Source organism: Acipenser ruthenus, chromosome 17 (genome assembly GCF_902713425.1).
Source record: "Acipenser ruthenus chromosome 17, fAciRut3.2 maternal haplotype, whole genome shotgun sequence".
NCBI classification, from domain to species: domain Eukaryota; kingdom Metazoa; phylum Chordata; class Actinopteri; order Acipenseriformes; family Acipenseridae; genus Acipenser; species Acipenser ruthenus.
This window is the reverse complement of record NC_081205.1, coordinates 26,907,531-26,979,619: the sequence shown is the minus strand read 5'-3', so window position 1 is coordinate 26,979,619 and position 72,089 is coordinate 26,907,531. Positions and strand designations below refer to the sequence as shown.

The 72,089-nt window shown below is 36.2% G+C and overlaps 1 protein-coding gene across 2 annotated transcripts; it reads right to left on the bottom strand.

The window, feature by feature from the left end:
- Positions 1-22,753: 22,753 nt before the first annotated feature.
- LOC117422827 (divergent protein kinase domain 2A) lies at positions 22,754-41,974 on the bottom strand. 2 transcript variants are annotated; one of them, XM_034038027.3, is made up of 4 exons: positions 41,538-41,974; positions 36,044-36,894; positions 29,591-29,894; positions 22,754-26,618 (listed from the first exon to the last, which is right to left on the bottom strand). In XM_034038027.3, exons 2-4 carry the CDS (start codon positions 36,710-36,712, stop codon positions 26,287-26,289), a joined length of 1,305 nt encoding a protein of 434 aa, XP_033893918.1. In that variant the 5' UTR covers positions 36,713-36,894; positions 41,538-41,974; the 3' UTR covers positions 22,754-26,286. The 2 variants fall into 2 exon arrangements, with proteins under 2 accessions (XP_033893918.1, XP_058846253.1); XM_058990270.1 differs by lacking the exon at positions 36,044-36,894.
- Positions 41,975-72,089: the final 30,115 nt, after the last annotated feature.

Below are 72,089 nucleotides of genomic sequence, written 5' to 3'. Positions count from 1 at the left end.
TACTATGAATCAGACATTAATTCTACTTTGAATCAGACATTAATTCTACTTACAAATCAGGCATTTTCCATTAAAATAAAGCACATCACTCTTTTTCATGTTCTATCTTTTCTTCTTCCAAGCAGTTTCCCTGAGACACTTGATTAGCCTTTTAAGCCCCTATCTAATTTCTTGATGGAAACATTGTAACACAAAATCTATTACGATCTCAAGGGGAGTCATGAAAAGGTGTTACTCTATTAATTAAACAGCATTGGTATATAAATGCTGTCACAGTAAAACACAGCTAATTAAATAGTGTTTCTAACCAGGGACTAAACAAATATGACAGAACCCATAAAACAGGTCATAAGATATTGATGGCAATCCTCTTTCTTTGTTTAAATCACAAGCTCATAAGCATTAGTAATTCTCAAGTGAATATAATCATAAATAAAAATATAACATATAAATATATATATCACTATGAAGAGTGCTTTATACATTTCATACTGATAAAATGTGGAGTTGAACTTGTACTATTATAGAGGTCATTATCTTACCTGTCACAATGTCTTTCTCATAATCAGTACAAATACCTGGTTATACTAACTACCTTGGCACATTAGGAGTACTTCAAGCTTGTTTTTATATACTCCTTAAGATGCTTATCATCCAGTGCAGGCTTTGGTTTTGTTCAGTTTATGTGGTTTGAACTCAAGCACTTGGGGATAAGCATACTTGTGTAATTTAGGTTGTTATCGATTAGGTTTGTGCAATTAGTTGTGGTTTTCAACAAAAAAAGGATACTACGCACATTTTCACAGAATGGGTGTAAAGAAAGGAAGCCTGTTGGAACTTCTAAAGCAATTCTGGTAAAGGCAGTGATAGATGAAGATGACAGAATCTCTAAAAGCAAAGCCCAGTAATGATCTGTTGTCCCATACTGCTGCATCCAATTAGATACCCAGAGGGCCAGGCTAAGTCAGTCTTATAAAGAGCATATGTATGGTGAAGCAATATTATCCAAAAAATAGACCAAACTGAATTTTAAAACTGCCTAGTTTCCATCTGGACGTATTTTTAAACATTAAGAATATATTCACTTTGCTAATACAAAATTGTGAGCATAACATGGCTAATATAAGGTTGTCTGTATGTCTGTAGTATTGTTCTGAATTTGACAACCATTTTATTGTAGCAGTATCTGCTTTCAAGAACATACAGTAGGTTGAAAATGTTTTCTAATTGAACTTGAGCTTTAACTGATAGGTTGCCTTTTCAATACACCTCCTAGCTCTTTTTGACATCTTTTGTCGGCATCTTATGTAGTGCATTCAATTCCAGCAAACTGTGAAAGAGTAATAACTGCTGCAGGATCTGGGTTATGGAAGTGTTAAGACATAAAACTCGAGACAGCTAGTTGTAAAACTATCAGGCACTGTAGAAACACCAAAGTGTGCTTGTTCAAAGGAATGTTTATAATAAAAAAAGAATATTAATAGATACGGTATAACTCCCATCTGAACAGGTTTTTTGTCGAGGAGTACATCCATATATTTCAATCAGTATTGCGTCAACAAACATGTGAACTCTTTTTTTTATTTTGGAGGTCTTGGAGCTACTGGCATTGATCAACTTGTCTGCAGTATGGTCAATGGAACAAAATTACAAACTCAAGTCCCTAGTGGGATTTTACCACAGTTCCACATTTTAACACAAAACCCCAACAACACCGTATTTACACACCTGTGGCTGGAGCCATACTTACTCATTTAATCATTTATCCAATTCCTGGCTCCAAACACATACCCATGTGTTCCCCTCCCCCCCCCCACACCCCCCCCCCCCCCCCCCCCCACACCCCCCACACACACACCCATGCATCACCAGGGCTTCCGCCTTGCCACACTGCCACAATTATTTTAACACATTATATTAATGTGCTACGTATTCATGTTTTATAAATGTATAATAGATGCATAATAACTATTTATAGAGTGTCAATAAAGCATTATAGATAGTTTATAACAAAACTACATCCCAAAGTACAATAGGTGGCTAAAACTCTCCCCTTTATAAAAACGTAATTCTGTTTATGGCTATTGCAAGGTTATAACCCATATATGATGATGTATTAACACTTTATAACATAGTTAATAAGCCCATATTATATATTTATAAAACACTAATAAGCAGAACCTCAATATAAAGTGTTACCATTATTTTTATGTAGGGTTGTTAATAAATCAGTAACAGGGTTAATATAGAGACAAAAAGCAGCAGTATTTAGACTGTAAGATCTGTCATTGTTCATTTGAATTTAATTGCATCCACTTCAGACTGCTGAGAAGACCTCTCTATGAAGGAAAAAATGGCTTTAGAAATATGACACTTTTTATCACTGCAGGAAGTGATACATTACATTTAACTGCACACTCTCCAACAGATAAGCACAAGACACATGAAAATAACTGCATTTGGTGGTGTGCACCGGTCCACCAAGTTTAGTTACTGTAAAAGAGAAAATAAGAGAGAGAAATTAGTCTAGAATCTGAATTAGTGATCAGAATTGCCTCTGAGTGTTGTAACAGAAAGGATTTTTTCCCCCATAAATACCATAATCAAAAGAAAATACATTTCTATTTTTTTTCGGAAGAAAATGTTACCACACATTTCAGACATGAAAAGATTGATGGCAAAGATTAAAACTGTATTTGTGTTGCATTCAGCTGAGTAGTGTTATAATAATGAACATGTTTATACGGTTCCTAATTCATTGTTATACCCAAATTATCCTTGTAATTGTTTACTAGTTCTTAAATTTAGATTATAGCATTGGTATTCTTAATGCAACTTTTTAAAAAGTACCAAAAAACTAAGGGTAACTGCATAAAATGCCTCAAACCATCCGTTAGCTTGATCTTAGTTGTGGCTTGTTATTGATGTGTGCTTTTTTAATGCTGTTAAAGATACTATAATCCCAGGGCTAAGGGGCTTATAGTGTTCAGTTATGTGCTTCAGTATGATATTGCAATTTTAGTGAATGTTCATTATATTGTGTTAACTAAATGTATACATATTAGATACAATATATCTGAACCACTGACCATTTTTTCATGGGCAGAATAAACAACTTAATTGATTATTAAACTATTACATGACAACACTTTATAGTGTCTCTAATTATTGTGTATTTACATAGTAGTTACTTAGTAAATACATTAGTACTTACACATAATAACTGTTATTTTGCATAGTAATAATGTACTTAATATGTAAATCTTTTTGCACTATGTATGTACATACACAATTGTATCAGAATATGGTTAGGATTAGGTTTAGGGAGAGGGTTACGGTTATATCATGCAAAAAGATTGACGCATTAAGTACATTATAACTATTACATTACATGTAATTACACATGTATTTACTAAGTAACTTCTATGCAAATATACAGAGATTAGAGACACTTCATGTAAAGTGTTACCTATTACATTTAATCAGAACAAGTCATTTGAAATGGAATGGCTTTGAATGTTGCATAATTATTCAGAACAAAATTCTGTAAAATGGCTCTCCAGTTTTTCTGTGAGTTATAGTTATAGTGACTGTAAATTACAATTATTGTAATATTTAAAATTCCAAATTATATTATTATAGGTTGTACCACATCCAAGATTTATCACAGCCTTTAATCCAAAGTACAAAGTACAATAAAACTACTCATTTTCCAAAACCAGTAAAAAGTAACTGTTATTTTCCTGTCAAAAAAAATACTGTGAATCGGCAAAAACACGATAATATATTTAGTCCAGTGTATCTTCTTTCTTTAGGCACAGTTTATACTTGTGAATTTTCTGATTTTTTTTTTAAATGGCATCATTCATAATTTCAATCTAAAAGTTTTCACAAGGGTGTAATTTTAAAACAATAGATGCCTAAGTGCCAGTAGCTCTTTAAAACATAATGTGCATCAATCATGTCATAGGTGGTTGCTAATACTCTATTTTAATTGGCCGATTCTTATATAATGTAAACTGATATCTTGTGGCTGGAGGACTAAATTACAAATGAGCAAATCGTCTGTGAATTTCTTAAGGCCCTACTTATAACTTACTTGTGTAGACATGTTCTCCTTCAGGAAAATAAATACTGTGCCAGGAATTTCACATAAAAAAAAGAATTTGGCTTGGATCTTGCAATACAAGGGCATCTATCCTGCACTTTCTTGGCAGGATTTAAACATATTTAGAGTAACCAGCTGCCTGCAAACTGGAATTTTCATCATAATATGTTAGGCAATTATGAATTAATCTGCTATGAAGAAATAGTTGGCTAGCATGTCAAAGTTATTACTGTTCAAACAGTTCTCATTATTATGTAACACTGAACATTATGTTGTATATTTATTTTAATATTTGTAGTTTACAAATCCAATAAAACAAATAGGACCATATTTTTAAAATTACCTTCAGTCTCATTAAAGAAGAAAAACGCCACAATCTCTCTTAAATTGGTCTCTTCAATTGTTTGTTTTTCATTTTGTAACATTGACTGAAATTATCTCTGCTGTAAATGTGAGTTATGCTAATTAAAGTCTTGAGCAAGTGGTTTGAAAATTTGGCCCAGTTTTTCCTTTTATAAATTACTGAATGGTGACATCTCTTATAAAGCAAATCAAAACCATCTTACCATCTCTTAAATACATCATTCTACATGTTGCTTCAGGCAGCTTTTGTTAGATACCAGTATTGAACAAACTGAAACGCAAGTATATAATCAAGGGTCAAAAGTATCACAACTGATTTACACAAATAAACATTGACACTTTTACACATGATCCGGGCAAGACATAGGTCAACCAAACAACACAAGTGAACTGCACAGCTTCACCATTACAAAAATAGATTTAATGTATTGCCACGTTCTATTTGCAACCTATTATTTGACCCAAACAGATACTGATATGTTAGGCCAACAAAACATGTTGCCTACTCTGGGTTCAATCTCAGAAAATTTCAGGATAATTTCAAGTCACAAAATGAGCTGACATTCAGTTAAAAGCTCTGTGGAATTAATTTCCCCATATCTCTCAGATTAAGTGATTTGTGCTGTAGTTGACTCTACATTGTATATAAAGTTCAATCTGAAGTAAAAAAAAAAAAAAAAAAACCTTTACACTTTTATTTTGGTGATCCTATTTTAGGACAGCAAGCGATTGCACACTGGTTTAAACTGATCATCAGTTTAATTATATGTGTCACTTCATGATGCACCCAGATATGTGGTGCTAAATGTATTTTTAACATATTCCCCCTCAATTAATAATAAGAAGTTTCTTTTTATGCCATTTTATCTAAGTTGTATCAAGCTGAATATGCATTCCAGCACTACATTTTTTTCTATTAATCCCTGTATATAAGTATGTGCAATCCCTTAAGAATCCCTTTGAAACCTACATAAAATGCATACAAGAATTCTCAACACATTGTCATAACATTTGCTATAAAGCAAAGGTGTCTGTAACCATGAACGTTGATATGGCGATCTATTAATAATATCAATGTGTAGCACGAAAGTATTTTTTTATGAAAGCACATTTAATATAGGAATACTCACATGCACATTAAGTCTGATTTCAAAGTCATTATGAAGTATTACAAATAGTGTCCAGTTCAGATAAATCATGACCAATAATTCTGTATTTCCATTTCCTTAAAATGTAGGAGGTGACTCTTGTGTACATGACAACCCTTTATAGTGCCTAGTTGATCAGTCATCCTTGACATTTTGGGCTGCAGGCAAGGTGGTTTGCTGTAGAAAGGGCTCTAATAGAGGTGCATAGCAGTGTGGTTCTTTTTTTGAACCATTTAATCTAAAAAAAAAAAAGATATTAATATTTTATTGTATAGCTTACATTATTATTTTATATTTGCCTCAGTTCAAACTTTTCATCAAAGGCCCCCAGTCATAATAAAACCCCAAAGATAAACTAAAAATGATTTGGACACAATTACCCCAAAGAAACAACGATATATATATCTAAACTTTAAAGTATATTAAGGTTGAATGTCTAAGTGCATTCTTCTATTCACCACAAGCCCTTCATGTTGCCAGGCAACCTGACCTATGGTATAATGGCTGAACAATGTGTTCAATACAGATGATTTCTAGCCTTGCTTGGAGTCAATTGTTTCTGATGTGACTTAATATTCTGTCCAGAACATTTAACATAAAATAAAGAAAAATAACGTTAAAAGCATCTCTCTCCTTATTGTTTTGACAGAGAACATGCAGCAATTTAAACTATTCAATTCAGGACTGCAATGTATAATACAGGTATGAATGCAAATGGTTGTTGTTTTTTATCTCTTTAACACGCATCCCCTCCACAAGCACTTGAAAAAGCTTTTAGTCTAATTCATTGTCTCAATTATAGGACTTCTTTCCCAGAAACACATCGCTAAGATAGTTAGAATTAGCCAGCTCTTGGGTTGTTTTTTTTTTACTTATTTCACTTATACTTTTCATGTGCTTGTATTATTTTAATTCACCATAACATATATATATATATATATATATATATATATATATATATATATATATATATATATATAAAACCTTTATGAACATTTTATAATAACTTTAAGATAATACAAAGGTTCACCATATGTTTTACATTATCAATATTATCCAACAACATTTTGTGTTTTCAACTCACATACCAGAACACCTGGTGAGTGCACCAAGCCTCTGCCTTTTATATTGAGGTCATGACTTGGTTTCTCAGACTGGCAGTTGACGATTACTGAGGTTAGAGGGGCAGAGTGTTACAGGCACAGCAATTATTGATTGTGCCCCCTGTTGGTGAGAAGAGGTTACAAGCTGACTGCTCATACAAACAAGTGTGGCTCTTCAGCTGACCTGGGAATAAATATTATAATGAGTGCCTAAATATATTTAAAAACTTCAAATAAATGGACATGTGACTTGGAATATTTCAATGTTTTTAGAAATATATTTGAATTGATTGTAAATATTTAAATATTTCAACCACTGTCCATTAAAATTTGAAAGATATTTAAATATTAACCTTGATTTACAAATATATGTATAAATATTGTCAAATAATGCAACACATACTGTAGTGTATTTCAACATGTATTTTACATACACATATACAGGTAGATGACAGTTATGTAATTCACAAAACACCATAATAAGACACATTATTATTGGCATTATAGTGACAAAATTCATCAGTCCCTAGCATGTGTAGTGACCCATATTTCCCCAACATCAGAAATCATATCATGAAAAAATCAATACAGTCCCATACAAGTAAGTCAATATGATTGTCCATTGCCTTTATTGCAAGTGGCGATTGCACTTGATGAACATTACTGTTTCGAACCTGGAGTCGCTCATTGAGCAGCGATCTGGCCTAAAGGTCCTGCCAGCAACACTGAACACTTTCTCGACTGCGGCTGAGGTGGCTGGCAGCTAGCTTTGCCAATGCAGGGAACTGGGGCTATGAGGCAAGGGGTCTGACCCTTCTGGGAAGCAGGGGCTAGACAGGTACTGTTACCTCTGTGGAAGCAGAAGCAGAAGATGGTATGGGGGCCAACATGAAACAAAAACTATTTGCTTCTCTTTGGAGATGGATCCTGGGCAGTGGCAGGTTGGGAAGGTTGTGGAGCAAACCTGGCAGACTCCTGCTGGAGAAGAGCTGTGGCTGTCAGTAGCTGCTCTGGACACCACTCAGCCTTAAAGCGGGGGTCCAGTAGAGCTGCCAGCTTGTAGAAAGGCATCTGTTCATAAGGGGAGAGGCGCTTCTCCAGGGATGCCTTCAGGGCACTCACCAGCTGGGCATTGTACTTTGCATTAAAGCTGCTCAGAAAGGTCCTTAATCCAATGATGTTGGAAATGACATAGCTGGCAGAAACAATGTTGGAACCCTGGGTGAGGAGTGTGGCATCCTCAAATGGTTTCCAGAATAGCCACAAGTTCATTGAGGCATTGGATCTGCTTGAGTTTATCTTGGTCAGTATGAGGAAATTCAATGTGGCTTTAGACCTTGGTAGGCACATGTTGTTTGTAGCAGCAGTGGTCCCTCAGTGTAACTTGACTTAGACTTCACTTGCGATGGGGAATGGCAGCTTTTGTTTATTATTTGCTCTTATTGGGACTGAAGTCATTGTATTTTGTATCTTGCTCTTAATTGTACTGTAATTCTTGATATGTATTTTTTGTATACAACTATAAGTCGCCCTGGGTAAGGGCGTCTGCTAATAAATAAATAATATTAGGTCTTGCAATTAACTCATGATAGTTGAGGTGGTTCTCAAACAAGGTTAATGCTACATACACATGTTAATTTGATTAATTCAGAACAGGCCTGTGGCGGAGTGTCCCGCCCCTATGTATTATTATTTGTATTTTTGTTTGCGGCGCGGATAAAAGCGCAGCGTCTTTTATTATATTTAAAAACCCCGTGAGGATCGGGGTTTTTAAATATAATAAAAGACGCAGCGCTTTTATCCGCGCCGCAAACAAAAATACAAATAATAATACATAGGGGCGGGACACTCCGCCACAAGGCCACTTTACCAATTGATGTGAACAGTGAGGAGCTAACTCACTCAATTACGTCTGGACAACTGCTCTGTTAATGGCAGCAGGTGTAATTGGTTATTGATGAACAGCTAACGAAGAAAGGGGTTAGCCTGCTTTGGATTCAGGATATTAATTAGGCTTCTGTTTCATTTCTTTCCATATATAAAGATGGTTGAATATATTTAACTTTATTACAACTATTGTACTAGTATTTATTTGTTTTCAAATACTGTTTGGTTTCTGCAAAAAGTATTTAAATGTTTTCAAATAATATCTACTTTCCGCAAATTATATTTAATTATTTCCAATTATTCTTTACATTGCGTGGTGATACTTAATTATTTCAACTATTTAAATGAGTTGGTATTTGCAAATCGAATATAACTTTATTCTTTGTCCCAGGTCTGCTCTTCAGTACAGAGATGCTTGCTTGGCTGCTGGTCAAGACATGTTATACTTGTTGGAACCCAACCCTGTTTAAGGAAAGGCTACATGTTTAGTGGTAGTAAACTAAACAGATTATTGCAACATTTGCCACTAATTAAAAACTATACAGGTGAACCAATCAGTGTCATGTTTTTATTTTGTGTAACACAAGGCCAGCTGTGATATAAAAGACGTATTATTGGGTGGATGAAATAGGTTGCTATATAATTCCATTAGGTCTATTAGGTAGGTATATTTTTAGTTTACAGATTAAATCTCTATGGCATTGTTATAGTGACTGAATACAAAAATCATCTGAGCAGTGTCAATTAGCTTTGAAAGGAAGCGGAACAGCATGGTACTTTTATATGATAGCTGACTACCTTTAAATGTACAACATTTCTTCAACAAAGCGCTTGATTAGCTTAAAATACTATAACAAACTATCAGCTTACTGAAATACAAAGGATATTATTGCTCATCGTTCATCATCTATAAATGTGTTATGAAAGGTTTTGTCGATTAACTATAAAGCTTCATGTCATGCTATAAATTAATTTTAAAAAGTGTCTTCTAAATTCTTATACTGTTTGAAACATCCTTTATAACCCATTAATAGATTCATCTTTTCTGTTATTCTTAACCTTTGCTATGAAAATAAAGTTGTTATTATTGCAAATAATAAATAACTAGTGAAAATTAGCCAGTTATTTCTGTTACTATTATACATTACTATATGATTGAGAAAGTTGAGAAAAAAACTATTGAATGAATATTAATGAACACGGACTGCAATCATTTTTCAGGGGTGACTATAGGAGGGTAAGGCTTAGTTTGGCTAAGGTCATGATTTTAATGATCATCAGTCTGGTTTGAGCATCATTGCAGCATGCAATACTGTTAAAATGCATGCACAGACTCACAGTTTGAGCTGTGAACCATCAAACATCAGATTTTATGCAATATAAATGAGGATCAGTCAGTGATACAGTAGCTCATGTAGATCCAAACAAATGTAGAATGTATGTGCAGATATGCCAGAGCTTCAGATGTATTTTAATATAATGCAGTATATCTTACTCACCCATTACAGTAGTTGGCGGATGGATTATTTGTTCCTCATATTAATCCCTTCTCAACCTTTTTCTGAAGTGGGGTTTCTTAGGATTAGACAGAATTGAGAGGATTATACTTTACGAATAGAAGCCTCATTAATGCAGAGAAGTTGGCAATATGAATTAGAGTTTCTTATTTCAGGAGTAGTGAGAGTTTAAGTCGTTATGTAAATCTGAACTGCTCAGAGATGTAGTAAAATGGTCTCGATTTAATTTGATAGATGTTGTTTTTGTTTTCTTTTTTATAAAAATGTGAAGCAGCTTCAAAGTTGTTCCCACAGACGTGCGAGAAGGGTGTGACTTGTAATGTACGTTAAAATATGTATCTATGATCTCTCAGCTGATGTACAAGATTGCATTTCACAAACACCGCTTCTGCTCATGGTAGTAGATGGAGGGAACTGCCGTCCAAGGTCAAGTGTCATACCAAGGTCACACTATGAGTGCCAGAATCTCAAGTCTCATAATCCTTTGTAGCCATTAGACAATCCTGCTTCCCAATATGTGCATTTGGCACTACATGTCTGTCAATGCATCACACAGAACATTAATCTTGAACCAAGGAATTTTAGATGCACTAGTACTTTCATCCTCTGCTTCAAAGGGCCTCAAGTTCATATCTTAATCCTGTTATAAATCCTAAGGTCCTTGGAGCACATATTAAGGATGAATGTCACTTTGCCGGTAAAGTAGCTGGTATACATATTGCTATTCCTTAAAATATACTGTATATTGCGTCCTCAGTCAAGATGCCTAAGCCAGATGCCAATTATACATATAATTAACCTTCAAAACAGGTAGAACACTGATCAAATTCAAAATGTTCAATCCAGATATCCAGCAATCCAACACAAGCCTTACACTGATGTTAATTAGAACTGGTCCTAATCAGTTTGAAAGCTGTTTCAGTGGCTTTAAATAGAAAAAAAACACTCTCCCCCATTCTGTCTTCACAGATTAATTCATCCTGCATGCCAAATTACGAACAAAATTGACATTTCAAGCAAACAAGTAGTTATCTGTGCTTTTTTACTCCACTCTGAAGCTTAAGAGATTTTTGTTTGCTATACAACACAGTCTCCTGATACTGTAAAGCTTCTTATAAGACCAGGTCCCAGCTGCATCAGGACAAATTAATTTCATCTCAGTATTCATTAACCTTTTTAACAGAGACATATAGCATCTGGTGGTGTAATGCTATACTGTGATTAATAATGAAGAATATTTCTTTAATTACTCTATAATGTATTTATCTAAGGCATTCAGTCATTGGTTTCTGAAATAAATACTTTAGGGATCATTCGATCACCTTGTCCTTTCACATATGTCAGGGTTTCAGTATGCTACCCCACACTCTGCTCTGCTTCACAAAGGTATGTGGTACTAAACTTTTACAAGGGAACCACTCTCATTGTTTTCTACAGGATTTTCTTGGAGAAGGCTATATTGCAGGACACACAGTGACAGCTAACCTATTTCTAGATTTCCAATGTGGTATAAAGCAATTCTTTCTTTTGCGGATTGCACACTGTCACAGCACACCAGCTTGTCTCTAATACATAACACCAATAGTGATGTGCATGAAACACCATGTAAATCTATGAATTCATACACTGGAAAAACAACACAAGCACACTGCCTTTCGTGTCTCATGGAGCCCTAAAAAAGCTTTCATCAGCAGAACAAACCTCAAATAGCACAGAGCTGCAGCAATCAGAGCCTAGCAACCGGCAGTGTACAAACCCATTCATGGTGAGAGTTTGAGGAGCTTCCTGACTCGTGAATCGAAAGGTTACATTTATTGATCCCTGGCATCTGGATTGGTTTGTGCATCCAAGAAGTCTTCATGACTATCATCTTTATTCACTTGTATTGTGTGTGAATCAATGGTATATGTAGATAGTAAGTTTGTGTATTTTAGAGAATAGTGTTGGGAATTTCAACCCACAACAGCCATCCTCAGTTTGCTGGTACAGTACATTCACGAGCACCTTACCGTGACCTGATTAGTGAGTAACTTTTTAACTGGAGTGACCTTTTTGGTGTGTACATTTTAAGTTGCCATGGTTCTTTCTTTTTGTAAGGTGGATGGTGACTGTTTTGTCAATTGGTGTCACTTGTCATGTGATGGTATACTCAGCTGAGTCCAACTATCTAGTATTTCATTATAACATTCTGTTAACAACATTCTTTATAAAGCACTTTTAGACGTATAATTAAGGGATATTAGGGCGATTTTCAGCATTCTGTATGTGGAGATAGTATTTCACAAGCTAGTGTTTCTGGTACAATACACAACAAATTGTCAAATAGTAAAGCAAGGGCGTAGCATGCATTGAGGCAGCTGAGGTGGCCACGCCGGTAAAAATCAGCTAGGTACATTTTTTAAAGAAAAAAAAGTATTAAAAAAAAAAAATCTAAAGTACGGAAGCCCTGAACCGCAAGGTGAAGAAAAAAAATTAATGGGATTGTCTCGTACGTACAAGATACTATCTCGTACGTATTGTTTTTTATTTTTTTTATTTTTTAATAATGTGCCCATTTGAATTTTTAAGAGTGACATCATTGACATGTTTTCATATTATTATTATTTTTATTTGCCATTCGTAACATTATTCTGATCTCAGGCTGTATAGAAATGTGCCACCCCACATAGACATGTTCGCTTCACATTGGTCAATTTCTCTAGTTACGACGCATGTAGCTCCAGAATTGGATCAAGATTACGGATCAGTGGGGTCTGATCCAGATCCGCTTACTAAAACACCTTCTTATGATCCGACTTAAGTCAATTCGGATCTGATCCCATTTTTTGTTCTGGTTAGTACAACCGTACACTTTTTAAAAGTACACTTTTAAATTCTAAGGAAATTACAAGCTCATCAGTGCCATCAATCAATAATATAAACAAACTTACCATTTTACTTTAAACATTACAAATATGTCTGTGTAGTAATAATAAAAAAACAAAAAATAGTATTCATATTAGTTTATCTCGAGTTAGTCTTTGTCACCTGAATGGCTATAGCCAAACTCATTGACCAGATCTTTAAGGGTGATTTTTTTTTATCGTTTTCAGCATCTTTAAACAGCTTGTTCAGTAGTAACGACGCACTGGATACTGAAGTAAACAGCAGCTACGTTTCAGCAAGAATGTGACACTAACAGTGCGTCTTGTTCAACTTTCGGCTTGTAACCAGGAGGTCCCCGGTTCAAATCCCACCTCAGCCACCGACTCATTGTGTGACCCTGAGCAAGTCACTTAACCTCCTTGTGCTCTGTCTTTCGGGTGAGACGTAGTTGTAAGTGACTCTGCAGCTGATAGTTCACACACCCTAGTCTCTGTAAATCGCCTTGGATTAAGGCGTCTGCTAAATAAACTAATAATAATAATAATAATAATAATAATAATAATAATAATAATAATAATAACTTCCTCTGTACACCAGAAGCAGTTTTATTGAACAAGGATATTTACGTAAATTTAAAGTAACATTACCTGTGTTGATAGATATATATGATAAGTGTATTGATTTGGTTATCAGACAAACAAAAAATGCCCCACCCAAAGTGCAAAACTAAAATGTCTTTTTCCGCATTATTCCACAGCAAACGTATTCCTATGATCCCTGTTCATGACATAGAAAGAGTTTAACACTGCATCATTTCGATATGTTTGATTGGTGTCACAGCAGTATGGGTGAAAATAGAGTGAATAGCCTTGCCCTGCTATGTCCACAGAGACAAGGAGGTGTCCCAGGAGGAAGTGTTACAGCGTTTCAATAGATCAGGTCATAGGAGGACTGGCAAACTCTATATTTAAAATAACGCCTTCTAAATCGTGACATCATACAGTCTCAGCAGTCCAATCAGTCTAAGCACTATTATCAGCAATCTTACCAGTCCCAGCAGTGTCAGCACCAGTCTTACCAATCCCAGCAGTGTCAGCACCAGTCTTACCAGTCCAGCAGTGTCAGCACCAGTCCTACCAGTCCCAGCAGTGTCAGCACCAGTCTTACCAGTCCAGCAGTGTCAGCACCAGTCTTACCAGTCCCAGCAGTGTCAGCACCAGTCTTACCAGTCCAGCAGTGTCAGCACCAGTCCTACCAGTCCCAGCAGTGTCAGCACCAGTCTTACCAGTCCAGCAGTGTCAGCACCAGTCCTACCAGTCCCAGCAGTGTCAGCACCAGTCTTACCAGTCCAGCAGTGTCAGCACCAGTCTTACCAGTCCCAGCAGTGTCAGCACCAGTCTTACCAGTCCAGCAGTGTCAGCACCAGTCCTACCAGTCCCAGCAGTGTCAGCACCAGTCTTACCAGTCCAGCAGTGTCAGCACCAGTCTTACCAGTCCCAGCAGTGTCAGCACCAGTCTTACCAGTCCAGCAGTGGCAGCACTAGTCTTACCAGTTGCATCTGTAGCATCAGTGTCCTCAGTCTCAGCATTCACTTAAGTAGCAGTGAACCAAACGCATGTCTCTCAGTGAAGGTATAAACCCATCTGCTTATTCATATTTCGTTGTAGTTTGCATTAAAAGTCTCCAGGCTTTATAAAATGATAACTGTCACCTTCGTAACAAACAGGATATGTAGGGTTTTTTTAGACACAAATTAGATTTTTGCCTCAGCAAAAATCTGTTCCTAGCTACGCCCCTGCACAGTCATATCATGATAAGATAAAGACAACAACAGCATAACCATCTTGAAAAATGCAGACTACCAATTACCTTTAGAATCATTCTTTGCAATATTAAACAGTAGGTTGGATGGAATTATAAATTAACGAGCTGCTTGGGGCACTGTGCAGAAGTACTGGCATTTATAATTTATATGCAGTTGCTTAATATTTCATAAAAGACAGTATGTTTGAAACATATATCTTTCATTATAAAGAATTTTATTTAGGAAAAAAAAACAAGTTTTAATAATCTTCTTAGACAGTTTTACTGTATTATATTCTTCCTAAACAATATGAATGGCTGTAACAAATCCTCCATAATACAGTGGTGTTGTTACATTACAACAATGCATACACCCCAGTTTGTGAGTCTGCAGTGGTTCAGTCCGTAGACACACAGTTTCCTAAAGTCCTTTCTCTCTGCCCCTATCACTGCCTGTTACTGCTGTCCATCATTAACACTTGGATCCAGAGGTTGTTCTCTTCGCTCAGCTGAGTATCAAGCTGCCTCCCATGTCTAAATGCCTTTCCCCTGGACTCAATCTGCACGCAGTGCACCTGCTCCATTAACTGTTATTCTATTAAAGTATATGTCAGCTTGTGTGTCTGTATGCAAAGCTCGTATCTATCTAGTAACATGTGAGTATTAGATGCTGTGCACAGTTGGACTGTTACTATTGTTGGTGTCTGACCCAGTATTGAAAGTGTGTTATCATTTTAAATTGCAGTCACAAGTTATTACTGCATTTTACATTGCAGCAAACTTTGCTTCACTTTCACAGGAATTTCGAATTATTGATTGAAGATAACAAATAAAGTTGTGTGGCAAAGTGGGGATTTCTTTGCCACCATTGAGGCCCTTGTGTAAAATGAAGTACTTGAAACCACAGAAGGGGAGTAAACAGGGCAGCGCCTGGATATTTATTTTCACTTACAAACAAAACAATACCTAACTCCATCCACGGGTACTAACTAAACTTTTACCTATTTTTAACTACTGTATATATTAGACGTCTACGCTATTTACCAGTGATCAAATACCAAAAGTATTAAAATACCTTTTAGGTCTGAAAACACAGGTCTCGAGCCTGAGCCTGAGCCTGAGTCTACCCCTACTCTGCCACATTAGCTAATAGAAGGACAGCTGAAAATAAATATAAAAACATGCCATAACAGAATGTGACCTGATTATTGTTTTTTTTAAGCATGTACGCATATACATTAAACCTGGGTTGTATACTTTTCTTAGCCTACAGAATCTTGTATTATAAAGCTTGTGTTTTAATTTCCTTTTACACTTTTTCTTCTATGATAAAATATTGTTTGTTTGTGAAAGCCTGCCTATGATTAAATTGCAATAACATGATCCAACTTGTCAATACCAGACTACAATTGCATTACACTGTTGTCATCTCTGAGCTCTCCGGTTCTAACAGCAAGCTTATCAACCAAACACCTCATCATCAAAATATATAGTCTGGGTGATTGTAAAGCTCACTCCTGGTTCCACAATCATTGCTTTCAGTTGAATGGGGAGACAGAGTAAACTATGTTTTCCTGTATTTTGTGTTGATCATGTTTAATATTTTAATTGTTATAAAACTATGAATCTCTCAAAATCTTGTTTGATTGAATAGCACTAAAAACACACCTACATTAACAGAAAATGGTGATACCATAAAGAACTCTTCTATATACCAACAAGAAATACAGTAGCAACTAAGTCTTAAGTCCTAAGTCTCAGTTACACTTAAAATCTTGCAAATAGTTACTTTTTCATACAAGTCTTTCTGTAGAATTATTACAGCTTATGTATTTACAACCTATCAATTTTCTGAATATTCAATTTCACTACAGTAGCTTTCTATTTTAGGACACTTAATTATGTTCATATTATCTACCAAAATGAAGTGAGAAATGATCTCTGCTATCTGATTAGAGTATCATTGTTATTGTATCAATGAGGGAACGAAGACAGGCCTCCAGCCCCAGAAGAGACAGTAATACCAGATTTCCAGGAGGCATTCATTTTCATATATAATGTTAAGCTACACTTCCATACCAAAGGCTCATGAATTTTAATTGTTAGGTGATAATGAGTTGAATTCCCTAACAGAATTCTGTTGGTTGCAACAGCTTAATGATATATTTTTGTAAATGGCTGCCATGATACATTTGCAATGTAATTTTTCAGTTTTACCAAGCTTGGTTATACCATGTGTTTACCATGCTTTGCCATACAGTACCTATGCTTTATAGTACCATGTTTCATTAAGCCATAGTACATGCTGCTATGCTTTTACTATGGGACACTTTTAATAAGCAATTCTATCCCACCAGTATTTCTAAAAACACAATTAAAAGAGCCATCTCTCTCCACAATCAGTGATCCGGGCATTATTCCATCATCTTGTGCATAATGACTTTCCAGGCATGTTTATACATGTTTGCACCTTAGTCTAATCCCTCCCATTCTCTCTGTAATTTTTTCATCAAGTGTATTTAACATATTTGTAGCCAAATCTGCATAGTCTAGTCTTTAATAGAAACACATTACCATTTCAGAGAAAGAATTTGGCAGCTTTAGAATATGTGCTTCTATTACAGAGACACTGAGAGGAATGTGAAGGTATGCAGCACAGAGGTCTGTCATCTTAAATAACACGTACGTGCATGAGCTCCTCGAAGAAAAGTCTGGATTCCCTCGGGTCTATAAGCAGAAATGCTATTCGTCCTAATTAAAAGCATGCATCTAATCCCCTGAGATTGTGCATCTTGTCTGTTGAGTCTCAAAGACACTTTGTCACTTCCAGCTCGTTCCTAGAACTGCAGTTCAGGAACAATCAGCTGCAGATCGAATCAGCAGTGACAGTGACAGAGAGCTGCATGGATTAGTGATGGCTGATGTTTTTTTACTGTCACAATGGTCAGCATTGTTGACACAGAAATAAATGTATCATCTGATATTAAAGGTCCTGAAAGCTTGGGTTGCACAAACAAAAATACATTAGTTCAAAGAAATCACCTGTCACCAATCTCTGTAATGAAAGTATTAGTAAAGGCGTGTAGCACCTTCAGAATGGGTTCTTTATCCTTATTACCTAACAAATAGGGTGAGAGGAGTTCAAAAGATCTCTGCCACTCTGGATTAATCTGATTATAGTGTCACTGTCTCAAAACAGGGAAGGAAGGAAGGCAAAACCTGTTCAAGTAATAGATTGTGATGGTTTCTTCCAAAATCCATTACTGTTAGTGGTATCTCTAGTTTGCCTTTATGTGACAGCTATTACACTTCTGAATATAGTGTGACCCCAACACATAAAGACACAAATAGCAGCAAACACCAATGACTACAATAAATAATACATTAATGAAGGTTTAATACCAGGCTGGTGGCACGTCTCCAAAAATGAACAGAAGTAAACATGCTTGTGCTTAGATTTGTTTCAAACCTGAGCTAATTATTAAAATGAATATTCAAAATCCATAGCTGAGGTAATGCACCCATGAGGCAATGCTGTTTATTTAAACCAGGTGGTATCATAAATGATTGCATTTTGGAGAGATGCACCTTGACACTGTGGTTGTATTTCATGTACAGCTTTCAAGTATTTAGCATTTTTAGCATTCAGCCACCTTTGAAATATGTTATCTAAGGCTAATTAAATTTATATCCTAGTGCTTCTGTAGTGACTTTTTATGTTTGTTTTGTTTGTTTGTTTTTTAAGCTTTGCTAGCAATTAGCCATACTGCTGATACAGCACAGAGTAAGTAGAAAGGAAATCCATTCATCACTGTATACAGGTCCATAGAATTAAAAACGGAATTCTGGTAATGGCTTTACCAGTGACTTTACATACATTACAGAATGTGAACAACGAATGCATTCGTATCAGTATTATTCTAATGCAGTACAGTATTTAGAGCCCTTGTAAGTGTTATGTGTGAAACCATCCTGCTGCTCCTGCTAAGAGTTGACTGACACCATGCTAACTTTTCTCCTTCACTGTTGCCATAGTGATTTACTTACCCTTTGACTGTAATTGGGAGGTGATGAATTTGGGGGTGACTATTGAGTGCTTTTGTTATACATTTTGGCTCCTTAACATCGCTAACTTGTAAACCTTGTGAACTACAACCAGGATGGGAGGGAGAATCAAATATTGACTACACACAGGGCTGATGCACTGACATCAGACTGTTTAAACAAAGCTGTACAGTAAGTCACTGTTTCAAAATGAACAAGGAAATCAGAACATGCAGACCAGGCAAAAATGTAATTGACAGCTACATTTTATAGATACTGGCAATTTATTTTAGCAATTTGTACATTGTAAGATGTTAAATGTTATAGCTTGATGTGGGCAGTGCATGCTTCCAAATACCCACCTTCAAATACAAATAAATATCATTTTGAATTTGTTGCTGTGTATATACTGTATAATGCTAGAAATTTAAACCATGCTTTTAAAAAAAAAGCAAGCTACACATTGGACTTTAACATTGGTGGCTATTCTTTAGCGAGCTTTGACATAGTAAATCTCCAGAAGGGGCACTGATGTGTATAATTATGGTTTGTCCTGGAGGAGGTTGTAAATGTTAGACAGGATAGTGTTAGTTTTCAAAGGCACTTTACAGTGGGCAAACCCTGAGTCAGTTACTATTTGTCTTCACGCAAACAGGAATGTACTTAATTATCAAGGCTCTCTCATTCGATACGGATAGTTAAGAGTAACATTAGCCCAATAGTTGAATAACGGTGTGTTGATCACAGGTTTTAGGAAAGATAGTTCTTTGTCACATGTCTAAAGCTCATCAACTCTTATAAAAGTAGGCAACTCTCGCTTAATAAGTCTAGTGTCTCTGCAACTGCTTCATGGTGGATTAAGGAGCCCTGGGATGGTTGTTTTCTTCCAAAAGTAAGCCAGGATGCTTGCAATAAGCCTCTTACCCTGAATGCCCTGTCTTCCCTGCTCTTATGATTAGGCAAATAGGTTTATAATATCTTACACTCATGCACATCTGTCACTTCAAGACTGATCACTCGACTGCACCGGCTGGTTCTCACAGGTGCCAGTGCAAGTGGAGTAAGATCCAGCTGCTTAAGGGTTTATGTGTTGGGTAATGCTGGGCACTAACAAATGAGGCATGATATTTTCTTATTTAAATGAGGCATATTCCTTTGATGTCATCTCTCTGGATTGAAATGTGTTTGTGTGAAGCAACAATGCTGAATGAAAGACTTGAGGGCACTCAAAAGTGCTGGAAAGCTGAGGCAGACACAGGCCGAGATTATCAAATTATCAAGGCTAGACGTCTTAGATGCAAATAGCAGGTCTCACCAGCTACGTTTAGATCAAAAGCATATTAATGATCATAAAGACACAGCATCCTTCAATCCTGCAAGTTTTAACGTGAATTATAACTCCTGTCTGTTTATAAAACCCTGCTACTCTATAGTGTAGCCTTCTATGCACAGAAAGCTCACCCTTTATGTCTACAGCTTGTATGTTTATACCCTCATTCACTTCCTTTAAAATATACTTAAGCCCCCTTCACACTGGCACTCCTACCTGGGTCAAAATCTCACGTAGTGTGAAACCACATTCCTGGGTTATACCCGGGTGTGGGTCAACACACTTTGACCCAGGTCGAGCGAGACAGAATGCATGATGGCCATTCATAAGCCAATGAAATAACGAATACCCACGCCTACGTGAAGGTTGCACTTCTGAAAGGAACATTTCTGTTTATATTGTTTAGCCATATTTTTGTTAATTGACACACTGTGAGCTAGATAGCAGTAGGGATGTAGAAACATTTGCTGTAATCAACTCTTGGGCCGACGGTTCAATCCAGAGAAGCTTGGATGGAAGCGTCCGTAACAAGCTGCTTCTGGGGCTTTAGTGATATGTCACTCCAAATAGACATTTTCCCATCACTTTAGCAGGATAGTACATTGTGTATGGCCAAACCCAGGATTTGAAGTGGTAGTCAGAGCCCAAACGAAAGTATCTGTTAGTATCTTTCAATAAAAAAAATAAATAATCTGCAGAAATGCCTGCAGTTAAATTACTATATGTATATATAAGATTATAGTTAATGCTCAGCACTATCAGTCTGATTTATTTTTCAGAGCTGCTAAATGTATATTTATATTCAATGGCATTTGTACCCTTCTTGGGTGGCATGGCACAACATACATTTGCTTTATTTTATTTCCTTTTGCCACGTGCTTGACAGATGACAACATAAATCAGTTACTTTCTTTGAGTAAACTCCAGAGGAAGGCATTACTTATGTGACATGGAACCTGCAACTGTGCAATTTCATTTAGAAATTCACAGCACTTATTCACCAAACACAAATTGAATTTTAAAACTGACACGTCACTGACTTTTTGTATAAGGTAGCAAACTAAAAATCAATCAGCCCTATGCCTGTGTATACAGTAATGGGGAAATTACTTCTCTTGAAGCACACTTGTTACAAAAAATGGCTTTGTTTCTGTGCTGTCCTTATAAAATAGGTGGTCTTTACAAAATGACTTGAAAAATGAAAATTTAAACTGCACATCTTGTGCATTTCGGAAGTGTCAGGCTGAACGACCTTTATAAACTAGCTTTACTTTTTTACAATGTTTTGCACCTGCCACTAAATAAGGGTTTGTGAGGCATGGCTGTAATTAATAGAGGCCTGACGCTAGAGTTAAACTGTCGAGGTGCACAAACACTGCCAGAAGAAACACTCAACACACAAAAAATATGAACATTAAAAAGAATGATATTGCCTGGAACAGGCTTTCTGAAAAGGCTGCAAACAGATGACATAACAAGGTTTTAAATCTGTATTTGAAGCCTCTATAATGGTCACGTTGTTGTCTATCTGACATGCAAATTGATAGGTAGAAAAAGTGCACCATTATAATGCAGATGAATATGATAATAAATGCAATCTGCTTGTAAACTATCAACTTGAAGGAAGACGTCATTTAAAACAATATCTGATGGTGACTGGCGGCCTGCATGCCTATATATATATATATATATATATATATATATATATATATATATTATTATTTTACAAACGCAAGTGCTATTTGATGGACTTAGCCAGTCATTTAAAATACTGTATAGTTGAAAATCATTTAATATGGTTATAAAACAGCAAACAGCCTTTTCATTTTAGCATATTATGACCATGACAGTATACAGTGCATGTAATGTTCACAGATTCTTACTGGAGAAACTTAGAGGTTGATGTTAAGCTCCTCTTTTTTATTAGAGGCACATTCAGAAAAATAGTTCCCCAATCTGCATCTTATACTGTAATTGTGATACAGTTTAACTGTGAATGGTCGTTTTAATATATTAGATTGTGATCCAGAACACATAATTAATTTGTGGCCCATTTCAGGATTTGAAGTGGTAGTCAGAGCCCAAATGAAACATCAAGTATCTGTTAGTATCCTTCTGTTAAAAAAAAAAAACAACTGTATAAATGGCTGCAGTTAATAGTTAATGCTCAGCAAAATTAGTCAGATTTATTTTTCAGAGCTGCTAAATGTATAATTATATTAAATGAAAAAAAAAGCCAAATTAAACACTTTAGTTTCCATATCAAGTTAAATGATATCGTTAGATGGTGCCAAAAAAAAGCAACAAATAAATAAAAAATAAAGAATATACTAGAACCGGTGTATTCCAGTATCTGGAGCCATTATACAGACATTACTTACAGTGCCTTATGAAAGATGGGAGGCATGGCCGCCTTTCATATAATGGATTTCATTAAACATAAACCAACTCGGCTGGTTTGGACTAGTGGCTAAAATAACCCCGTCAGCCTTTCAGCATTTCCATTTTATAATTTTAATATCTCCCTTGGTGGTGATACTTGGAAATTCCATCAGAAAAACAATAAATTGCAAACACCAGCAGAGATCCGTATTTCATTGTTATTTACAAACCATAAGCAACAGTGAACAGATTAAATTTCACAAAGAAATATAGATTATTTCACTTGAAAAAAAAAAAAATGGGGGGGTGGGAGCTGGCAGACCATGAAATAGACTTTACATCAGTAAAACACAGCAGAGAGACCCAGAAAATAATAGTCAAGCCTTGCTTTTTTTTTTTCCTTTTGTAAAAGGACGTTCCGTGGTTTTGTGTCTTAAATAAAGACACCTGCCTGAGTTTGATTTAAACTGAGCCACCTAAAGCAATAATAAATGGGATATTGTGAGATTAATGACACGTTTCTGCTTGGCTAGCTTGTCCATTTTCATCTGGGCACAGCTATGTTCGGTGCGTCTCCTCCCATCACAAAAACTATTTGACATGCCTGCAATTTGGTTATAATGCTTATTTTGCATTTCTCCTACTAGCATCTTCCTTGGGAAGTTTTTTGTGCTTACTTTGCACAAATAAAATTAAGTTGTGCTGATTTGTCTTCAGACTGATGCTGCATTGACAAGCCAGTATTTGTACAACTCATAATAAATTGACCTGGACTACTCAATTACAGCTCAGCAATTAATCACTTTAGTTGAGAGTTTAAACATTAATGACACTAAAATATATTGTTTAGTTTTTTCCCCCCTCAATATCTGCAATACTGTAACTATAGGAAGGCACCGTTTGGCCACTACAGTATACAATAAATCACTTTTTAATACAGTCCACGTAATACACAAAAGGTTTTTGCGGTTAATAAATCATACTTTGTGTAAATTAAATATCGTTTCCTATGTACTGTACCTCGTAGGTGTTTATCGATCTGATGTGTGCTTAACAGCAGATTATTTGTTCTGTCAAAAGCTCTCCTCTTAATACAGATACATAAACTCTCCTATACACATCTGTCATTGGCACAGACATTTCAATTTGCTTTCTGACTGAAAAGCTAACAGAATATTTTCTTGCAGCGCTTTAAAAAAAAATAAAAATGCTTACAAGATTTCACATATCTATATACTGTAGGAAATTAATACATACAAAACAAAGGCTTTGGATTAATAAAAGGCAGTACATGTTCACGTCTTGTGAAACAGCTGTGAAAGTGGAAAACCAGGACCAGTATTAAGAATAGTAAAATGAAGCGACAGATCGGAATATTGCATTGTCAGATTCTTAATGTGCTTTACCAACAAATAAGAGATCCCGAACCAAATCTTTTAATCAACTAGACAAACTGTTATTGCAAGAGACTTTACAGCACACTTGCACTCGTGACACAAGTCTGTCTGTTTTTTTTCTTTTTAAATATGGGAAACTGCTACTGTAGTAACTAGTGTGTTCTTATTTATGTATGGAAAATGAATTTGTTCAGCAAAACTCAGAGCCACAGCTCCAGCCAGAGAGTCAACATGAAATGTAAATTCATACTCTAAGGCATTCATGAAGGATGTGTGTTCTGGTTTGGTGGCAAAATAAAATTTGGCAGTTTAATACAGACCCAAGCCCTTTTCATATGGTGAGAATAAATAAATATGTAATAGATTCCAAATGAATGAAAATGACTAACTACAGTGAATTCTCTTTTGGCTTTATTACTTTGAATAACTGCTAACTTTTTATGCTTATCTATTTTATAATTCCTATACATAAAAAAAGCACACACGCTTTTGTTAAGTATATTATATATATATATATATTTTTTAAATATTTAAACCCACTAAATATAAATAAAACAAAACTTTTATGAAAGGCACAGTAAAAATCAGACACTGCTGATACAATACTCAAATGAAAAAAATTACAGTACAAAAGCAGACAGTTATTTTTGCACATACAAATCTCCAAATCGCATTGGAAAATATTCTGCAACTGCATCATAAATGGAGCAAAAAGGAGTGTAAGAATAGACAATGTAAACCAACATCTAGAACAATAAAGAAAGGGAACATGTATACTTAAATGTTGGAATGTGCTTTATTGCTTTCTATCAACTTATCTTTCCCCTGGGTTAGTCCCCTCCTTTTTTAAGACATCTTTATATTTTAAGTCCACTTATAAAAAGGGGAACACATACTTCCTACAGTCTTTTTGCATGTTATCAGACCTGCCATTAAGCAACACTTGGTCTTGATTGTGCAGTGCACATGGCAGCTATAGTGCCCCAATATGAATTTAAACACACAAAAAAGTGCAGTGAATTACCTATGTGTTTCTCATCCAACCTGCTGAAATTACCAGAATAGTAAAATAACCACATTAGAGGCATTATAGAAGTTTAGTACAATGATTCAATCTTCCTTTAAAGTTAGTCTTGTTGTACGTCAATGAATCCAGTTGGAACTTTAAAACATCAGCCATTTACCAGAGCCAATCAAAATGCAATGCAATTCCACTGCAAAGAAAACACAACATTTATGACCAGCTGATCTCTTATTGATCAAATTTTTTAATTGGTGAATTAAGTGTAAATAAACAATGTTGTATACATTTTACAAAACCCTTGTTATATGCTTCTACCAGGATTTTCTAATGAAGTGATATTTTCTTATAAGAAAAAAAAAAAACTTGTACAACTATGGTATATTATACATATAACCAGATTCTTTGGTATATGTGCAACTACTGTACAACAGAAGGGTCTTTTACCCATTCAAAATAAACGTTTCCTACTGCTTTATACAAGGGGCACTGCCTCCACTTCAACTTGATTACCCATATCGCGGGACACTTACAGTAAACACTGAGAACAGAACATGTTCCACGGCATCTTGTATAATAGCGTATCCAATGACTTACAAGAGAGATCTTAAACAAAAATAAATAAATGATAGTTCTGTTATTTGCACCATCCTTGTCTACCAATTTTAGAAGTAGTCTGCATTAAAATACTGTAGGTGTATAATAGTACAGTAAAACGATTACTTCTATCAGAATCCAGCAAGGATGAAGCTAATAAAATGTACAGTACGTTAATATTTTATACAACAATCCAAAATTAACAAATGTCCAATACTTTCTGTATTACGGAAACAAAATGTTGTTAATTCCCCCCCAAAACATAAAAATCCAAAGTGTGCTCAAAGTCTTGAGATTTAAAAATGGACCACCAGTTAGTATGCTTCCTCCATAAAAGACATCAACTTTACAACTTGTAATAGAAATGCTGGAACAATGCTGACTGCTCTGGGACACGTGTGCCATCAATAAGTATGTCACTATGCATTATAGCCATCGACAAGTTGATCTTCAGCTGACCCTCCCTCAGGAAAAAGAAAAAGAAAGCCAAGAGGAAGCTGTAAATCAAATAAATCAGCCTTTGTTTACAGAACTCTATTGCGATTCTATGCAAATAATAATAATAATAATAATAATAATTAATAATAAACCAACTTTTGTCAGGGACAAGTAGAAGGATTATCAGCTTTTACTGTCTGTGTGTCTCAGTTCTCCAACTCTTTCTGCCAACCAGTATACATGAAAACAGAAAGACAGCAAAAAGCACATCAGCTCCATTAACTACCTCGCATTACCGCCAAGTTGTGCAAGGTATTCTCGAAGTTCTTTAGCTGCCTGATATCTACCATAACGCTTTTTTGGGTTGGCACACTCATCAAGCATGGCTTCAAGTCGTCCATCTTTGGCTATTTCTGTTGGAGGGTCATGCAGTAAACCCCCGGTTGTGCCACGCCATGTGGCATGCTTAGAGAGGAGGTTTTGGCAGATGGCATAATAGTTGTGATCCACATTGACTCGTGAACAGAGAATGTCTTTGGAGAATGACAGACATGCTTCTTTATCACAGTCCTCAAACCTGCTCTCGTACCACACGTCCCAGTTCTCAGGTTTATCTGTGGAGAGAAAAATCTAATTAAAACACACCTTAAAACAAGGGTATACCATAAAAACGACATGGAAAACACAGAACATTACTGTAAAGAGTTACCCCCTGAAGTGCTACCTGCATGTACAGCAAGTGCACAATAACTGAATACATTAAAAACCCCTAAAGCGGATCAGGTCCCAACAGAACTGAATAGAATATCATTTTCTGAGGCTTGCATACAAGCCAGGCATGTGACAAAACAATTTTAGATTCACTGACCTCTTAATATACAAGACAATTACATGGGGAAAATCAATGATAATGATTACTGTCAAATTGCCAAGTTGGAATCTGCATTTAGAACCAGTGCCCCTCAGAGGCAAAACTTCAACATAGTACAGTACCTTTAAACAAACAGTAAATCGTTTTTAAATTGGTTACAGTAGACCACGATTTACCTTCATAACTGGAATACATGTTATATATTACATTATCATAATACATTAATATTTTCAGGCCTCAGCTGTAAAACTAGACAGCATGTAGCAACAGGACTCCTATTAGGTTATTAAGTAATGACTATTGAACAAATCAAGCTGTTCTTTGACCAGGTTTAATTTAATTCACGGGAGATTTACCGTGCCAGCTCAGCAACAGATGCAGAAAGCAGGACTTTGAACAATCAAGACAGGGGTAATCTTGTTACAGTATTTTGCATTGCACAGGCTGTAGTGAAACAATCAACTCGCTCGTTAACAATTCCCTTGATATATCATGCAATGCCAAGTTTCCCCCCACAACCGTTCCAGTGATCAATCTCAAATGATTTTATGGATAGACATACAAGCACAGGAAATCGAGGCATTTCAATTATTTTAATCCTTTTGATTTACAGTAACAAGTAAATCAATAAAACCTCCAAAAAGGACCAACAAGCAATCAGAGCTACAAAATAACATAATACCCCACCCTGCTTTGCAGGACTGCACTTTAAGCAAAACAGAGTGCCCACCCCCACCAAGGACATGCTGTCCCAGAAATGAAATCTGCAAATTTTAAAAGACAATTCACTTCACAAACTGTGTAATTACTGTAATCATTGCATTGAAAACAGCCACCCCTGTCAGAGTACACTACTTAATAAAAATTACATAGGACATTTACTTGTGTCTTAACCAGTCAAGTGAAACTGACGCAGTCACATCAAACTAGCTACAGGACACAGCAGGAGCACAGTTTATGTACAGCAGGACTTTGCAGGAAGTGAAAGCATACGACTGCAATGACCTTATTGATACACCAAGGTTCTTTTAATATGGATTCTTATTCACAGCCCTGTCTGTTTAAACAAAGCCTCCCCACTCCCACCCTACAGTAGGGCAGCTAAAGGATAGTTTGGTTTCTGGTCAAATCTTTCCATAAACTACAGTAACAGGGGCCCATTATTAGGGAACTCTGTTTGTTGTCTGCTGACTCAATTGTTACTACAATCTTAACTAGGTTTTTAACCTCCCTGCACTTAATTTGAGTGCAGGATTAACAATGGATGTGTACTGCTGCTGTGCTCAAGTGCCCAGTGAGAAACAAGACCCAGATCTCAAAGAGCTTTATCCTGGTAAAACAAAGAACTGCATTCTAAACAGTTATACTGTCGGCATGCCATGGTTTATTGTTCAGTAGAATTGTATTTTGGGCAGTATACTTTAGTCATATTAGGTTAGGCAAATGTGTATCTGGGCATTCCAATTATTTATGAGCAGTGAATGCATTTGGTAAATCCTATATTCTAACGTCACATTTAAAATGTTAATATTGATGTTGCTTTTGGCTCAGACTTCATGTTTTACATTTTGGACAGCCACACTGTAGCACACATGTGCAACTCATTACAGCAGCAGCTACTGCACACATGAGCAACATTATGTCCATCTGCTGTCAAAACTCTAAGCTTTGTACTATAGCCAAAAAAACAAACATTTGTTATGCTAATGATTTTACACTGTAGTGTACAGTTCTCAGTTATTTTGCCCACAGATTCAGGGATGTGCTGCTTTGAAGAAAATCATCAGTATCCAGTTTCTCTTTGTGTACAATACCAGCAGCACTGACCTCCGGTCACTGGCGCTAGTACAAAACAGATCAAAATGTAAAAATGAATCGAATTTACCAAGCAGAAATCCACTCTAGATGCAAAAGGACACATAGCAGAAGAAGAAAAAAATACTAGTTAGTCATTGTTAGACAAATTGACTGTAGTTACAGGACAAATCCAATGGCGAACCAGAAGTAATGCTCCATCAAAAACCATATGGAGTAAAGGCAACACCGTTTGTCTTCTTTGCTTCATGAGCTGCAAGATAACTTGTAATTCAATGCCTCCCACTGCTATGGATAGCAGCCAGAGTGCAGTGGCTTGTTTTGAAGAGTGATACAACGGCAAGCATATTTCAGGAGGGATAAAACTTGCATCTGTACAGTTAAAACATTTGTATTCAAGAGAACTATAGGGCATAGCACTGCGAACATTTAACCCCAATGACACATCTAGGTACAAGATCATCTTGATCAAAACACCATGTATCTGCTGCCTGCATTCAAATATTGATTATGCATTTCGCAGCATGTATACTGAATGCTAACTTGTAGTGTGGAATTTACTGATGTCTATTTCTTGACAAATCACTGTATGCCAATACTCCCAGCAGGCTGGTACTGTACTGTGCCTGTAGTCTATTAAAGTAATGAGTTTACTTACCTTAAATGTCAACTAAATTAATTTTAGATAAGATTAACGCTTTCATAACTAAAGTAAATATTTAACAAAAAAAACTGTGTGCATCACGGATTGGTTAGTGCAACTGCATTCTTCTACAGTAGCATTTAAGAAAATTGAGACGAGCAGCAGGCAGGAATACATCTAAAAGCCCAGTCTTTGTATAGAAGTATAAATGATGTACTTAATTGGATAACCCCCTCCCTCACCCTCCACACACTTACTTTGCTTTATTAATCTCTTGTCTGCCACCAAAACATTCTCAGCATCCACAACAATGACCTTCCCATCCCGAGGTCCAACGGCAAAGTTGTCAAAGCTGACGTCAAGGAGGTAGAGTGCAAACTCAAAATCGTTGTTGGTAAGCTGCTCTGCAATTTCCACTAATTGCAAGGCCAGGTCTACACGTTTTTCCCAGGGGGCATTATAGAAGCTCCAGAGATCTTCTCCAACATAATTTACTGCCACCATTCTCCCACAGGCTCCTAAGTATTTTGCAAAAGGCCAGCCCTCATCTGAAGGAAAACTCTGTCGATAAAACAGAAATGCACAGGATTATTTTCAGTAATTTAATCCAGTTCATAGCAGTATGACAGTATGACAAATGCTCCAATAATATTTTTTTACAGTTAGGGAATAGTGTACTGGTTTTAATAAGGTATTCACTAATTCCCCCCCCCCCCCCGTGACACAGGTTGCCTACAGTATTACAAGTAAATTATACTGCATGTATTAAAATGCAATTACACTTTATACTGCACCATAAAAAATAAAAAAATGTAACATTATATAGATACATAGATAGATAATATCTCTATCTCTAGAGAGAGAGAGAGAGAGAGAGAGAGAGAGAGAGAGAGAGAGAGAGAGAGAGAGAGAGAGAGAGAGAGAGAGAGAGAGAGAGAGAGAGAGAGAGAGAGAGAGAGAGAGAGAGAGAGAGACTTTGTTGATGTAGTCACATTCAGCGAAATTTCTGAAAGTCTCCAGAGCATTTGGGTCATTAATGCTACTTTACATCTTAACCAACCCAAGGCAATTAGAGATGAAAGGAGAAACCAAAATAAATATTTGATAGAAACAATCAAACCTTGAACTGACCTACCTGTGAATTCAAAGCTATCAATGTGTTACATGCATATTGCTACTTAACTAGTCTGGTAACGGGCAACTTTTAAAGTTTGATCAAAACAGATATTGCTGCAGTTTAACAACAGTCACTTTATCAAGCCACAAGCAAAGAATTTTCCACTACAAGGCTCAACAAATTGAACAAATCTAACGTTTATTCAAGCATACGGTACTAATATATTTACAATTGCGACATCACGCAGTTTCATACAACTACAGCGCCTTAAATTCCATTATTTATACCAGTTATTTAGCATTTATGTTAATGGATTTCTTTCTTGGATTATTAAATACTGCAAGACTCTGCCGACATGATTCCTCTTACAAGTAAGCAAGTCATATAAAATTTCTCTCTGGTGTTCTTAGAGAACTTAAACATGATAGACTACAAACTCCTACAACCTGTTTGAACTCACAAAACAGATAGCACTAATATAGTGCTGATCTGAAGCATTCCTTAGAGATGAGCAGTCACTAGGGACAGCAGACAAGACTAACCACCCATAATAAAAACCAAACAAAATGCTGTGCTTACAAAGCATGTGGCAGACTACTAGGAAAGCTGAGCACGGTAGCAGTATTGTACATGCATAGATCTTAAAATACTCAACATGCATGAGTGAACTTTTCTCAAATGATGCTGTGCATTAAACCTCTGCTAAAGGAGGAAATCCCATCTAGTTTCAATATCCTTAATTACAGTGCTGCTAGAATTTTCAGCAGTTTCCAAGAAGTACTGCACGTCACATTTCATACTGATTTTAAGCAATATTTCTCAAAGGCTAGCAAGGAATTCATTCAGTGGATGGGTTTCAATCTAATTTTTTAATCATTATGTGGCCTTTTCATCTTCAAGACCATTCAGCTCACATGACTCCAATAAGGCAGCCATCTATTACATGTAGTCAAGGCTACCGTTTGATTTTCCCCGGGGAGTTTCTGTAACACTAAAAATACGAAGTTGGAGTGTGAAATTGTTGAGTTATTTAGCAGCTGAAGTCACGTCAGTTGGTTTACAAAAAAACAGAAGCTCTCTTCACAGGATGCTTAATAATGAATTACGCCAACAGATTTGTTAACAACTACCCACATAACTTTCTTCTGCCTCTTAAAAAGGCCAGCTGTGATCACGGGAATATATACACTAGTTATCCTCAATGATGTATGATAGCAGTTATAAGACTGTCTTACTGCAGGGTCAGGCCTCATATTCAATTGTCAAAAAAAAAAATAAAGTCATATCTGTACAATGTAAGCCTACAAGCTCATCATGCATTTCTGGAATTCAATAAAGTAATCGCCTAGTAAGCAACTTTATTGTTTCTCTCTGCCTGCTGAAATATTAAAAATATTAATGAGAAAACCATCTATCCAGCTGTGACCTTGTTTACCACGATGTCTCTGCCATATGCTCTTCCCATATTGTGACAGGTTAAATGCGGCGCCAGTTACTAAGAACGAACTCCACATGTTTTACACATTTGTTCTGTGCAGGACACTCATTCCAGGACGCTGCCGACAAACAGAGCATTCATGTTACTGTAAATAAAAGGAAAGTTATTTTTTTGTGAACAAAAACAAAACATCCCTGGGGACCATAATGAAAGATAAATGTCATACCAGATCGAATGGTTTGTAAACATGAAGTGAAATGGGTATGGCAAATATTAATTCACTGAGACTGGAGTGCGCCCGTCTGTTTTGCACATTCCATGTATACTAACCGTCTCTTGTCTTGCGTCTCGAACCTGACCTTTAGTCTCTATCCATATCCATTGTCATACACCGAGTGGAATGTGTTTTAATCACAACAGCCCTGAAAGAATGCTGGGAAAGAGATATTCAAATATTCCAATTGGAGATTCAAGTGTACTTCCTGCCATAATCCACCACAAGCTGCGGCAGACGCGGCAAGTGATTTTTTTGGGGGTTTATAGACACTACAGAAGCAGGGGAAAAATGGACATGATTGATGAGGAACAGGCTTTTTTGCTGATATTCTTGAATAGAAAACAAAAACTAAAAAAAGGAGAAAGTGGGTACATGAAATTAACCAAAATAAAAAGGTTTGGGTAGTACCACCGTTTAGTTCAAGAAATGAAACTAATGGGACCAAAGCTGCATAAAAGCTGCATAAAATGAAACTAATGGGAGCAAAGCTGCATAAAAAAAATACCAACTGGAGAGAAGCCATCAGCCCTCGAGAGAGACTGGCTGTTTAAGGTAAATCACACAAAACTTTTTGTAACTTGTACCAAAAATAAAATATAAAAGCAAGTTAAACGAATATTTATTAGACATCTTACAAACCCGTACAGTTATACAGTTTGACATTTCATTTTCACAGATTGTGGTTACTCATTTAATAATCTGATTTCTGGGTACAATTATGTGATGGTGGGTTCGGGGGGAACATTGGGAGTGGGAGGGATTGCACAGGAGCTGCTGGAGAAAACAGCTTCATAAATGAGCTGCTGTATGCCTAGTTTTACTTGTGCTTTCTTCTGGGGTGGGAGGCATTTCAATGGCGCAAGCTAGCTGAGCAAAAACGGCTGATCCTCATCCCGTGTACTGATGCTTTTATTTTGTAAACATGCCAATCAGGTATTCCCCAATGGGATCATCATCGTGTTTTCTTTTGCGCCGTTGTGATGTGGAGATAGCACGGTTTCATTTTCTTCTTCTGTCTCTTCAGCAGCTTGCTCCTCTGTCAAGTTGCTGAACGTTTTGTATTTTATTAAATGGCACTTTGTCATATATACAAACATACAATTAAAACAAAAATGCCCCCCCCCCCCACCGAACATAAGCTAATGAAAAAAAAGGAAGAAAAGTTTGCGTTAATCGTTTATTAAGCGAATCAAAAGGAAGAAAATGTGTCAACATTCTGTTTGTTAATAATCTTCGTGTTTACTGCCTAAGCATGTATTAATTGCTGTAACTGTTTTATTGTTGTTGTGGGGGAGGGTGCTGTAGCCCCGCGGTGTGACCTGCTGCCTGCCACGGTCAGTGTTGGCAAGTCTCCATCCAAGATAAATAAAAAGCACTACTGTTTTTCCAAGAATCAGTCTAAACAATCTTTTTTTTTTTGGTTTTTGTAAATGCACATAAAGCAACTGTTGTATTTGGAAAATCTATCAGTTGGGCGGTACAGATCATCAACCCATGCAGAGACGGAAGCGATCACTTTTTTTTTTTTTTTTAAATAAGTGATAATGTTTTGTTGTACAGTTGGTACATCATTTTACAAGCATACATCACGAACTGCGATTGTGAAAACCAAATCAATTTTAGTGTTTTTTGATCCCCTGTGTATCGCTGGACTCCGTTAACTGCACCCCTTAAGTAACAGCCATTATTTTTGCCCCTGTCACTCTGATACTAGCCTAAAACATACCTGCCAGCCAATAGCAATTTAAGCTTTTGACTGTGTTTTGCTTTAGTTTTTAAAACTGAATTTATTTAATCAAATTATTATTATAAAATCAGACAGATTGTTTCAGAAATGTGGTGTTTAGTAAACATCGACCATAAATATCAAAATCCATCGGTGTTCACTATCTTTATATTTTTCATTTTCAGGATCATACGATTCTGGGTATTTACCCACTTCAACGATCAATTTCTCCATATTTTCTCTGCTCTGCTACCGGTCAGAGGATGGGGGAGATGAGCCGACGCTGCTTGCTTCTAGGGCTGCAACGAAGGGTACATTTTGACCTTCGAAGGTTCGGAACACATTACTGAAGGATGCATGAAGAAAAAGGTGCTTTTCTTTTAAACCAGCACTCCATTTCTTTCTTTTTTTTTTAAACTCTTTACACTCAGCCCTATTTCTGCCTGTTTTTCACTGTTTTCATTTATGTATGTTTAACTACTGGATAGTTTGTACTGCATGCATGTAACATATCAAATGAAAGGCCACAAAATGTCCTTTCATATTATGTAACAGGATCAGGCATACTATATGTGGTTGAGATGAGAATATGGTAAAAAAAAATAGATAGACAGACTTAATATCGTTTTTCAAAACTGTTTACTTACTGCAGTGTACAGAGTTTCTATAGGCCCTAATCCTTAAAGATAGCGGCCGAGAATCACGTACGAGAGAATAAAGTCTCACGCACTTAAAACATCCAGCACTACTTTTATTTATTTATTTTATCCAGAACTACTCTAGAATGCAGCTCATAGTGTTTTCGTCACTGACACCCACTTCCTTAGAGACTGTTTCCGTTTCAGGAATTCTAAATTGGGTGAAAAATACACTAGCTTGGTGTCTTAAAATATCTCAGCAGGATTTTCCCACACTTAAAGTTGCAGATATGCTGGCAGCAACTTTGGAAAAGCACGATTCCGGCGATCCTGCGCTGAATTTCAAGCCCTGTCATGTACTGTACCAAATATAATTCATAACTTCTATGTGTAAATTTTTTGCACAGAAAAAGAGAGTCAGCATACTCATGAACTTAGCACAAAGACGCCTGCTTTAAACACTACAGTAGTATTGCGTGAAGGGCATGCAGCTGCCTATAGTAAATATTACTGGTTGCTGTCACTTTGAATGCATGCACAGTTGGTACAAAGATGCATGCACATTTGTACAGGGGGGGATAAACTGTCTGGAATGCTGGACAACTTTAGAATTTTAAGAGTAAAAGAAAAAAGCAAAAAACAGCAATCCCCCCCCCCCCCCCCCCCCCAAGTCTTGCATTTGCACTCATCTTTCTTCACATTACTCCAAAGAAATAAACAGACTGTACACCATTATACACAAGGTCTAATCTTTGGAAGTTTTCCAACTCGGTAAACAAATGTCATTAAAAGGTCATAAGCAATACAACACTATATGCTCATCCTAAGAGGCTGCTATTCATAAATTAACTACAAAAGTTGATCGGGTCATACATTTTATAGCACACTCGGGTTTCAAGCTGTTACAATTCCTAACACAAGAACATCTACTGTGCTGTAAACTGAATTTCAATTTACCTTTTAGACACATCTGTATTTCTGCACTGTGTTAACCTTAGAAGCACCTCTGTCTTACTTCAGTATTCATCCCAGTATGACTGGACTCCCTGCTCTTCACTAAGGAATATAGCATGTCCACACAAATAAAAAATAAAAAGAAAATGTCTTAAGTTCTGCCAGCATGCTAGGTGCCATTACAGCAATTTGTGGTGATATTTTGTCAGATGTAATTTTGAGTTTTGCTTCTCTGAACAGTTTAGTACTACAAAAGTGTTAAAAACACAAGGTTCGTTATAAGCCATGCTCGGTAAATGTCAGCACACTTTCCAAAGCCAAGAAAATGCTGCAAATCTTGCAACCCCAAAATATCCTGGGACTTTAATTTCACAAGGATGTACTTGTTCTGCCAATATTTACAGAAATGCCTTTCCAAGTCACAGATGAAGTCCTGCTTCATACAAATTAGGAAATGGTACTGCTTCCGTTATTTTTATCCAACTAAAAATTGTAAGGGCAAGAAAGAAAGAAAGAAAGAAAGAAAGAAAAGAAAGGAGACAGACAGACAGACAACCTACCTGAAGAACAAGGGGTTCCGGGTTGAAAGCCAGCGTCATTAACAGCTGCATACGTTCAGTATCCTTCAAGTTCTTGAGAAGAAAGCTCCCGGAATCTTTCGTTTCTGCATATCTCCTTACAATTCTGTCCAGGAGTCTTTGAGAAGGGCAGTGCACTAGATCAGACCACCCTTCTACAACCTCAGGAGTCAGCAACCTTACATCCCCATTTAACCGGGAGAACTCTGTCTTGTACATTGCCTGTATGAGGTCACATCGTGGTCGCCCTGTAGCGCGCTTACATATCTTCTGGTCAATATCCGCCAGCTCTTGATTTGAACCCAATCGCTTGAGAACAATCCGTCTGGTACCTTCCCTTGGTTCCCCATACTGTGCAAAATACACATTTTTTACATTAAGAAAGTCCAGGAATCTCAAACGACCCCATGACTCAAATGTTATCTGCCCATTCATAAACTTGCGGCACCAGCTGTTGCCAAAGCAAGCCGGGCACTTGTTAAGGTTTATGAAGCGACGGTCCGTCAGTTCATTTTTCTGGAAGGAGGCAAGCAAGTTGTGGGTGTTCATCAACAAGATGACGAACAAGCTTACTACAAACAATAACTTCAGACATCTGTACAGGCGTCCAAATTTGAGAGAAAGGAAGCGCAGCATGGTTTCACAGAACATGTTATGAGGCTGACTAATGTTCTGCCGGTGCCTCAGTGCTCCAGCATCATGATCTAATAAAGCAGCTCTTCTTGTTCATATTAAGTTCAGACAAAAAGAGATTCAGGATTCCAGATGTTACTTATGTGCCCCATGTTCTCAAGTCATCAGCAAACCAGCCTTGGGGAAAATATCGCAGCAGCCTAGAAAAAAAGAATATAAGAGATTTAATCTATCTACTTGGTACAGTAAAATATCTACATTTGTGAACAGTAAGTTACAGCATATCTCCCCAATTAACCCGGTCCCCAGATATCACTGTCGATTTTAATACTGTATTTTGTAGCTGCAATATGTTTTAAGAAAAACAGTGCTTTGTTGGACGTCAAATGTTTAAGAAAACAGGAACAGGTTATAGTTTTAGATTATTTCAACATTAAATTTATCAAGAAATTCTCATCACTTTCCACCATTTTCTCTGCTCAATCCACCAGCAAAGGGTTGCAGCTACAGAATCAATCTGGCAAAAGACAAGTGAATTACCTGTTTATTACTTACACTTGTGATTTCAGCTAATTAAAATTACATTAGGAAATCCTTAATCTATTCTTGGGAGACAGGTCTACAGTATGTGCACTACTGTAGACATCTCATTTACAACCTAATTCAATTTTCACCAGAACAGAAATGAGGCTGGTTACAGGCAACAAGAAGCCTGACCATGCAAGAATTAACGACATGAGAATCTAGTATTCCAACCTCTATACAGCAGTTATCACATGCCAAGTCTGAACATTGAAGGGTTCTCTAAATAGCAAAGCCACACGCATTTTTTTGCAAGCAGTTAAATTAAAACATTTTTGAACAGTTTTTACGTCTCCCTTTGCATAAAAAAAAATAAAACTATCTAAATTGCTGTACAAGTTCTCAGATGGGTATGTTTGTTTGTTTTTTTTTTTTTGTTTTTTTTTAAGAAGAGGCCAATAATTAGAAACTGATAATCCTGGAGACACTGCGACATTTCTTCCCTGATTTTAACTGGCAATATAAGCAACACACACGTTTGCAATGCAAACCCTGAATACAAAGGTTTAAAAGGATCCTTTAGCTCACCTATATTGTTGCTTATTACATGCGTTCTGAACGATTCCCTTTTGTTTCTGCTTTAGATTATTATTTGCCATGCTTCCTAAGCCGATTGTGGAGGATGCAAACCTGGGAAGAATATTTTTTGTTGCATAGGCTTCAGAGCACAGGCACAGCATAGCAAAACACTACAAGTTAAGATTGATTTTAAAAAGTGTAACCTTCAAAATGTTGTATTGTACTCAACTTTACTAAATCAATAAAGGGGGTGTCCTTTAGTTTGTGTTCCACTGGTTCTAGACACGCTGCAAACAGACCAGAAATCCATTTATGTTTTTAATAACAGTCCTATAATCATGTCCATCAACCATCAAACCATCCAGCTTAGGTTACCAGGTATGTGTCAGGGTCAAAACCAAACCAGGATTAAAATCAAACTTCCTGCTGTATTTTAATGTTTATTATGAAGTTCACTTTCAAGAAAGTGCCAAATTCGTTTCATCACAGCAAACCTGCCCACTGAAAACCAGTTTAAAAACATACTTAATAATCTCACCAGATGCATGGGCCCTGCCCATGAATATTGGCAGAAATCAATTCACTAAAGCTGCTTTACAGTGCATGTGTCAGTATATCATTCTCAAATGACATACAACCTGTGACGCAAGCACAGCTGGAAGGAGTTACCCATCTGGCTTGTATGAACTTACAATAAGAGATTCACTTTTCAATTACTTCTGTAGAAATTGACAAGGTTTGTTCTGTGACAAAAAATGAAAAGATGAATTAACTATGCTTTTAATATATTTTCTATCGGGCACAGACATTAACCATTTACTGAATAAAAATGTGTCTTGTGAAAAATAAATAAGTAAAATCATAAAAACCTTGGCTCCCCATACTCCAATATGAACCAAATACAATATAGGCCTACTGAAGATTGTCTATGCAAAGCCGATTTCCTTCCTAATACACATACTCCTGAAAAAGAAATCTATTACACTGTAGTTGTTCCTTGCTCCAGAGCTGTCAGACAAGATTACATGTCTAGCCTTTCAATTTGAGTTTCTCAAGAAAGTCTTCACTGTAGACTTAGACCACATTAGCTAAAAACCTACGGTACGTTTACTTTGAAAACAACCCTCTAAAAAAAAAAAAAAATGCAGTTACCTGACCCATCACAATCATAAATACCATTTTTCTTTACTTTATTTGTCTGAACACTGAATTACTGACGCTACTGTTGCTGTTACCTTGAAAGCTACAGCTTGAAAAATAAGAAATGAATAACTTCTCACCAGCAACAATAAAGGGAAACACAAAGTTGTCAAGGTTACCACTTCAGTACATCAGTGAGTTCTTAATAAAAATCAGAGATTAGCTTGAATCTTACCCTGACAGAGGGGTTCACAATATTAAAACTGAGAATAATGAAGGCTCATAGTATATAATAGGGGAGGGGGAAATACAACCAGCTTGCTAGAAGCATTTCTTTCACATTCATTTGGAGGCAGTCCGGTTAAGGAAAAAAATAAATAAATACTTGCAGTATTTAATAAACAGCATGCATTTTATTTTAATACTCAATTGGACAGTAATTCAATTTGTTGTAGTTAAATGACAGAAATGTTTTGCCAAAGAAAACTTCGCAGAATTAATTACAGTTTATCAGCTTGTAAAACACATTAATAAATCAATTAAACTGCACAAGCTCACCACTGACAATGGCATTACTTTCAAGCGTTTGTGTCAAGCTGACTTATATTAAGTTTCTTTCTTACCAGACACTCACGGAAGCAAGATGTACATCTCAAATCACGTTTCCCCAGAAGTAAAGTGTGTTTCATTGAACACTGTGTTCTTTGACCAACAGGTTAAAAAGTGTACTATATGCATTATAAAAACAGAGAAGGATCTCTCAACTTGGAGTTGATATTAACTTTACCAGATCACAATGGCTTGAAATAATTTAGTTTTTAATGTCAAGCCATTAATCTCTTTTATTAAGGAAGTCAAAAGATCACCCAAGATGAAAAGGGTTTTTCCAAATGCTGACAAAATAGGCCTATTGTATTACTTAAAACAATGCAACAGTACAATGTTTAAGACTGGAAGTGGGGTCCTAGAACAGAAAGCAATATGGGTGTCATTTGGAAACAATACTGAACAACGGGCTGAGACAATACCCTCTACCCCTCAATTTCAAATGCACTCTTAAATGAACCCCCACCCTGGCAGTTAGACGTTACAGGGCTATAAAATTGATCACACATGTATTAAAGATGACCAGCTAGCACTAACAACAAGAACTCCCAACCAATATTAAAAAAAAAAAAAAAAAAAACACATTAACAGCAAATGTTGCTTTTACTGTGTGGATTATTTTGTAATATGGATTATATATTATCTGGTCATTTAAACTCAAATTTCCACTGTTCCAATTTTGTGCAGCAAATCACTTGCAACGGCAGCTGTTTCTAACTTAATAATGCATCACATGCAGGAACTGACACTTAAGCACTTATCGCACTAAATGTAAAGCCACTGTCTTGCTTATACTGATTTCAGCGACCTACTTCATATGGAAAGCGTTGCTCCTGGTGCTGTTCTCTTCAGTAATGGCATATTATAATACAGTGTGCTTCACTTTACACAGTAGGAGAACACATTACCAGTCCTGTATTTGTACCTTGCTATTCTCTTGTAAATCTGAATATAGTTTTACCAGCAGACAATGCACTGCATCGTTAACACAATGCTGACCTTGAGCAGCAGTGCTCCAAAACACAGTTACCCATCTAATTTGGTAAACATTAGTCAAAAAAAGGCTTCAGTCTGAATAAGCATGTGCAGGAGAACTGAATGACCCTTTCAATTTCATGCTGGTTGTCTGGCACCAAGCCTTCAGCTGCCCATGGTCTGTTTTCAAGCATATATTGAATGCTACACCCTCAATTATTAAAATAAACATAAATAACTACCACTCAAGCAAGCCATGTGTACTACAGTTTGCATTATAAAGTCAAATTCTTCCAAATGTCCTCCCCTACTACAATTGGTGACATTTTGTTAATCACATATAACGTACTGTACAGAGCTAATATATTAATTTTTACACACAAAACGTAGCCCAATAGCTCGTAATTTAAGCATATTTTTTCTTCACAATACAAAGCAAGCTATTGTGAGCAAATACAGTAATTTACAACAAGGGTCCTATCCTAATCCCAACTATGGGGCGTGGAACAGTTAAACATAAATACATACATAAATAACTTGCAATTTAATCCACAAATTTAAACAAAATCACTGTGCTAAACTAAGCATTTAAAGCAAAAAGGGGGCACTTCTGCGAAAATAACGTAGTACTTGAAGGGTCCAAACAACTTTAAGACAACGAGATACATGACATACTAAGTTCAAGTCCAGTTCAACGTTCGATTGTTCCAATTTAACTTTTTACAATGCAAATTGATATTACAATTATTAAAATTGGACATTCTGACATTAAAAAATAAATAAATAAATAAATAAATAAATAAATAAATAAAATTAAAGTTCTTGCATTATTTATTTATTCCCAGAACTGGAATAACAAGCTTGCTAACTGCTCAGACAAGTCATATCATGCATGGTATCTCGTTTCAAACACACAACACACTGGCGATATTTATTTGGCAGTAATCGAATGGTATTAAAAGCAACTAACTTATTACACAACAAGCTCTGAGGACAAGCCAACTTATTCAGTTGTACAAACCTGCATTCGACTTTTCTTTACTTGTTATTCCACTCAATCAGGGACTAGTTAGAGTTGTCTTCAGGTCAGCCCTCTGAATACGACCTTTTAATGCTTGGAATGCCGTTAACAAAACAGAAGCTTCTTTTAGTCTAACTTCTGGAAATGTTACTGTGTAAACTGACTTCCGCATGAAACGTCACTGGTCACCAAGAAAACTAACGAACCCCTCTTCAATTAACACCTCATCTTAACTCTTCCTCCATCAACACTTCTTGCAAGATCATTTTTCTCCTTCTTTGTTAGACAGTTTTATTATGCTCATTAAAGTTAATCTTGTTTTAAAAAAAAAAAAAAAAAAAAAAAAACCAATCAGATTGCTTCTCCGGCTCCCTGCTACTTGCTCCTTTTCTTCTCTCGTTTGACTCCGACTGCTTCCAAACAAGCACCACAATGGAACCTATCTCGACTTTTTCAACAGTACAGGATTAGTCTTTGCGACTGTATCGCGTCTTTTACGTTGGTGGTTGCTTAGGGTTGCCAAGCGATCATTTTACTTGTATCTTAGGTACGGATACAACTCCGCCCTCCCTTCAGAAATTGGCTGTTTATTGCAAATACGTCACAGGAAAGCTTCTCAACGATAAAGCGCTCGTTAGAATATAAACGTAAGATTATTCCCAGGTAAGTGTAAATCTGTACGCAATGTGCTCGATCTAGCTAAATTTAGGTAATTGGCTATTTGTAGCGATCAGACAGATACAATATGTGATACAATATGTGTACATCATATTATTAATCTCATTATGGTACGATTGGTGAAGTACATTAACTATTTAGGGAAGTGGTTTTTCTTTTTTTTTTCTCTCTCTCTTTTGCAGCCAATGCAATCCAAAATGCTCGGATGCACACTGTTCAAAAGAGTTGCCGGTATTCTCATGCGTCGACTTCAATCTGATAAAGAACAGTGATACTGTTTTATGTCAGGGTTTGTTATTTTAAAAACCTTTGCCATGTATTATTAAAGTATGTACATTAAAACTAACACAACGTAAGAAAGTGCCAATAATAAACAGTGTACAATAATACTTTTTTACGTTAAAAAAAACAGCTGTCTGTACCCTTCCAGTTCATTGTTGAGAGGAAAATGACATTAGTAATGCTAGTAGAAAACAGGGATTCAGGGTTAAGGTGTAATTTAAGCACTTATATCCACTGCTGATCACAGAATACACCATGTGTAACCTCTTACCTCCTAGTAGGGGTGCTAAATAGGGATGCTAAATCTAGAGGAAAAATGGAAACAAAATTACCTGAAATGTATATGCACCATAGGCTGTGGAATGGAATTATGGAGTTATGTAATAACCAGACACCAGTAAATTATCCTTTTTAATGTAAAATTGTATTTGATTATGGGAAAGTCTATAGGATTGTCTTACCACTTATGTTAGTGTTCATATATATATATATATATATATATATATATATATATATATATATATATATATATATATATATATATATTGGGGGTGGGGGGTTAAAGCTTTCAGTATTAATACTGCAGGTAGCAGGATATTGCCATTGTGCAAAATAAATAAATAAACAAATAATCTTGATTCCTGGAACCCTGTGTGAACTTTACCTGTCTGTGTGAGGTTTAACACATCCTGCATTCAATGCATAAAAAGAAGAACCAGCTGTTGCTATTATCCAGCCCACACACTTACTCTACAAAGAAAACATGCAATTAAACACATAGATGGAGTTAGTGATAAGCCCTAACAGATGTGTGCACACAAACAGGTACGGTTTCTGCATTTACATCAAGAATGCACAACACAACCCACAGAGTGGCAGGGTAATGACTTTACAGTTCTAGGGTTAATATACCTTCAACTATAATTTCAGTGAAGTGTTCAAATGGTGTACTGTAATACCAGTGTGTGTTTAGAGTTTAATTGGTAAAATTGGCTTTTATTTTAAATGACCATTAAAACAAAATCGTAATGATGTTTTATTTTTTATTTTTATTTTTTTTATTTTTTATTTTTTTTACTGATGGTCTACCGGTAAATTCAAACTAGGGGCAAATCACAGAACAATTTTGCGTATAATAAAGGTGCCATGAGTAATGATTGCTGTATATTTCTAGTTTTGTAGATCAGAACATCCTTCATAAGACTTTTTAGTGACCTTGTGTATTGCTTGACTATAATGATTCATATTTTAAAGTATTTCCTTTGGCAAAAAATTGAATTAGTATATTTGCTAGAATAGAATAGTCAACATTATCCTGGAGAAAACTAAACAAGTAACTCTGTGTATTTATTTAAATTAAAATCTACATTTTCATACTAAGGGACGCCTTGTTTAACACCATTCTGTGCCTAATTGAATATCCACTGCAGTCCAAAACCTATGCTAACACAATTGGTTAAATATTGTAACATCACAGCAGTGAAAAAATATCCAAATAACTTTACATGCAAGTTTTCACTGATGGCTTAATTGGCTGAAAATAGCCACAGGCTAATGAATGAGCCATATTGAAGAATGAAACTTTATTTACAGTTCTGTAGAAAACCCATCACAAATACAGAAGCAGCTATTTTTTTTATCTTTTAAACAGGTTATGTCCTCACTTATTTGCAAAACTTTGTTTAAAAAATCTCAAACACTGCACAATGTTTATGTAAGTCTACAGCTGCTAATCTAACAGTGTGGACATGTGACAGATGTTGCAGCGACACATTCATCCTGTGAGTATTATATCAACCCACTATTTATAATGCATTTTGTTGTGCTTGTGTTTTTTTTTTTCAGAGACATTACATCATGAAACCTATGATAGCTTGAAAATAATATCTGCTCTCATGTGCTAAGGATGTGTGTGTAAAAATCCTATACATTATGTATTTTATCCCAGATATAATTCATTTTCAGATACTGTATGCCCCCAGATTATGACACTTCCAATGTCCTTAGCAGGTTTCATTAAAATTGGATAAGTGGTTCCCTAGATAAATGCAAAATTGTAAAGTGTAAAGTACAGATAGTTGAAGAGACAGACAGACAGACAGACAGACAGACACTATTTACCCACAGAAACCAATAATCTTGTGCTAAACAATGTCCAAATCAATTCTTATGACAATTTAGCAATTTATGAAACATATGTGCCATATATACATACAAACATACATACATACATACTGTACATTCCTAGCAAATATAATGAAGTATTTAAGTAAAAACTTAAAAGATTATGTCAAAACACATCCTTGATTAATAAGTCAAAGCATGAAACAGCAGTGTACAAAACAAAGAATAAATGTTATTTACATGTATATGGTGACCCCTAGTGGAGAGCCATAGATCAGGAGAACCATCCTATTTCTTCAGCTGGAATTAATCTTGCTTCACCTGTTTTTTTATATAAAAGAAAACACTCACTTCCTCACACGGGAAACTGAGGTTCTGGTGAACAAACATTTGACTTGGTATGTTTATATTGTATCTGTAATTTATTTGCACAAGAAACGTCAACTGCTAGTGGTAAAAAAGATTACAAAATGAATATATTATGCTTGGCTTCTTATCAACATCTCTGAATTCATGGCTGAGCATATGTTTCCAGGGAATGCATTCGTGAGAAAATGCATCTTGTTTGTTTACTTTCTTTTAGTTTGGACTGTTATATTATGACCACTGACTCAGATTGATTGGTGACCACAGGTCTCCCTATTAACTTGAGCTCTTTGTATGGTGGCTGGTCTGTTTCAGTGCAGATCTTTGCTGTAAGATAAGAGCTCTGGGGTCTATTCCTTTGTTTTAAACAGTAGTGGATCTGCCACTGTTTAGATGATTCAAATCGGTCGATTATGTATCAAGGTTATACAAAATCTAATCTAACAGTGCAAGTGATTCTCGTTTGTGTATTTCTGCCTGTAAACATGGTGCAAAACACATTTTAATGGTATCAATGACAGCTGTATTTACTGTAGAGCTGTCACTGTTTATTCAGCCCTTTGTGTGTTATTTTTCCTCATTTAAACAAAATCATTTTGCATGCACTTTTACTTAAACAAAACAAAAATAAATAAACAAAACAAAACTGAACTCCCACATGAAGTGCTAAACTATACTTTTGTTCAAGTTTCTAACTATAATCGGACGGCTAAGCCGTCTGTTTGTTACACACTAATACACACACAAAAATGTTTCACACAGTACATTTTTCTTTCACTGACAGCCTCTTGCCTCCGCACAGACTGCCCTGAACAAACATTTTGTCCTGTTTATATACCTGCCTGCTACTTACAGGCAGATGGCATTCATTAATTAATATTAGAGCATGGCTCCTTCCCTTGGCATTCAGGGGGATGTAGTCATTTAGTCCCTCCTGGACGACATTTTTCTCTCCTCCTCCCCCTGCTCTGCTACACATCCTCCCCCTTGTGTGCAGCACACCGGCCATTCCAAGGCCACTTCACCCTCCAGCTTTAAAATTCTACGACCCTCCCTCAAGTCCCACTCTGTCCACTTTCACCCTTTGTTGTGGGCGGCCTTGAGGGCATGTCGATCCATATTCTGGTGCCTCCGGGAAGGGACTGAGAACCGGCAACAAGAGACCCAAATGGGGTGGTAGTGGCAAGTGGAGCACAGGACGCTGACCTGCAGGTTGCGACAGGAGGCAGAAGTGAGAGCCCAGGAGCCAGCATAAGGCAGGGGGAACACAGAGGTCTGGGGTTTCAGGGGGAGCGAAGTAGAGGACCAGGTGAACGGCTGTGCCTGGTGGTGCACCGACCTGGTCCGGTTCCCGTGTGGGCAACCCCAGCTCTTCCCTCCATCGCTAGTTACTCTCTCGCTCAGGGGCGCTGGAACTCGGGGTATTAGGGGTGCGGCTTTGCATGGCTTCCATCATATACAGGGTCACAGTTTTGTTCAATGGCTTTCAGCACCCCCACTTTAAAAATTATTTTTTATATATATATATATATATATATATATATATATATATATATATATATATATATATATAATTAAGTAACCTAAATAAAGTACCTGAATATTTAGAAGTCCTTCAGAAACATCTGCTCGGGTAAGAGACACAAAGTACCTCCTGCTAGCTACGTTAATGCACACAATTTAGTTCCTTGTGGAAAGTCTACAATACAAAACCCTCCGGCACAGCTGACACTAATTGGCACTGAATCAGCAATCTCAACACAGAGGAGAGTGGAGAATATGAACCGGGCAAAGAAAGAGAAAAATAACTCCTTTTTGGGGGGATGCATGCACTGCCATTGTTTTTTGAACAGCCTCAAATGTTACTTTCCATTGCTGTCTTATTCACATTTCAATGGGCACAACAGAAAGCAAACTATTTTATAGAAGAATGTAATTTATTTTGAGTGGTTGACTCAGAAAGTGGAAGGAACAACAAACCATGGAACTCCAAGTCTAAAATGACAAATCAGATACAGCTGGTTATTTTTCGAACAAGTGCATAAATTAAATATATATTTTTTTTGTAAAAAGTCACATATTCAAATACACTTTACCATTTTAAATGTCTCTTCACCACTTGGTAGACATACTGCAGTCCTACATAAAGTATTGATGCAAACCATCTGACATCAGGCCCAATTCACAAAACTGTTTTAGGGAGTGTTTTGTTAATAATTTGATAAAACCTTTTTAACTGTTTAAAAGAGGGTGTATTAGTTTATTCTCATTTTTCAAAGCATTGATTAACCTAAGAGAGTGTTTCCAAACAATCTTTTTAAAAGAGTCCTTAGTAAAAGAGAATTAAAACAAAGAGGGTCCATTTGGGCTCTATTTACAAAGCTTTAAAGAATATTTAAAGATTTCTTTTTTCAAAGTTTGATATAACTGAAACGGTTTTGGACTATTGATGTTTTCTTTAACAACAGTAAAGAACAGTTTAATAAATATCAAACTTTATTTTATTTGTAAAAATAGACTTTGAAAAAACATTCTTAAAGCTTTGTGAATACAGCCCATTAGTTATCTCAATACTTTTTCACCAGGACTAACACAAACATTGCTAAATGTAACAAAGAATCACAAATGATCTACAAACAGACCGAATATGCCATCTCCTGTATGTACATCGATCATTCCCTGCCGTTACATAAGTGTTCATCCTTACTTTTGGAAAAATCACTGAATTTGTAAAATAAGCATGTCTCTTCTGTTTTTGACTGGTGCACTGGCTCTTTGGGAAAGATTCATGGTTGACCCATACAACCTTTCTATTGCTGCTTTAACAACAGAATGTACACAGCATGATACAGAGCATCCACTGATTACCAAAACATGCCCTAACAGCTTGAAAACTTCAAGCAGCTTCAGGCAACAATAACTACATTGCTTTGGAAGGTTGCCATATATACACTTGTTTGAAGTGAGTGTGACAGATAATAAACTTGTTCAGTTCTGTCTAACGTTTTTAAAACCCTTTCCTGCCTCACATTGGCTTATCTTTAGTGTTTCATACTCATACTTGTGTCAGACTTGTATGCCTGTATTCACTTATTTTCAATGTAAAAAGAATACATGCACAAATCACCTTCGTTGTCAATTTCATGAACTTTCCTTGTAAATCGAGTGCATGAGGAATGTGAGGCGTCTAATTCCAAAGTCATGGAACATGTATTTTGACATTTCTGCATGAGTAGAGATATAATTCAGATGTCTTCTTGCTGTGCACCTCACAACTGTGACTTCTTAAACACTTTGTTTGAGCAAATGTAATCAAAGAAACTACTTAATGATATTGCAACAGTCTACCAGAAGCCATAGTATAATATTTCATATTAGATTTCGAAATGTCACGTTTTTCAATTTTTGTCAGTAAATGGAAAACTACTAAATGGTATGTAATTCAATATGTTAACGTAACATTATTCAGCAGGTTTCAAGCGACTTTATGATTCAAAATTAGTTAATGCAATGAGGCAATGCAAAACTTTTGGCGTTTGCGGTAGGTGTTCCCAAACTGCGCCGAGACGCAGCCCAGAGCGGGGCGCGGGAGAAACAACATATGTTTTTTTTTTTTATAATAACGAAATGCAACCATAAAATACCAATGAAGAAAAAATAGTATGCAAACAAAAAAGAACACTTTAGACTATTTATTTACTAAAAATGTTTTTAAATTGTCTTTTTTCTTAAGAAGTGCTAGTTGGCTGCAGTGCTTGATGCTGCTGAACAGGTGGGCCTCAGGTACAAAAAAACTTTGTGAACCCCTGATGTAGAGCAAGCACAGCATACCGTTTGTGGTCGGACTAGCCAAAGTTATAAAAACTATAGGCATGTTCATCTTTTTACAAATGTGTTACTTTTGACCAAGAGTTGTAAACAAAATATGATTCTTACGAAATGCATTCAACTATTAAATTTGGTTAGCACTTTATTTTATTATTTTTGACATAATTTTTAGGCCAGCACCAGTGTTTTACCACCATTTTCCAAAATGTATTTTCTTTTTAGGGTTAATAATGGGCGCTGTTTTACGATGTGGAACCTCACCTTCAATCCCTCAAAGTACAACTTATATAACTAGTGTTTGTTATATAACTTACAACAAACGCTACATCTGTTTTGATAAAGAAGAAAGGGTTAAGAAGGCTCCGATAACTGAATAACTGAAGCTTGCACTGCGGTGCTGTGTAAGCCTCTGGCATCCTGTTTGTCACGTAGTTATAATTTGTATCTCTGCAAGAGGAAGCTGACCTGCAAAGCCAACGCCTGTTTTTACAAGGTGTCTTGAAATGAAATGAGTAGTGTGAGCCTGGTTTTGCTCTGTTTTATTTTTTAACAAATAGAAACCAACCGCAAAAGATACAAATAATACTGGTAATAAAAAATAAATATATCCGGGAGCCAGATATTGTTAGAATTTATTAACCAAGATGATTACTGTGCATGTGTCATTATTTTAGATGCAAATGTTTAATTAGTGTTGGCTTTTGCTCTTCTAATGCTATATATGTGTGTGTGTGCGCGTGCGTGTGTGTGCGAGCGTGTGTGTGTGTGTGCGCGTGTGTGTGTTGTATAACACGGCACACTGTGATTTATCTTAACAATTGCTTTGTTATAGTAGGCATACTTCATTTATTAATTACAATTGTAGCAGGGTGTCTAAGAAAATGAACCTTGCGATTCCCTTAGGACAGGCTGTGCACTTTTTAATAACACAGGCTGCTCATCTGCATGGAATAGAGAAGTCACATTCATATTCCAGTTGAGAGGTTTTAAAAGACCTTGCAGAGTGCCTTTGTGTCCAAGAAGGCATAAAAATCATTAAGCAAGTGTTCCAGATGGGTATTACTTCGAAAGATAAGGATTTCATTGCAATAGTGATTCCATTAAATGCAGCACTGTTGGGAATAGGATACTAAAATGTGCAGTCTGATTTACTTTACTGCCATTTGGTTTAGGAGGTAATTAGGAGCTAGAGCACTTCAGAATCCCATTCTTATACCATTACAAAAAAAGCACACTAAGGTAATTTGCTTATTCTTTTATTACTTTCCTGGTATTTAATCTTTATTGCAAAGGTTACATATAGCGGTATTGTCTTGTGCCTTGTGGTAGATTACTGACAGTATATATATATATATATATATATATATATATATATATATATATATATATATATATATATATATATATATTAAGATGATGATAAAAAAAGCACTGGTGTTCTACTTGGAGTTAATATCTGCATATAAAAATTGTGTTTGTTTGAAGACTGCACTGTCTACCAAAACCAGGACCTTTATAAAGTAAAAACATTTCTAGTGACCAAAATAAAGGTAGAGAAGCATTTGATCAAGGTTGTCTTCCTGTCTTCAAAGCAACCATATGTCAAACTAATTAAAGATGACATCATACAGTAGGGAGTATATACTGACCACTATGATTAATCCCTATAGAGTGTATTTCCTATAATAAATCACCAGTATGTAATTAAAGATGTTAATAATGGTTTTATCTGCGACTGTCTTGTTATTTAAATAGGGTCCCACTTTTACTGTGCATTAATAGTATGCTGCATAAAGGGCATTAGTTTTTCCTTCTAAATATTGATAATGCTATTGCCAGTGCTTTGATGTACAAATGGTGTGCATTCAGGAACCACACACATGGGTATATTTGGGATCTGCCTGTGCATACTGTAATTTGGAGAGGAAGGATCATTGGTGCTTATTTCTTTTCTTTCAAACCTGTGTAATGCAACAGATATAAGCATTTGCCAGCCTCTGACAGATATCAAATGTTTCTTATTAACAATTGTCTCATTAGTAGTTTTGCACACCGACGCTCCAAGAAATTTGGCAATATGTGTTTTTGCTATAGAAAGAACTACAGCATTGTTGGCATCTTCCTCTGCCTTTTCAGTATCTGCTCTGTCGACAGATAACATCTATCTTGTTAGTCCAGTCAGCCCAGCACCTTGCAGAAGCTCTCCTCTGCCACACACTGTCTGGCCTATAACAGGAAGGGCATTTGCATTTGTTGGTTGCATCTGTGTTGCAATATTTTAACCAAATGCAACAGCTCTAAGCAGTGATCGATGAGAGTTTTCATTTTTTAATGAAGTGTTACAGTGCAAATAATATTTTATCCAGTCAGAATTCAACCAAATATAGTAGTTGTAATAACACTATAAGGGATTTTAGAGAGGCTTACAATGCCTTTTGTATGCTCACATTCTGAATATTATTTTACTGATATACCAAGCATTGTTTCATCCAGATCTAACACTATCAGCAACCAGAAAAGAGCAAACCAAGCCATTTTTTTAACTAGCTGTCTTCCTTTTGAACCACTCAGATCAAACAATCTAAATCACTGTATTCTTTCAATAAGTAGATTATCCTCATATGTCTAAATGTGTGCTTATGCATTCATTTAAATGCAGTGCTGTAAATATTGATGTCCCTGAGTTTCCATGGAAACAGCTGAAAGAAAATGGAATGTGTGTATGTGGTAAATATTGTATTTCCATTTCCAGTGCTGTACTAGCTACTCTCTGTGGATGTAGGTTGCAGTGCCAAACATCTTGCGCCTTGTAGGCAATGCAATTCAACAAAAGGGATGCGATTGATAAAAAGAGGTCCTAAATCAATCTTTGACTCCCACACTTCAATGGATCCAAACCTCTTGAGGTTTGTTATCAAGCCTGCTTTTGTTATTCATCACATTTGCAGCATACTTCCTCTGACCTTTGTTTCTAACATATTTTCTTGTTGAAATTTTTATATTCAGCGTGTCTGAGCAGATTTCTCGTACTCTGTCTGGTAACTGAAGATATATCCTGTTTCTGTAATTGCATCTTTGAATTTGTTAATGACTTCATTCATTACTTGCCAGTTCACAGCAACAAACAGTGTCCCATCCATTTTTTTTCTGCAGTGATATAGAAATAGATCTCGCCTAGCACCATTGTTTGAACACATTGTAACCAACCCATCATATATATATTTTTTGCTTTGACAGAACATGTGTCTTCATTACAAACAGAATAAAAAGCATACATCAGTCATACATACCATAGCATGTACACAAGCCTCTTAAAGGCATTGTATCACATAAATCTATATTATCATGCTCTACAATATGCTGGTCCCTGATGTTTTGTGATTATGGTAATGGTCTGTTTTAGTTGATATTCATTACTAAACAACTGCCTACAAAATCTGTTGAATATTTCCAGATTAAGAATCATAGAAAAATGTAGCAAGGCATGGTAAAATCACAATGGTGAAGCAAAGGCAAGAATACAAATTTACAGAGAAGTATGGTAAAATATTGAAAATAACCCAGTTAACCATTGTAATGTAATTGTACAGTACTGTATAAACATGACAGTAAACTGAAATTACATTGCAAATACAATATGGTGTTTAACATGCGCCTGTATATCCTTTTTACTGTAAATTTAAGAATGGGCCCCTAAAGCTAGAGGTGTTTTATTAAGGAATAATTGATTAATGAAATCAAGTCTTCATTTGTGTTATTGTATTTATTTATCAGGGACTCTTACAATTATAACATAAGTGTCACTTACATGACACAAGACGCATTGCATTTTCAATTTAGCCAGTAGGCTAATTTCTATTGACAGTCCCCAGGTAGACATTGATGACAACTGTAATAAATCTCCATATTACTTCTACTAAACTATAGCAATACCCTCCTATTGAATATTTGATTAAAAAATACATACAACATTAAAGTCATAAATGACCTATTAAAGGTGCATAACAATCAGCAGCTTGCATAGTCAACTTACAGTACAATGTATAATATAAATATCCAATGTACACAATTCAAATACATCCTGAATAAATTAATGATCACATGCTTGATTATGTTTCAAACAAGCCTTAAGTTTATTACAAAATATTTTAAAATCCCTTAAGACCTTAATTTCTGAAGGAAGCGAGTTCCAGAATAAAGTACCTCTTATAGAGAGAGCTGTTTGGCAAATGCTGTACACCTTCCCACTTTACAATTCCCACATACAGCTTCCCTTGTGAGCCTATTAGTATCTTCAGAGAGCTTTTTCATGAATTCCTTTAAGGGTGGGGTACATAATCCATGCATTTTTAAATACCATTTCATTACAGCTTTTCAAAGTGTTAGAGATGGTTTATTAATTTATTCAATTTTTTAAAGAAATGTTCAACCTAAGAGGATGTTTATAAACACTCTTAAACAAATATTTGTGAATGTTACCTATTGTTTCAAATAATAATAATAATAACAATAATGCCGACCATTCCTCTTTTCACTCTCGGCATTTGACCAGAAGTTTTCTTCAACATAATATTTAATGCAGCATATAGTTTAAACAAGGTAAGATCACTTTTTTTTTTTGTTCCTGTGTTCTTTAATAGCTTTTTCTGGTTGCAGTGGCCCTCTGCACTTGCATGCTGGTTGAAGGTCTTGCATGTGATTTCCAAGGCTCCGTACGCAGCAAGTTTCATCAGCAATGTATGCTCCTTGGGGTCACTTACCTCTGTTACCACTGCAATGATTGTGTATGAAGAACGAGAGGCAATGTCTTATTCATTGTCACTGCTGGTTGCTAATTAGAAGCAGGCACTGGCAGAGTTGCAAGGGGACTAGTGGCTTCTCCAGCCCCTTCTCTCTAGTTTAAGACGTAATATTGAGTTGATGATTGCCCAGTAGGAACAGGCCAGTTTAGCAGGAGAACCCCAACCTCAGTCATCCCCAGAGTGAACTGTGGCTGCAGATTGTTATCTTGTACTGGATGTATGCATGTGAACATTAAGAAACTCCACTCCAAAGAGCAAACCCGCTAATTAACTAATATGTATGTCTACTGCATGCCCATTTTCTTTTCTTTTTTTTATCAGTATGACACTGAAACTATTTAATTAGTAGTCCTAGGGTAGACTTTCTGTAAATAATTCATCAATTATGAACAACCTGGAATCCTAGTGTATTTTACACAAACACACCAGTATTATGAAACTTCTCTCTGGATCAAAGCAACATATACCTCATTTTACGTGATAAATCTAGCTGGCACTTTATGCCCATTTTCATTTCTTGGTTATTGCTATTGAAGGTGGTGCTAGGTAGAGTATTGGGTAAAGTGCCATGCATCATTATCAATCTTGTATTTAACCCCACTTTTATAAATCATGCAGGACTGTTTCATTTAAAAAAAAAATGAAAAAAACACAGTTACTATAAACTAATTGTTATCTTGCTAATATATATATATATATATATATATATATATATATATATATATATATATATATATATTCTCTTTTCCTGTCTGAAAACAGGCCTTTATTTATTTTGAGAATGATCTCTACTCATTAAGGCACTAGGCTAAGCATTGACTGTCTTATAACTTTTACATTACAATTTATAATTAAGTTAAGAAGGTAATTAACTTACAGTTGCATAAAGTTGAAAGGTAGCGGAGAATTAGTGGTGTAGCCTTAATGCTCAATGAGAGGTCTACATGTAATAAAACTCCCAGTTGCCAATTGTAACAAATTGTGGTGAAAGTTGGTTAGGGGAGTATAGGGTCTGGGTTTATAATAAGATGCCTGTCTGTCTAAGCGTATTTATATCTGATGTGCATATAGTTTTTTAGTTATATCAAGAACAAAGCTGATCCAATTGTGATGAAACTAGGCTATCATCATTTTTGAGATTGTCTAAATCTGAGGATATGTAGGACTGTTGGTCCAAATTCTGCTAGGGTAATATGGTGGTGAATTGTTAGCTCTTTGTATTTCCAGGTGTGGCAAGGATGTATGTTGTTGAGTTTCTCAGCTGTGTTATCTTGCCGACCATGAAGATCCGCCTGGAATCGACACAAATAAAATGTGTATTTTGTTGTACGTTACATGTGTTGCTATTTACAAAAATGCTGGCTGGCTATCAATTACTATGTACAAGAATTAATGTACTCACATACACACGCGGTCTTCACTAAAGTCCCAATTTAAAGTACGTTTCACTGTAGCCCTAGGGATGAAATTGTTAGCTTGGTGGCTATTTTTTCTTTTTTTTAATTAGCAGTGGGAGAAAACCGTGTCAGCAAGTACAGTAGAATCTGCCAGAACTGACGGACACTGTGTCTACTAGGTTTAGATACTAATGAGAGCATAACAAATACAAAAGAAAAACGAGGGAAACGCAGATATTTTTAAGAAAACTGGGAGACTTTGTATAAGTGGACTGTGACATTAGGGCCTTATCAAGCATTATAATTTTGAATACTGACTTTGGGTAGGCCTACTGTTTTAATTCTGAAAACTGTCATTTTCTTTTTTTTATCTTTTGCTAAATTGCATTACCTTTTACTTTGTACGCAGTTCGATTTCATTTTACCGTTGGGTCGTTAACAGGGAATTTTATACTGCTACAATACGTATCGGATTTAAAAGTATGTACTGTATTACAAGCCACGTGTCATTTCTTTTGAGAATCCTATCATTCTGAATTAAAGTACTTCTGTTGAAAATATAGTACTGTACAAATAAAACCAATACAGTACATCTAAATGGAAGCCTACTTATTTTTTGTGTTCCCTGAAAAACGGACAAGGGTTGGAACCGGCCAAAATAAAATAATCAGATATGCGTCACACTCGTTTAACCATCACTGAAGTCAAAATTTTATAGGGTCGGATATGTAAGTGTTGACTGTAATAATAATAATAACAATGATAATACAAAACAAATCCAAGGAAACAGAGCTCTTAACATGAACACATTGCAATAAATTGCAGGACCACCACTGCTTGAGAGTTTCCAATAAACCAATCCACTGTATCCAAAAACTTTCCCAGTAGTTCCAGTTTCCATTTAATTGTTCCAGCTTTTATTTCATGGCTTCCAGATGTTTAGTTTAAGACTATATAGTTCCACTAATCTTTTGGAACTATTTGGTCCTCTGAGTCAAGAATCTGACAGCAAAAAACTGTATAGTGTTTCAGACTGTTTCCTGTAGGAGTTGACCCAGAGTGAAGGGAAATAAAGAAGGCTTAGTTTGTTATATAGATTAGGGTGTCAGCATTTGTTATGCAAAGTTTAATAAAACAGGACATATACAGAAAGCCTTTGCATAGACTATGCTCCCTTTAAGACTTTCATTTAGTTAGCCACTGTGGCTAAAGTAACTTGGCATTTTTTAGCCACACTGGTAAACCTTAAGTCACACCAAAGAATATTAAAGAAAACTGTTTTACAATAAACATATTGACTATAACTGTGTCCAACAACCCTCTCCCCTAAGCACTACACTCGCCACAGGTTTCCCTAAACACAAATAATATACTGGTAGGTGAGATTTTCAGCTTCCAATGCAAGCCTGAATGACATACAAACAACACTGTCACTGGTTTTACAACTTCACAAGGCTAAAATAATACAATTTTACATGATTTTTGTGGACATTTGTTTTTTATGAAGTATATACATTTTGTATAAATTGGTTATAAATATACTGTTTCAGCAAGACAAAAAAAGTGTATTTTATTTGGAAACACATAGATATTTAAATGCAACACCCTACCCTTTATTATTATTATTATTATTATTATTATTTATTTATTTCTTAGCAGACGCCCTTATCCAAGGCGACTTACAATCGTAAGCAAATACATTTCAAGTATTACAATACAAGTAATACAATAAGAGCAAGAAATACAATAACTTTTGTTCAAGTGTGACAAACCACAATTCAATAATACAGCAGATAATAGTGATAGTTACATCAGGATATGATTAAATACAAAATACTACAGGTTAAACACTTGGCAGATTACAGTATTCTGAAGTACAGGATTAAATGCAGTAAAAATAGGGGGCAGATAAGAGCAAAATAAAGCACATTTAAATGAAGGGTGATAGTGTCCCAGGATACAAACAGGTGTTGTTTGAAGAGGTGAGTCTTAAGGAGGCGCCGGAATGTGGTCAGGGACTGGGCAGTCCTGACATCTGTAGGAAGGTCATTCCACCACTGCGGAGCAAGGGTGGAGAAGGAGCGGGCTCTGGAGGCAGGGGAGCGTAGCGGAGGTAGAGCCAGTCCTCTAGTGCAGGCGGAGCGGAGAGGTCGAGTGGGGGTGTAGGGAGAGATGAAGGTCTGGAGGTAGGTGGGTGCAGTCTGGTCAAGGCATCTGTAGGCTAGTACAAGAGTCTTGAACTGGATGCGAGCGGTGATCGGGAGCCAGTGGAGCGAGCGGAGTAGTGGAGTAGCGTGGGCGAAGCGAGGCAGAGAGAACACCAGGCGGGCAGCAGAGTTCTGGATGAGCTGGAGCGGATGGGTGGGGACGCAGGGAGGCCAGCCAGGAGGGAGTTGCAGTAGTCTAGCCTTTATACATAAACAATATATTTAAAGTGCACTATAACTCTGATTCCCATTTATTCAATGGCAAACTTAGTCCCACATGAAAAAACGTGCTTGCAGATTTCCTAAATTCTGAATTGGTTTGCAGATATTAACGTGTTGCACTTTTACATTATTTTGACCGTGTCGCGTTTCCACTGCAGAACTGTGTAGCGAAACTGCCAGTAGACAGTGCAATAAGTGTATGTTAATATATATGCCTCCCTGACCAGCTGCAGCTATAGTTACACATGTTGTAATATTAAGTAAGATTAGACTGTCACGACTGTGTTTAAAAAACCTCACGGACAGTAATATTGCACCGATTCCGACATTAAAACTCAATAAATTACATTGAGGCAAATCCTTCTTTTTAAAATAATAAATGTGTTTATTCTTTTATGAATTGTTCTTCTGGAACCATTCTATTACTATTTCCAAACAATATTTCAAATCGATAGCGGGGGATCCCCAGTGGTGCATCCAGTAAAGGCGCTTCGCGTGGAGGTGCAAGATGCACTCTATAGCCTGGAGATCGCAGGTTCGAATCCAGGATATGTCATTGCCGACCGTGACCGGGGGTTCCTAGTGTAGGGAGGGATTAGGTCGGCAGGGCAATCCACGGTTCACCGCGCACCAGCGACCCCTGTAGTTGATTGGGCGCCTGCGGATCTGTAGTGGAACCATTCAGACCAGCACTATAGATCTGGTGAGTCGTTAGGGGTTGCAGCGGTGAACCGGGATAAAAACAATAATTAGGTATTCCAAATTGAGGAGAAAACATGGGTAAAAACCATTGGCGACAACTAAATAAAAAAATGAGATAGCAAAACTATGACTGTCATGGTCATATTTTTGTTTCTAATTAGAACGTCTGTCCCGCCAAACAAAGCGTTGGTGCGTATGTTACGTAATCAAGATAAATGGCTTTCATTGGGCAAAATGAAATTAAACAAAGCGGTCGGTATTGATTAATCAGCACACCTTCAAAGTAATCATGCTGGCATACTCTTACACAATTACATTTTTCAAAGCCTTCACCACAGTGGCGAACTTGGTGAAAATTAATTGAGACACACAGGAAAACATTTCGCTTGTGGCTAGCGGGAACGTAGATAGTGCCAACGCGTACTCCCACACTTGGTAAGACTACAATAAATTAGTCATAATAATATACAGTGACGCACTTACAGACTGTATTGGTTTTCTTACATATTCATTTTTCAGAACAGGGCTGTTGCTCTCCAGTTTCTCTAATAGTAATGTGCTGCATGTGCACCCCACCTGTATATTTTAAAAGCTACTTAAACAGTAATTGCACAGTACAAACAAAGATGTATATTCCAGAGATGAAAGCATAGTGGAACGCCTCTATTAACTGCATTTGATCTAATACTCCAAATGAAGCTGTGAGATTCAGCAGATCTGATTAAAAGCAGTAGATTCAATGGGACGTTATCAACCAAAATCATCCCATAAGAATGGGCCAGTACCTACTAGCCTCCTAACCCCTAAATCTACCCTCTACCTCTAAACCTAATGTCTACCACTAACGTAATCTCTACCCCTAAACCTAAGGCAGACAGTAGCCAGCTACTAGGCAAGAAGATTTGCACTCGTTAAACTTGATCTGTGGATCTGTGGACAGCCAAGTGTATTTTGCACTCCAATGTTGTATTCGTAATCTGATTTGTACAGTAATCTGAATTCAATCTGTAAATGGCATCCATGATTTGTGTTCTATTGCGAGTAACAATGAGCAAGATTGCTGATTTGACAAACTGATTGATTGGAAGGGACCCCACTGAGTAGGTGTATGCAGGCGGTAGAAAAAGATGAAATATGTAGGGAATCTCTGCATTTTAAGCCACATCCTATCATCTAAAAGAATATTTATGAGGCACATTCTGTTTAATCACTATGACATAAAATGATTTGTTTCTTTTCCATAAGGAAATGTTGAAATATTCACTTTTTTTCTATCCTACTCTATTCCTGCTTTGAATATTAACAGAATACAAACCATACTGTACATTTGTATGATCTATGAATATCGAGTAGTTCAAAACTTTATAAAGTATTTAATAGGAATCAAAGTAAGGGTACATTTACATACTGTAGTTATTTTTATAATTAATTAATTGAACTAACTGTCTGCGTCATGTAAATTTGATTCTGTATTTGTTTTTATTATGTATCAGGAGATAAGGGATGGGTTTACAATGCTGCTGGGTGTCCTCCATTAAGTATATAGTAGTGCTTCTGGAAGTGATGTTTCTGAATGGCTCAGCAGGGGGCAGTCTTCCCTTTGAAAAGGAACTGAAACTATCTGCCAGCACAGTGGTGGAAGGCACTATGCTGCAGTCAAATACTGTACTAATACAGGCTTCAGCTCCTCTTCCTATTCAAATGGGAGCACAGATTCCATGGACATAATATATTGCACAAATACAATATGATCAATGAGAAGAATAAGATGATGATGAGAATATAGAAAATAAGTGTTTAATGTTCATTAGTTTTCCCACTAGGTGGTGCTCATGAGATGTAAACTAAAATAGCATACCGTAACTGAAAAGAAAATCATGCCTTAGTGGTTGAATGAATTTGAACCAACATATAATTGTATATAGGTTTATTTATTTTTTAGCTTTTACTCTGTAGTCCAGGTTATTTCAACACAGCTGTAAACAACCAATGTGTGTGTGTATTGTACAGGGACAAGTTTATATGTTAAAATGCTGGCAGTGTCTGTGTGGGTAGGTGTGTGTGGGTAGATGTGTGTGTGTGTGTGTTTACGTTGCTTTGATAAAAGGTTACAGAGTAGATTTTATTATTTTAAAATCACTCTTGTGCTGGAGTTAACAAAACAAAAGTTTTTTTCTTCACATGAATTGGGATTTAGGCAGGAAATAGGACTTGGTTTGTTGATGTTCCCAGAAAAAAAGCATTAACATCTCAACCAAAGGACAACACCTCCTACAGCACAGTGCACAGTACAGCATCCAGGGACACTGGCTCCCTTCTAAGTCACAGGAAACACTTTCTGCAGCACCTGATATGATAGCGTGCACTTTATGCTATCACACATGCAATGTATTGCTGCGTTAGTAAATCTGAAATATACAATAGTTATAAATCAATACCACCATTCTTCAAAAAGGTTCCCCCCAGAAGCTAACTGCAGACATGTTCAGTTGGAGGGCTGAGAGAGCTGTTCACTTTGATCCCACCAGTTACAGAGGGAGATAACCTCTTGCTGTTAGTTAAAGTAGCAATTTATTCACAAGGAAAAAACAGTCCATTGTCACTCCAATCCATTTCTGCCTTGTGTTTCCTGGTAAATACTTCACTTCAGATATACAACTTGAAAGATTTCTCATTTAGGACTGCTTCCTGTTTTGTTTTACAATTTTGTAGAGTACACGCTTTCATATGAAGCCGTGGCCATGCAATAAAGTGAAGTCTTGTTTGCATATGTGCAACTAATTAAATTAATCAACTTGCTACCGAATGCATTTCCGTGGAACCTGTCCATATTAGGTTTGATCAGTTTCTTTTTTTTCTTCAAGGAATATACAGTATAAGTAAATTACTTAATCCAAACTTTGTAATACCATATCCTACAATACAAATTCATTTTAATGTGTTCTTGAAACATTATGCTCTTGAGGGTACACTTACCAAGCCTTCTGAAATACAACACAAGAACCCGGCAAAACTTATAGTATGCTTTCAAAGTAATAAGAGAATTGCATTTGACCTTGTGTACTTGACATGCTGTGAGGTATAGCAGGACAGACTCTACCAATTAGAAGTTAAATTACACTGCAAGATGTATTGTCGCTGTTTGCCTCATTTGATGTTTACACGTTGATTGGACTGAGAATTTTGGAAAGGTTTTTAACACTTAATTGAAATGTTAACAAACTCAGTGTTTAAAATTGAATTATTGTAGCCCATGCTGTACATACAATACAATTTATTATGGAATATAAACAGTTTTTTCAGTAATATAACAGAACTTGAATTAACATAGAAATGAGATTTAACTAGTACTACTTGGAAGATTGCTTATGGACCTCTTTGTATACGAAATGTAATTTGTATCATAGTAGAAGTGCCTGTAACTGATGTAGAGACTATTCTTCCAATTACATAGAATGCAATTTCTTGTCAAATTACCATCAAGGTCATTCTTTTCTGATTTTAAAATAATAAAAAAAGTGTCACCCAGTGCTTTGGTTAGTGCACATCTAATACAAGAAGACCAGAGGGTCAAAATGTCTTTCTGAGATTTTTTTAAATCCCATCAAGCATAGAATGTTTCAAGTGCACATCCAGTGTCAAGCTTTGATTTCAACGTATTCATTTCATGGACAACTCTGATTAACGTGAAAATGATGCTATATGTACTTTGCAACTTGTTCATTGTCAGTTTTTTCACATACTATTTGAAACACTCTGATAGGACCTTGTTCACTCAATGTTTGGTTTTTCTGAGCAAGAAGAAAGAATATCAATAGTTCCTAGTGTTGTTTGTAAGAAACATTGGTAATAGCATTTAATCTAGATATTAACAGGATCAAGTCCCAGAAAAGGGGAATCATTTTTGTACTGTGGATTTCCACATTAGAAAGATATTGTATATGATACATAATTCTGATGGCTTACAACACCCTACTATTCATATCCACTAAGTAGAAAGGAGTCACAAGCCAAGGCTGTATGTAAACTTTGTCACACTAAACACACTTAACAAAAACATTTTACAAACGAGTTAGATTTTACTGTCACTGATACAAAAAAAAACGAATTATATCATTTTTAACAGGGCTGTTATGTTTGGTTTTGTTCAAAGCATGTCAAACCATGGCCAGATTGAAAGAATGGATTTATTTTTCACAGACTCAAGGTCTTTCACAGTCTCTTCTTTGGGGCTTTGATGTCGGATACTTTTTTTGTTTTTGATCAGAATGCCAGTTATTTCATCACCTATGCTTGTTTTATTTTGTCTGTATTGTTTTATGCTTGAAAATGTATGACATTGGATATTAATGTGGTTAAACCTGTTGAAATAATCTAAATAAAGAGTCTCAATAGACATGCACACTAACACATTAAGTCAAGTCAAAGACTTGGAACACTCACTGTTTGATGGCAGAAATGTGTACATTTATTAACACATCGACGATTTACAGGATAAAGTACAAAATAAAACCTTCACTGAGGATGGGTGCATGAGTGACTGAAACGTCTCCACTGTATTTATAATACTACTAATAATAATAATAATAATAATAATATCTTTATATAGCGCCTTTCATGGTGGGACCACCATCACAAAGCGCTGGACCACACTGCCTCCTTAAGACCTCCTTATAGTCTTTTAGCTGACTTCAGTTATTTGTTGAGACTCTCTTATAACCCTTTTGAGAGCTGTTCATTTTGAATAAAACACATAATGCATTAGCTGCTGGTTTTACAGACCCTGGTTATTACTAAACATGGACTGCCTTACTATATTAACATCAGGTAGTCCCAGATTAGCTCAGTGAAACTTCTCTTGTACTTATTTTAGCTGTTTCTTCCTAATGATTTTAGGATGAACTATAACACATTGTTATTGATGAAATAAAGTGTATACTGAAATATTCTTGATTCCAGACAGTGTTCTTGTGTTCTTTAGGCACTTACACAGCATTGCCAAATATAGTACTAGTTGTAGAACCTCATGTACCTTTCCATTACCATTTTGTCATTTCTGTACGAATAATAACTTTGAATAAAATTGCAGTTAATTTTTTATACAAGTGTTTAACAATCTAGCAAAGAATAATGCTGCTGTGTGATTTTTTTTTTTTTACTGGTTCTTATTTTTTAATGTATCCATCAACAGAAGGGATGGGTGAGTCACACTTTTCCAATTTAAGTTGCATTGCTAAGCAACTTGATCTAAGGGAAGTAGATATCTGAATTCAGCTGTCTAATTTGCATTGTTTTCCATAAACTGTACTTGTTATATAAACAATACACTTTGAACATTCTGAGGCTTGAAGGTTATTCAGAGATATCTCAGAATGTTCACAGCGTATTGTTTACAATAAGTACAATTTATGGAAAATAATGTAAATTTAAACCGCTGAATTAATTAAGAGATCTACATATATATAGGACATTGATTTAACATCTCATAACTAGAACCATATACCGTAGGTCATATATATATATATATATATATATATATATATATATATATATATATATATATATATATATATATATATATATAAGAGCAGTACAAAATTGAAAAAAAAATAATTAAGTTATTTATAAGCAAGTTTAAACAAATACTTAATAAAGCGATTCCAGCCATTATGTTCTCTCAGTTTGTCGTACTGTGCTGTTATGACATCACTAAACCTATTAACTGATGCATATTTGCTGTACATCTAGAGTCAATGTATATTTTATTCTTGGCTGCGTGACAGTATTTCCAAGTTGTCATGGGACACCATCCAGCTTGCCTTTTAAACTGCATAATTTCTCCCTCATGCTGTACAAATCTAAATGTATAATGATCATGCCATAACTTTTCATCTGATGGCACTGACAGCTTGAATTGATGCAGTGTGTTCACTTTATAATTTGCCCATTTATATATTGATGAATTGCTTGCAAGAAATTGTCTGAACAGTGAGCTCTAATTATGTTTCTGAATCAAATAACTAATATTATTCCACACAAGAGACATCATAGTTGCAGGCTGAAATAACATGCCCCCGAACAGACCCTGCATACGTGGAAGAAATAAAACTGCTAAGTTCAGCTGAATATCCCTTTGCATGTTTTATGTTACAAAATTTAAAATCTTGCTAGGGCTCTTCAGCTCCTAAAGGTTTTGTGTTTCCATTAGGACAAATTTAATTTAAATACTGTATAATTATGTAAAAATAAAGACTTCCTTGGAGGTCACCTATCCAAGTTTGCTCAGCATGTATAAGTAAGATGGTTTGATTGGTCTTTCACAGGGTGTGTGTTAAGGAAAACGTGCAGTATCAGTATGGATAAGGGTGTCTGCTAAGAAATAAATAATAATATGTTTCTTACAGTCAGGTTTCATCAGTTTGAAGCATTATTGCTGTATTGCTTGGATGACGACTGAGTGAACTATGCCCTCTTCCATTATGCTTTTGTTTTTGGTACACGACTGAATAGAGTGATGCTAAAAAAGGAACATATAAAAGGGATATATAATAATTTAAGTGAGTTGGTATTTGCATACACAATTGGCTTCTAAGTATCAGTGTCCTTTGTTAACCTTTAGACACATTTCCTAAGTAATTATCGCTTTTTTTCTCTTCTGGTATTGCTATGGCAACGGGTTATTTCTAGACTGCTTGGGTGTGTTGCCATGGGGACAAGAACATTTAACAGCTGTCAGTTTGTTAAAAATGTCTTTCAATAAGGACAGCATATAGAACAGTTTAGTAAAAGAATAAAAGATGTTTTTATTTTTCGATTGTTTGTCAAATTATGATTTTTTTTTTTTTCTCAGGAACTTTTTATTCATCTGTGTCTGGAATAATAAATAGTAGAGACCGACCTAGTCGCACACCTAATAGTAACACATCTGCCTTACTGACACAAGAAAGCAGGAACCAAAATCCCTTCTCTTTTATTGCACAACTACAGTCCGCATATCTGTACTACCTCCAGCTGCTCCAGTGTCAGTCCAGTGGCTTTTGTCTCTGTCCTGACTATGTTCCCACCAATTATTTTTGCCTGCATGGTTTCTTCTAGTTCCTACAGTCGTACTGTGCTATATAGTATTTGTCTACTGGGATTGTTTTGATGTGTGAATGCTAACTGTGTTTTTGCATCTGCTGCCGTTGCAGTTGCTTTGTGTTGTTTTTTCTTTGATGGCGCTCCTTCAGAACTTGCTTACTGCAGTGATGGTGTCCAGGCGTGTTGACCTGTCCTTGGCTTAAAAAGTGAAAGCCCTTTACGCACTCAGAGAGCCTGGGGCAACCCAGTCTAGGGCAGCAAAGCAATTTGCTGTCTATCAGGTAAGAAATAACTTTTTCTGATACAGTATATTTGAACAGTAATGTGAAACTTTACTTTTTTTCAGGAATAAGAAGAAATGTAGACATTTGAAATATAGGTAGAGAACAGCAGAGAGAAGGAAAGGAAGCAGAAGTTGGTGATGTCATGTTAGTCTGGTTCCAGCAGAATTTAGCCCATGGAACTTCTGGTCCATCTTTCAAAACTGGAAGCTGACTTGGGGCACAACTTTGACCCCTCAAATAGTTGGCTGTTCCAGTGGAAGACCCATCACAACATCATGTTCATGCAGAATTTGGCCCAAGGAACTTCTGGTCCATCTTTCAAAACTGGCAGCTGACTTGGGGCACAACTTTGACCCCTCATATAGTTGGCTGTTCCAGTGGAAGACCCATCACAACATCATGTTCATGTTCAATCCTTTCCAGGTTTGACCAACAGGACATATTCAATGATGACAAGACTCTACTTATGTGAATTTCCAAACAGGGGACATACCCTCAGTTGCAGGCATTCTCAGGAAACTAGGAGAATATGAATCACATCACATTGCTTATATGTGCCAACATGACCGGAAGTGAAAAGAGCCCTCTGCTCGTTATCGCCAAGAGTAAGAAACTGCAGTGTTTCCCAAATGATCTCTCCGGGCTGCCCATTATCAACTGAATATCTGCAAAGGCATGGATGACAACAGGGATCTTCACAGAGTGGCTTTCCAACTGAGAACGTCTGTGCCTGGTACAGAGAAAGCTGCTGATCCTTCCACCAGAATGACATGCAGCTGAGAAGCATCAAGCTTGGATTCTTGTTCCAGAGCACAGCAGAGTTGCAGAAACCTCAAGGCGCATTACTGGATCATTGCTGCCAGAGGAGCCAACAAAGTAGCTAATGAAATTGAAAAGCAAACTACATTGTTAGAAGCTGTGCATTCAGGGTTCATGTGGGCTGATGGGCATTGTCCCAATGGTAAAGAGCAGCCCTATAGATGTGCAGGTGCCTGAAAACGTTGAAAAGTTCCACACATTCGTCAACCTAGATGTAGACCTGGACACATGCAAACAACTGGCATTCTTTTCAGATTCTCAATCATAGCAGCTGTTGCAGCCACTAGAGGATGCTCTAGGGTCAGTGAAAGCAGTGACAAAGATGATGGTGACAACAAGGAGGTTGCAACTGAATGAGACACATTATAGGCCTTTCATGTGGTGAGGGTATATGTTTAGTGGCAATTGCATCACGCTCTATAAAGTTACAGCTGACCTAGTGCCAAAAAAAAAAGCAGAAAATGTTTCATTCTTTTTTTCTTTTAACGCAAATGTTTATGTTTCCATAGAAATGTGAAAGTTCATGAAAGTGCAGTCAAGTTGTTTATTTTTGTTTTTGTGTTTTACATGTTTGTGTATAGCAGCTCAAACTAATTAATCGATACTCTGAATCATTGGTTGTATATAGGGATGCTATGGTAACAGCCAGATCTAGCTATTTTTCAAATGTTATTGAGAATAATCTCGGGAATCCCAGACACCTGTTTTCTACCATTGATCGGTTGTTAAAGCCTGTTCCATTACTTTACCAGCTTCACGTCAGTTATGCAACAGTTTATTAGAATATTTTCAAACCAAGATTGATAACATTCGCCAGCACATTCTCACCTCCTCTCATGATGCTTCTGTACAGTCTTTTAGTTTGCCTGGTTTTGCTGGGTCCTCTCTTTCTTGTTTCACACTGCTTACCTCTGAATCTCTTAATGATCTTGTGCTTCGAATGAAACCCACCTCATGCTTACTGGATCCTATTCCCTTTGTTCTTTTTCATTTTTGTCTTGCAAATCTTAGCCTCTTGGTGTTAAATATTTTAAATGACTCCCTGAGCTCTGGCGTGTTGCCGGCTGCTTTTAAAATGGTGGCAGTCACTCCAGTGCCTAAAAAAGCTAACATGGCTTTGGATAATTTTAATAATTATCGGCCCATCTCAAATCTGCCCTGTCTTGCTAAAATATTAGAGTGAACTGTCACATCTGGTGTCCCACACGGCTCAATTTTGGGCTACTATTTAGTATTTACATGTTTCCCCTTGGTCACATACTAAGATTACATGGCCTGAATTATCATTTTTATGCAGATGACACCCAAATGTATGTGCATACTAGATCTGATGTTGATGTTGATGCTTCTGTGCTTGCTGATTGCATTTCTGATATTAAGATTTGGATGTCACAAAACTTTCTGCATCTTAACTGTGACAAGACAGAGGTTATGTTGCTAGGCACTGCCCACCAGTTACGTAAAACCAATGCTGTAAACTTGTCAGTTGATGGTACTATGCTTGAGTTTAGATCTAAAATGAGAAAGTTTTTGATCCTGGATTAACTTTTTGAACCTCATGTGCAGAATACTCTAGGGTGCGACCTATGCTTTCTGCTTCTGTAGCTGAAAAGCTGGTTCATGCATTTGTTTTTTCGAGGATTGATTATTGCAACACTCTGCTTGCAGGCCTTCGCTCAACTGATCTTGGATTGTTATGTGTTCCCTCTGTTCACCTATGTTCTATTGGCGACAAGGCTTTTTGTTGTTATGCCCCAAAACTGGAACACCATTCCTAAAGAGATCTGGGTTTCTGCCACTCTTAATGCTTTTAAATCTAGCTTAAAGACCTACTTTTATAGAAAGGCATTTTTATGACTGTTTTAATTTCTGTTTTGTTTGTTTGTAAAGCACTTTGAGATGATAATGGTGTTGTACACTGGTTCCTTTTGATTTTCATTTGTTTCAATTTATTTTTGATGTGAAGAAGGTGCCTAAACTTTTCTCCTGACATTGATGAAGCAAAAATAAAACAAATATAAAAACGGATTTACTACAAAAACATATTTGATCTCTGTGTTTTTTGAAAAGATGACTAGGCTTACATTTCTCAGATTGTCTGTCTGATGTTATTTCTACATTTTATTCCCTTTGGATATGGCATATGTTATTTAAACAGTAACTTAAATAAGTCAACAACAACGTAGAGACGTTTTAAGAATATCAGACTTTAATTAATCAAAATAGATGTTAATGATGTGAAATGTTTGCCATGTGGTTTTATTCCTGCAAACTAGGTTAAACACACCCTGTAATGGCATTACCAGATAACATTTGTACTCATCCCGTGTCAGCTGCCATCTTCAACACACGAATGATAATTTTGGAGATCATTTTGAAAAAAACAAATCCTGTTAATATGATAGGGTGTGTTTTTATGCATTAGTAGAGCCACATGGTGCCTTTTATTAAACCAGTTAAGATACAGACTTAATATTTTCAATCTCCTTAAACAAAATGTCAAAACTCTTTGAGCTGTAGCTGTTTGTGGCCATTTCATTTGATTTTTTTGTTTATTTTCTGCATGATAAAGATAAAATGCTTTTAAGATATTCGCTTCACATTCGCTTCACAGCAGTATTCTAGAGGGCAAAGTTGAATTGGGAAAAGCTGTGAAATTTAGAAGTGCTTTTAAAAAAAAAATATTGAGATACAATTGCCAATTTGTAAATAATTATTTATTAAACAGTTTTCTATTTACAATTACACAGACATGAAGAAACTAACCAGAAAATCAGAGCCCGAAACAAAACTTCTGCTGTTTGCCAAAGTCAGCTATTTCCAGCTGGTGGCAGATTTGTTGCCCTTTTTGTCCTGTGATTTATTGCTTGAAAATAGCACTATAAGTCACTTTTAAACAAATATGACAAAAGTATGTTTTCTGCCCATAAATCACGCTGAAGATATCATTAAAAAGCCGTAAACAATCCAGAACCCTCATGTAATGCCAAACTCTCAAAATAGAACTGAGATTTACACAAACCAGTTTGCTTTATAATGGTGGTCCGATCTGATTGAACTGTACTTTGAAAGCTCAACCAACCAGTCAGTGCAAAAAGATGTTGCACATGTAATGTTCTGTATGTATGTTTATTTTCATTATTAATAGGAATGAGGAAATTAGATTTTTTTAAAGCTTGTGATACATTGTACGATTCAGTTTCAAGACAAAAAAAAACAACTGTGATGTTATTTCTTCTGTAAGTAATATCAGTAAGAAACTTCTCCGTGGGTTAATGGGGCTAGTCGTAATATTTGTACTGTTTGCATACTCATGTATTTGTTTACTTGACAGTACTAACTGCAAACTTGTCAGATAGGCTGGGTTTGAATGTAAACACTGTCTCGTCTGAGACTGAGTTCAAATAGACAGTGTGCTTTCAAAACACTGTTAAAGCAGGACTCAGCTCTGGACATGGTTCAGAGCATTTGAGAGAATTTGCACAGCATCCATTGGGAACTGAACTAATCATTTATTTCAATCTGCTTTACTTCCAGTGATGGAGCTCACCATCTTCACAGAGCTGCATGTGGACGTGGACTTGTACACGCTGTTGTTTGTACGCAGCATCACCACTACCATAATGCAACATCAACTCCGATGGACAGGCCATGTCATCCGGATGCCCAACTCACGCCTCCCGAAACAGATCATGTACTCCCAGTTGAGGGAAGGTCAGCGAGCCCCTGGCGGGCAAAAGAAACGCTACAAAGACAACATCAAAACAAACCTGAAGAAATTCAACATCACCTCAAACAACTGGGAAGACATTGCACTAAACAGACACAGCTGGAGGGAAATCGTTCAAGAGGGGGCTGCACTACACAAAAAGGATCTTCGCTGTGCCGCAGAGGACAAGCGGCAGCTACGCAAGGAGAGACTCAACACCAGGAAGGCCCAATTACCAACCACAACCAACACTCACCCCTGCCCACACTGCACCAAAATATGTGGCTCCCGGATCAGCCTTTACAGCCATCTGGAGACCCACAAACCAGACCCTATGGAGACAATCATACTTGACTCGAGTGATCGCCGATGATGACTCACCGATGCTGTGGCTGTAGTTCAAAGCTCATAAGATTAAACTTCTAACAAACTGCATGAGAACTGTGTGTTTTTTTTGTTTGGATTTTTTTTTTTTTTTACACCGTACACCTTAATACTGTCCAAATATCATAAATAGGGCCCGTTTTTTTTTAACCTGTGATTTAGTCCTATGATGCCAAGATTTAGCCTCCACAGTAAGCCACATAATGAGCCACATACTTTAACCATTTGAATTGCTCATCCCATTAATACAAAGTACGTATTAGCAGATTAATAAACAGAACACTGTAGATGGCTACTGACATTTATTTAACCCTTACATCACTGTGAATATGTATAACAGGTGTAAATACATTATTTATAGGTTTTAATTTACCAGTACACTTTTATGCTAATCGTTTCGTAAAATTTTTTCTTGATATCTGGATCTCACCAGGCACAAATATATATATTTCATCAACAGAAGAGAAGATTTTTTTTTTTTTTTTTTAATAGATTTCCCGTTTCTAGCACCGATACCTGAACAGTATAGATATTATAGCCACTTATTGGAATCTGGGCATTTGATATATTCTGTAACATGTAAGCTGTGTTTATTAATTAATTAATTTATTTATTTATTCTTTGTTTTGTTTTTAGTTGTTTTGTTTTGTTCTCTTCTTTGAATATAATGTAAAAAAAAAAAAAGTTGTTCATAAGAAGCCCATAAGTGTTACTTATGTTTGCATGAAAGACAATAAAATTAATCCATTCTAAGTTCTTGTGCATTATATTTTGCTATTAAACTTAAGCATCATCAGTTGGTTAACCCAGTCTTCTTTTATGGATTGACGTTGCTCTGTGAAAATTTGTCCATATGAAGAAACACTTCATTCACCATCCACAGAATTTCTGATTCACAGTAAGCATCAAACTCTGGAATACAATCCAACAGGTGGGGTTCTTTATCCAAACTACAAACATGTTGTGGGTCTAAAATCCTTACTGCCTGTGCTCGGTAGGTATTTATTAATTCTGCAACTTTATTATACGTTTGATGAATTCTAACGTTACGGCTTTCAAAATAAGTTATACCCATCAGTGTGCAGCACACCAGCTGGATATTGCTGCAGTGCGATCTCTTTTAAATGCATCAATTTCTAGAATGGCAGTAATTGTCCATTATAATTAGGGGGTGTTTTCTAATTAGCCAGAATTTTGTGGGTTGATTCCTTAATTATTCTTTTGATCAGGTTAGCTGGAGTGGCTACACGCACATCTGGAGGCCTAGGACTGAATTGCAGGTTAAAAAAACAAGTCGTGGAAAACGCAGGGCTCTAATCATAATAGACCTCTTCACATCACACCAAACACCAGGAAGGCATGTTATTTGCATTGGACATTTTGCAGCATTTTGTGTAAAAGGAAAACCAAACCTAAAAAATGTTGAATTGTAAAAAGCATCTTACTAAATATTATTATTATTATTATTATTATTATTATTATTATTATTATTATTTATTTCTTAGCAGACGCCCTTATCCAGGGCGACTTACAATCGTAAGCAAATACATTAAGTGTTACAATACAAGTAATACAATAAGAGCAAGTATATGTATAATTACATATATGTATAATTACGTATAATTTGAAACCAATGTGATTCCCTTTGTAAAGATAATACCAACACCA

Coding starts and splice junctions, on each gene's coding strand:
- LOC117422827 (XM_034038027.3), bottom strand. CDS start 36,712: ATGTTCTGTGAAACCATGCTGCGCTTCCTTTCTCTCAAATTTGGACGC. Junction 29,895..36,043: donor CGGAACCCCTTGTTCTTCAG/GTAGGTTGTCTG, acceptor TTTTATCGACAG/AGTTTTCCTTCAGATGAGGG. Junction 26,619..29,590: donor CAAGAGATTAATAAAGCAAA/GTAAGTGTGTGG, acceptor TTCTCTCCACAG/ATAAACCTGAGAACTGGGAC.